This window comes from Juglans microcarpa x Juglans regia, chromosome 1S (assembly GCF_004785595.1).
Source record: "Juglans microcarpa x Juglans regia isolate MS1-56 chromosome 1S, Jm3101_v1.0, whole genome shotgun sequence".
NCBI lineage: Eukaryota > Viridiplantae > Streptophyta > Magnoliopsida > Fagales > Juglandaceae > Juglans > Juglans microcarpa x Juglans regia.
In genome coordinates this window covers 851453-923541 of record NC_054595.1, presented here as the reverse complement: position 1 = coordinate 923541, position 72089 = coordinate 851453, and the positions used below count along the sequence as shown (strand labels likewise).

Below are 72089 nucleotides of genomic sequence, written 5' to 3'. Positions count from 1 at the left end.
ACATAGAATTAGCACGTTCAAAAAAACACAAAAATGCATTTTTGTTTTGTTTATGTTAGTCAATTTAGGAAACTTTAAAATCAATGATATTCTTAGTATACTAATAAATAGATTTTTTTTCTCATATTTATATTTGCGGCATGCTCTTTGACGCGTTGTAGCTCTATTTTTTTTTTAATCTAAAAACTCTTAGGCCCGGTTTGTATTCATAACCCATCTCATTTTATCTCAACTCATCTCAACTTATCTCATTACTATTCACTACTATTCAGTAACTTTAACTCATAAATCTCACCACTATTCACAACCCATCTCAACTCATCTTTAAATCCAAACGATACCTTAATATTTTGCTACACAAACATTCTCAATAACTAGTTGAACATAATTCGTAAGATGTGAAGTTGATTATAGAACTATCTAAACATGATATTTTGTTATCACAAATATATAGTAACATATTAATTAATATAGATCAAAGAAGAAAGAAAATTATATTGAAAAGAAATGAAAGTGTCTCAAATATTTAAAATTCCATATTGCATAATGGAGTTTAAAATTACTTTTAAACTTTAATTTTACCAATTATATATGCTATAGATATCTTCATCATCCTTTCATGGAAAAAGAGTCAATGCCATTTCCACGGGAAGAAGTCTTCTCTGTTTTTATGGAGGGTGCACTCGTGTTGGTATTGGTTTCATTAAAGTTATTTTTAAAATTTAGCTAAAAGTATATGTTTTGTATAAAACCAAAATCATTTAAGATATAACCCCACATTAGATTAGCCAAAATAATAATTTTTTTAATTTTTTTTCATATTTTACAACTACACTAACCATATATTAATTAATAATTTAATAACTCAATATTTTATCCAACATCCCAATGTGAAAGGTAAAGACTTTGAGGATAAACTATCTCACACAGTAATGATAGAGTAGAGCTTGTATTATATATACGCTTATAGTTGACTTACAAGAAAGGAAATAAATACAAAGAAGGTAAGAAACATATATATGGTAAGCTATAGTTGTACATTCCTAAACTAAAAATGAACATGAATGAAATGAGCGCATGTCAGGGGCTAATATTTTGCTGATTGATCTTATCATCCCCTCTCAAACGAAGCCGCAAATCAAGACAGAGGCTGAGTTTGGATCGAATGGTTTGTATTTGGAGGTTTTGCTGAAGAAGAGTTACCTTGATGGAAGCCACGTCCCTTTGAATTGAACGTCTGGTTGTTCTTCTTGTATTTATTATTTTTCTGAGTGAAATAGGCCATTTGAGGAGGAGGTGCATCCAGTTTGTTACGCTCAGTGTAGCTCTTGAGCAAGGTAACGAGAATATAATGGCATTGGCGGACGCATCATTGTAGTGGTGAAGACTTGGTACTCCTTGCCGAGACCATTAAGAAGCCACCACGATTTTTTATGATCGGAGACTGGCTTCCCAATGGCTGAAAGATCATCACAAATAGTTTTGAAGCGGCGCAGGTACACTGGTAAACTGTCTGTGCCCTGAGAAATGGAAGTGAGCCTCTGCTTTAGAGCAAGGCTGCGATCGGATGAGTCACGCGCAAAGGAATGCAGCAATGCATTCCAGACTTCAGCGGCAGTGTTGAGGCCAACGACGATACCGAGGACTTCCTCTGATAGTGTGGCAGTGATCCATCCCTTAACGAGACGATCTATTTTCCGCCATTTTAGAAATGCCGGGTTGGAAATCACCCCAGTTTCTGTATCTGCAACAGTTGAATGAGGTTGGGGTGTTTCGCCAGTTTTGAATCCCTGGAGATCATAGCTCTCCAAAATGTTGAGCATTTGAGTTTTTCAGAGAAGAAAGTTGGTTGGTGTGAGTTGTAAAGAGACAAAGTTGATGACATTTTGTGTTACGGGGTAAGGGTATTCTGTGCTTGAAGAAGACGAGTTTACCATTTAAGAAGGAAAAAAAAAAAAAAACTCTCTCTGAATTTCACTGTATAGGCTCTTGATACCATAAAGACTTTGAGAATAAACTGTCTTACACAGTGATGACAGTGTAGAGCTTGTATTATATATACACTTATAGTTGACTTACAAGTAAGGAAATAAATACAAAGAAGGTAAGAAAGATATATACGGTAAGCTATAGTTGTACATTCCTAAACTGAAAATGAACATGAATGAAATGAGAGCATGTCAGGGGCTATTGTTTTGCTGATTGATCTTATCAAAAGGCCCAATTGAGTAACAAGAAAATGAACAATGTCCTAATGTGCAGTTGGTGTATATTTTTAGAATGAAATAATTCTTTTGAAGATGAATAGTGCATCTCCAAATTAGAAGGAAACTTTGGTGGTACTCTAACTCATATGTAGAGGCTTAGAGCTTTCTCATTTTGATTATTCTAATGCAGACCATTTTATTGATATTTAGCCAAACTTTGAAGATGCACTTAAGCTTCAGTTTGGATTGAAAACTCATCTCATCTCAATTTATCTCATTATTACAATTTTCTCCAATTCTCATGTAAAATATAAAAAACAATTTAGCTTTTTCAAATCCTAAAACAATAATAATATTAAAAATTAATATTTTACCAATTTTTTATTCATCTCATTTAAAACCATCTCAACTCATTTCTGAATCCAAACGGGCCAGCAAAAAAAGTGTGCTCTCTGGAATCAAAATTGGATTTGAAAAGATAGCCGGATAGAGTCAGTTTGGATGCTAAGAGTATCTCAGATCATTTAAGAATAGCTGTGAAATAATTTATTAATAGTAATAAATAATTTGTAAATAATAATGAAATAATTTGATAATATCTGAGAATAGTTATGGTCCCAAACAGTTTTTTATTTTATTTTTGTGGCATTAAGTTTATCCATTTTTCCTCCTATGTAGCAAAAGATTTAAAACAGACTCACTCAGGCTAAAATCAATGATTCAAAAGCTAGCTGTTTTTGTCACACTATTGAATCATAAAGTAATCAATTGGCATTGACATTACTAAGAATGAAAACTTCTAGGTATCGATATGTCACACTATGGAAGACTTTCTAGATAGAAATGATTATATGGAGAAAGAAAGATACGACAATGCAAAACAAATTAAAAAAGTTATATGGAATTGGCGTCCATCTTTGGTTAATTTGCAGCCATACGATGCCAGCTTAGTTGAAATGCATAGCATCTGTGGAAGACATGGAACTGGTGATTGGTGAAAGATAAATATTTTCTAGTACGTTGTTAACAGGGGTTGTACATGGTTGCCCCGTTTAGTTTTACATGATTTACTGATTTTTAATCTATCTCATCTCATCTTAATATCAAAATATCATTTAAATATGAAAACTTTTTAATATCAAATTTTTAAAATTTTTATTTAATCATTACAACTTAAAAATAAAAACATAAAAAATAATTCAACTTTTTTAAATTTTAAAATAAAAATAATATTAAAAGATAATATTTTAATAATATTTTAACTTTATAATATTTTTGTTCAATATTTTCTCTTTTATTTCTCAAAATTTTATAAAATATCTTAACTCAAACTATTTTATTATTATTTATAAATTATCTCGTTACTATTAGTATATTTATCATCTCATTTTCTTATCTCTTTTGTATAACCAAATAAGACGGCGTCCGTAAAATCTCTTGCAAGACTGTAACATCAAATGGATGAGTTGCGAGTGTTCAACATGGGCAGTCCTTATTTTTCGTAAAAAAACAGTTCCTACTATAATATACTGACAAAATATCTAATGGTGTCACCGATGGTTGAAGAACATAAATATATAATTCATTTTTTTTTATTTCATCATAATTATATTCGTCAATTACTATTTTAATTGAATTAAAAGAAAGAATACACGAGTAAGAGGGCAGAGACTCTACAAAAACCACTTTACAAAAATTACAATGCATATAACATAAAATAGAAATAAACAGAGAATAGAACCAATAAATTAGACTCGGGCCCTTGTTTCTTGGCCAAGTTAGGGAGGAGACCGCTGCAATAGCGATTATAAAATCCATTTAGCAGATTTGTCGAATGTGGTTAAGATTTGCATCCGCGAAAGAAGCACTGCAACTATCTGTTTTGGAGTATTGACGAAGATCTTCATTCTTTTTCCCTATATTCTCGATTAGAGAAAACTGTAACATAGCTAGATAGTTAAAATCGAGCCCTCTGAATTGGTGGCTACCTTTTGGAAGAACGTGCGGCTTTGTGCTACATGTGTTGGTCGGGACAGAGTAGAGAAGTCGAGATTCGAAGGATCCGGAGGTGGACTCAGTGGAGAGTCCAACTATGCCACGCGTGTGGTGGTAGGAGGCAAGAAAATGCTCGATTGTGTCAAAAAGCTGCACGATGGTGGAGATGAGATAAAAAAGTTAAAAATTTAAAATTGAAAATCTGCCAATATTTTTTTTAACATAGGCAGCTAGTGAGCATAGTGGTGGAGCGCATGTGGCAGTCTAACGCTAGAAAACAACGAATTAGACATTTTCGATCTAACAGAACAAAAATAAAAAATAAAACGAAAAATCGATGACAAACCGGAAAACTAATATGTAGTGGCTAATAGGGAGGAGAGGCTCCCTCCCCTTTGGCAAAGGTTCATGGTGGCGGCGGCATGAGTTGATGCAAAGGTTCCAGAGAGAGAGAGAGAGAGAGAGACGGTGAATACGTATAGTAGGAAAAGCTAATATGATCTTTCTACTTAAGTTTCATCACTTACTACTAGTTTTCTGCTTTTAAAGTTTTCTGTACGGCAATCATACTTACTCATTACACTTTCATTTCATAATCTCATATCATAGCCAAATCATTGAATTACAAGAAGATTAATTAGGAGAAATTTTCTCCACAAGACAACAAAGTGCTTGGATGTTGAGTTGAGTTGAACTAAATTGAGTTCTCTATAAATAGTAGTGACTTGAGATGATGGAGTGAATGCGGAGCCCACCTAAGATGAGTTTCAATGTTAAGATGAGTTTAGATGTATTTATGAAAAGTTGAAAAAGGTTATGGGTCTCGCGTGTAAAGAAGTGTTAAGTTGAAAAAATTATGGGTCTCACGTGTAAAGAAGTTTTGAGTTGAAATGAGTTTAGTAATTTAAGAGTTGAGTGTTTGGATGTTAGAAGATGTCTAAATCTGAATCAAACTCAACTCAAGTCAAGGAACCAAACGTAGCCTGAGTCTACCAACATCCATTTAACAAACCAAAAAAAAAAAAAAAAAAAATAGTGGGTTTTGAGTCTATTAGTAGGAATATGAACAGCGTCAAGAACAATGATAACATGTCGTTCAGTCTCATTTAGTTACACAGATAAGATGAGGTAAGATGAAATAAAAGTTAAAAATTGAATAAAATATTATTAAAATATAATTTTTTAATATAATTTTTGTTTTGAGATTTCAAAAAGTTGAATTGCTTATTATATTTTGTGTGAGTTTGAAATTTTTTTAATAAAGATATAAAATGAAATGAGATTAGATTGTTTGGTTTGTGTAACCAAATCAAACCTATTGAATTCATTTTTTTTTTTCTAAGTTGAAACTAAACAAAGACGTTATACACATAATGGCCCAGAGTGAGCTCACCAAAACAAATATTTAGCCCAAAACTCAACCAACGATTGATCGATATCCATTAGTCTCGATGCAACTTGGTAAATGTGCCTAAGTCAATTGCCCCATACCATTATTCGATTCAAAACTCCCACTCATCTTTATGGAAATCTATGTATTCACATTTGTCTTTCAGTCTTGAACGTAGCACTTAGATCATTGGTGAATGTGTTATTAATTTCTAGTTTAAAAACGTTGGAAAGTATTGAAGATAATTCCACAAATCCGAAAGACCCAACGACTACAAGTCCCTTTATTGAAATTCAGACTCAAATCATCCCAACGGCTACAGTTTCCTCTATGGAAACTAAGACCTATTTCATCCTAACGGCTCCAACTCCTTCTATGGAAATCGAGACTCAAGCCAACCAAATTCACATCAACAACACAACAGCTACACATGCTTTATATGAAAAAATTCAACCCAAATATTTTGTAAATGGCTAGTTAGTTTCTTTATTTTTTTTTCTTCCACTTCATTGTACATATGGTATATATATTGGAAGGCTTTCATGCATGGACTCATGGTTTGTGAGACTTTTATACAACCAACTTGAATTCATTTGTCTTTATGATATCCAGAGCCTTGTGAGAGTGCAAGAGAGTCTTCCTCTCGATTAAACATGGACTCAATCTCACTGAGTGTAAGCAACTTTGGTACTCTCAAACTCACCCAAGGAAATTATCCTCTGTGGAGAGAACAAATTTTAGTCTTGGCTGAGAGCTAAGACTTGGTTGAGCACCTCACTGGTGACTCCCCCCACGACCCAAACACTCTGATGATTCTTCCAACCCAACCTAAGAATTAACCCAAAAATACCTTTAATGGCGCAAGGCAAATTGACTCATTCGTGGGTGGATCATTGGAACTCTGTTTGAAGAAGCACTTTGATTAGTAGTTGGTCTTGACACCTCTAACCATGTCTGGGAAGCCCTCAAAGCCTCCTATGCCCAAGCCTCTCAAGAGAGGGAATTTCACCTTACCCAACAAATCTCATACCTGAGGAAGTAGCCAACCTCATCTTTTGCTGATCATCTTTGGCAGTTCAAGACTCTCTGTGACAATTTACAAGCAATCGGACGGCCCATGGAGGATAAAATGAAGGTGTTCTCCCTCACAGCCTTGGACCGAAGTACGAACTGTTCATCACCTCCATGCTTAAATCACCAATGCCAACATATTTTGAAGTGGTGTCGCTCCTCCAAGGGTATGAGCTCCGATCTCACCTTCATGATTCTTTCTCTAACAATTCTATGGTTTTTTATGGACAAAGAACAAGCTCTAACACTAGGCGGCAAGGTGACTGACCCTTCTCCTCCAAGGGACGCGGGTTCACCTAGTCGAGTCTCAACTCATGAGCCCCTTACAAATTTGCCCAGCTGCATGCACCACACCACTCAAATAAGTCGGCTCCTACATGTGATTCCAAAAAAATTGACACCTACCAAATTTGTGGCAAAAAGGGACATGTGGCACTTCAATATTGGCAACGTTTTGATCATGCTCTTCAACCTGATGATGTCCTACAAGCTTTGGCAACTCTCACTCTTAATAACTCTGTCTATGATATTGAATGGACTGCTGAGACAGGTGCCATTGCCCACATGACAAGTAATTCAGGTATGCTTGAAAATCTTCGCCGTTATTTTGGTATTGACACTGTTATTGTTGGTGATGACACATTACATGAAATCACTCATATTGGTGATATTATTATTGGATCTGGTACTTTTCAAATTAAATTAAAAGATTTTTTATTAGTTCCTGATCTTGCTACAAATCTTTTATCTGTTAGTCAATTAACGTTGATTATCCTTACCTGTGTGAATTTTATTGTATTGGTTTTTCTATAAAGGACAGAGCGACCAACCGCATTATCTTGAACGGGTGACGGAAGGGTAACTTGTATGTCTTATCCCCACTTGTTGAAGCTCATTTCTTCACCTGATTTCTATCAGTACCTGAAGATATGTGGCATCAACTGTTGGGTCATCCCCAAGCCTCTACTCTTCAAGTTCTTCACTCCAAAGGTCTTATTCAACTCGTCGGCAAGCATACTGGTACCTCGATTTGTAAGAGCTGTCAACTAGGAAAAATGAGCAAATTACCTTTTTTGTCCTCCGACCATCCTCATCTTAATGTATTTGATTAAATTTATTGTAACTTGTGGGGCCCTGCCCCTATTTTATCTATTAGAAAATTTCAATATTATGCATGTTTTGTTGATGGTTTTTCAAAATATATATGGTTTATTCCACTTGCAAAAAAAATCAGATTTTTTTAATGCCTTTCTTTTATTTGAAAAATACGTTGATTATCAATTTAAAAACAAAAAAAAAATTTCAATCTGATGGCGGCGGTGAATTTGCTAACCATCAATTCAATTCTCACCTCCAGCATTAAGGCATCTTGCATCAATATTCTTGTCTCCATGCCCCTGAACAAAACGGCTCGATCGAACGCCGACATAGCACCATTAAGGAATTAAGCATGACTATGCTTTTTCATAATGGTGTCCTAAAACGCTTCTGGGTAGAAGCTTTCACTACTTCTATTTTTTTTATTTAATCGCCTCCCTTCTACCGCCCTTCGCCTTGATTCTCCCTTTTTCATCATCTATGGTCATTTTCCCGACTATACCTCTCTTTGTGTTTTTGGTTCGAAATGCTATCCTTATACTTGGGACATCAAACATAACAAGTTTGATCCCAAAACTCAACCTTGCATTTTCTTAGGCTATAGTGAACACCATCAAGGTTACAAATGCTACCACCCACCCTCTCGAAGCACCTTCATCTCACGACATGTTGTCTTTGATAAATCTATCTTTATTTTTAAACAGCCTGGTAACCTTCATGTCCCCTCATCCACTACTCAAATATTGTCTGTGTTCCATGAATGACGCTATCCTATTTCAAATATTGACTCTTTAGGTGCTGTTAGTTCTTCTACCTTGCAGGTCCCCCATCTTGATGCCGATATTCCCATTCCTCCGGTGATTGTGACAGAACCATCCACCACACCTACCTCATCTAGTCAAGCAATGTCGAGAAATGCTCCCAATGAGACAAATGCCTCTGCTCCTTCACCGCCATCATCAATGGCTGACTCCACCCAGTCTCCTCCTTACCATGACATGGTTACACGCTCCAGGGTTGGCATTCACAAACCTAACCCTAAATATGCTAACCTTCATGCTCTTGTTGATCTTCCACAGGAATCAAAGATTGTCCGCTCTGCTCTCCAACATCTTGGTTGGAACAAGGCTGTGCAAGACGAAATACAAGCACTACATGACAACCACACATGGACCCTAGTGCCCCGCACCCCGTCCATGGATGTCATTGGCTGCAAATGAGTCTTCAAGACCAAAATCAATGTCGATGGTTCCCTTGATTGACTCAAAGCTCGTCTTGTTACAAAAGGATTCCATCAAATGGATGATGTCAATTATACAGAGACTTTCTCTCCTGTCATCAAACCTGGCACCATTCGCATTGTACTTACATTAGCTCTTTTTTGTTGTTGGGACATTCGCCAGCTTGATGTCAATAATACTTTTATCCATGGTGATCTACATGAATATGTTTTTATGGATCAACCTCCAGGTTTTATCCATCCAACTCTTTCCTCACATGTTTGCAAATTAAACAAAACTTTATATGGTTTAAAACAAGCTCCTCGTGCATGGTTTGATAAATTTAGTAATTTTCTCATTGCTTATGAGTTCTCTTGTAGCACTGCTGACCCTCTCTTTTTAGTCATCACTCTTCTCACAACACTATAATTCTTTTGTTATATGTTGATGATATTCTCTTAACCGGCTCCGATCCTATTCATCTCAACACTTTCATTACTACTCTTGGCTAACAATTTACCATGAAAGACCTTGGTCTGTTTTATTATTTTTTAGGAATTCAAGTCACTCGCACCTCTGATGGGTTCATCTTGTCTTAGGCAAAATATGCTTCAGATATTTTAGAACGTGCTTAAATGCAAGACTGCAAACCCATGGGTACCCCTATGATGCCCAAAACAAAGGGTCTCACTAGTGACATTCCCTACCCTGACCTTGGTCATTATCGTAGCATTGTTGGTATCCTTCAATATCTTACTCTCACTCACCCCGACTTAGCCTTTTGTGTCAACTTTGTCTCACAATTTATGCACTCGCCCACCATTGCTCATTAGGTGAAACACATTCTTCGGTATTTACATGGTACAGTTGATCTTCGTATGCATTTTACTTCACAATCTACACTTGATCTTTATATATTTTTTGATGCAGATTGGGCTGGTTGTCCTCAAACTCGTCGCTCTACAACTGGCTATTGTGTGTTCTTGGGCAGCAACTGCATCTCCTGGTCTGCTAAGAAATAACACACTATCTCTTGCTCCAGCTTCGAAGCTGAGTATCATGCTATGGCCCACACCGCTGTAGAACTAACATGGGTTTCCTTTTTGCTCCGTGATCTTGGTGTTCACCTTTTGTCACCACCCGTCCTCTTCTGTGATAATTTAAGTGCTTTTCATATGACTGTCAATCCTGTTTTTCATGCTCGTAGCAAACATATTGAGATTGACTACCACTATGTACGAGAATGTGTTGCTCTTGGTCATCTTCAAACACGGCATGTCCCTGCTTCTCTTCAACTTGCGAACATTTTTATCAAACCTCTTGGACGTCCTACTCTTTATTCGCTATGTTCTAAACTTGGCCTTCTACTTTGACACAGTTTGTGGGGGCGTATTGAAGATAATTTCACAAATCCAAAAGACCCAACCATTGTTTTTAATTTCGTACTGTACCGGCTGGTATGACCGGAATTTGTCGAATCGGCCATTGGGTCGGTACAGGTATCATATATATTTTGTACCGGCCCAAATACCGACCGTATTGGCCTGTACCGGCCGATATTTCAGCCTTTAATTTTTTTTTTTTCAACATACAAGCTTATTTTTTGACCCATAATTCAGACTAGGCTATTTATAATTTATATATATGTATTTATATATAATTTATTCATATATAGACTATTATTTTAGAATATAATTTATATATATATAATTTATTCATATATCGACTATCCCGAAACTGTACCGGTATCGAAATATTTCGTTCCAGTACCTTGACCGGTATAGCATCCGGTACGATATTCAAAACATTGGACCCAACGGCTACAAGTCCCTCTATGGAAACTCAGACTCAAATCACCCCAACGGCTATAATTTCCTCTATGGAAACTAAGACCCATTTCACCCTAATGGCTCCAACTCCTTCTATGGAAACCGAGACTCAAGCCAACCAGATACACGTCAATAACACAACGGCTACACATGCTTTATATGGAAAAACTCAACACAAATCTTTTGTAAACGGCTAGTTAGTTTCCTTATTTTTTTTCTTCCACTTCATTGTACATACGGTATATATATTGGAAGGCTCTCATGCATGGACTCACGATTTGCGAGACTTTTATACAAACAATTTGAATTCGTTTGTCTTTAGAAAGGAGTACGGCTCGTTGTCCGAAAGAGGGTTTCTTGTTAGTTAACCTGAATTAAAGATTAAATACATCTAGACACAAACAGGGCCAAATATCCATCTTATCGCTCATCTGTGTGGAAACCAATTGAAGAAAGTTGTTTTGAAGTTCAAAGTCAAGATTAAAGACATGAATGATTTGAGAGTTTGGATGCCATCTCTCTCTGGAAAATTCTCTATCAAGTCCGCTTGAGAATTAATTAGAAGTCCGACCACCTGATTCTTTTCCTTTTTCTGCTTGTATTTGGAACCATATCTTGCCTTAGAAAGTTTCTCTTTTTAGGGTAGAAGCTTTATCGTAAGTACAAGTTGGTGTTGTGGTACAAGGCTATGGGATTCCCATGGGTATTCAAGTGTGTTTGTTGCCCTAGTTCTCCAACGATAGAATTTGTTGATTACTTGTTTGAAAATAGAAGGTTAGCTACTCAGGTTTTGGAACATTTTGTTGCTCTCTTTAGTTTCACTTCATTGCGACGATGGTGGCATTTCTCCAAGAGGAAAGGTCAAGCTAGATGCTTTGGCCCTGATGGTTATTCTATGAGAATTATGGTTTTCAAGAAATAATTGTGTTTTTAATGGAATCATGCTATCATCTCACTCAGTAAGTAACCATGATATTCATTGGTTACGTTATTTGAAATTTTGAATGGTTTTTTAAAACCAAAAATAAATCCCAAGAGTTAAGCTCTCGTTCACTTTCATAAAATTTCTCAACTCATCTCATCTAATCATTACAATTTTCTTAAATTCCCATAGAAAATAAAGTAAACAATTCAACTTTTTCAAATAAAAAAAATAATATTAAAAAAATATATTCTAATAATATTTTATTTAACTTTCAACTTTCATCTCATCTTATCTACGAAAACAAATGAGCCGTTTATTAGCACATTGGAAACTTTTCCCAGTAAGGATAATAAAATTTAATATTGATGGTTCATCTCTTGAAAATTTAATAGCTGTGGAGTTGTTTTGAGGGGTGATTATGGATACTTTATAAATTTATATTTGGTTTTTCTCTTCACTTATGAGTGGGAACCAATATGTTTGCTGAAGTGATGGCATTGAAGCAAGGGCTACTATTTTGTTGGCAACTTGGGTTTAATAATGTCATTTTTTAATCGGATTTTGCAGAGTTAATCCATTAGTTTAATCATGTTTCTTCTCCACCTTGGAAATTCTTTGAGATTTGGGATGACATAAGGTCAATTTATCTTTTTCTATGCAGCACACCTATAGAGAAGGTAATTACTCGGTTGCTAAAAGCTGATGCTAAAGGTTTGTCTAAAGCTTTCTCTTCTCATTTGCCTAGATTAGCATGGGGAGAACTCAAACTAGATTGAACTGGATTGCCAATGTTTAGGTATAGATTGTAGTTTAGTTCTTATTCATGTTTTACATTGCATAGTTTTGTTAATATAGTTTAGTTTTTAGTGTTGTGGAGTGCGCAAGTACACAATCATTTTGAAAAGGAATGTGGTCTATTATTAAAAAATTAGTTTCTTTTCATATAAATCTCGTATTTACTCATTTTTTTTAAAGAAATTGTTCGATACTTGCACACTCTATTACTGCAATTATCATTTTTCTTGCGATTGAACTAGTGGGATTCAAAATGGGAAATGATATATCTACAACTTTTTTATAATTATTTGACAACTCATTTTAAATCAACTAATGCAATTATGCCATTTCATTAAAAAATAATTTCAATTTTACAATACTACTCTTCGTTTTAAATAGAATTATAAAATAGTTGTAAACTAATTATAGGGTTATCATTTTTCCATTCAAAATTATTGACACTCGTCCATACCTAATATAACTAATAAGATAACCAGTATGTTAGCAAATTAGCAAGGGAGATTCTTACCAAGTGATTTTTATTATCTCGACCCAATCCTAAAAAAATAAAATCTCAACCCAAAAAAAAAAAAAAAAAAGAAAAATCGTGGACACAATCCATAATTACCCATTTGTTTTGGTCTTGGGGTCAGTGTGGGCTCGCAACTGAGCCCATGAAATATGGGCTGAATCCACTGGTAGTAAGATTTCAAATTTTCAATAACTCCAGACTAATTCCGACTCTGCAGACAAAACGCCCCCCACGTTAACCCGTGGCTTTTCAAAATTTAATAACTTTTCCGGTTTGCCCCCCTCTCTTCCCTCTCGCACCACATGCTTGTTAAGCTTAACGAAGAAGTCTCCGAAGTCGGACAGTTCAGTCCGCGACCCCTCCATGACGTCCATTACGTCTGTCGAATTGAATTACCTCATCTTTCGTTACCTTCAAGAATCAGGTCGCTTTATACTTTATACTCTTCTGCCCTCAGAATTCTACCGTCCTTATGGTTTTATTTTCTTGAGTTCGCTTTCCAAATGAGATTAAATGTTCTAGGTTTTGTATAGAAAGTTGTTCTATGATGCAACTAATTATTGTTCTATACAAGACAGGCAAGCTTGCGGTAGATACTCATTGTGCTTTGATAATGTTTTGGCTATTTGCGCACAGAGAATTTCTTTTCTTTGTGATGTTCTTTTCTAATTTTTGGAATTGAAGTTGGGAAATTTTTTAATAGGTAATTAAAGTCGGGAAATTTCACACTATATCTCATTCGAAAGTCCTTTCTGTAAGGGGCAACCAAGAAAACAAAAGAAGACTAGGGCAACTTCCAGAATGATCAAGAAAGAGAACTAGCAAAACTCAAGAATCCTGTACTCCAATTCTTGATTGAGAGTTTTCGAGGAACTCTGAACCACATGAATTTCTTCTACAAACACTTCGATGCCTTGATCTGCATGTGAGGGTCCTTTTATACATGATGGAACCCAAAACGCACCGTTACAATTAAAAGAAACGCAAACCGTTACACATAAAACACACCCACTACGCCCATTCTCATAACATGAAACAAGAAATGCATCGTTTCATAGCTTAGTTTGGATCATCAACTCATCTTAACTCATCATTATAATTTTTTTAACTTCTAACATAAAATATAATAAATAATTCAACTTTTTCAAATCTCAAAATAATAATAATATTAAAAAATAATATTTTAACAATATTTTATCATCTTAACTCAACTCAACTTAACTCAACTTATTTTAACATCTAAATCTATGTTAAGACTTAGAAACACAGTGTAAATGGAAGATGAAATGGATGGAAATTCTACTTCATTAAAGACCGATAAGAGCTATTTGAGGTAGCTCCGCCTCCAGTACATTCCAGAAAGTTTAGCTCCCAGAAGATAAGATTCCCCTTGTGAATTTCCTTCACATATCAAAGCCATTCCCCCTAAGGGAATGCTCTAGGGTTCCTAACATTCTCTCAACACATTGTTTTACTAATTCACTAAACGCCCCGTTTCGCATTCCTTCACTTCCTTCAGTCGTTAATCTCGTTATCTTCCAGCTCTTCACATAACAACCTCTTATCCTTCAAAGCCTTGTCCACAAGGCAGACTAGTGAGCTCCCCCAATCAACGCACCTTGCCCACAAGGTGAGGCTACAGGCTGCTTAACTTCCCGAGTAACTCCAAGAACTATCTCCAACTAGTGCACCCAGCCACTTAACTTCAGTTGCTGCCTGGTTGCCCACTCGTTTTATCCTCTTGTCCAAAATTGCTTCTGGTTCAGGTTGTATATTGCCTTCAGTATCCACAGGTGGTAATGTTGGTAAAGGAGACACTTGTTCACCTAATTTTTCTTTAGACAAGACACATGAAAATCTGAGTGAATTTTTGAACTTGGGGGTAAATTGAGTTTGTAAGCCACTTCTCCAATTTTTTCCACAAACTGAAAAGGCCCATAGTACCTGGGTGATAGCTTCAAATTATGTCTCATGGCTACTGTCTTCTGTCGATAGGGTTGCAACTTCAAAAACACCCAATCTCCCACTTCAAAAGACCTCTTAGTCCTTTTTCTATCATCAAACAACTTCATCCTACTTTGAGCCTTTTGCAAATTCTCCTTCAAGAGTGATAGGATCTATTCTCTGGACTTCAATTGTTGATCCACTGCTGCATTGGTTGTAGTCCTAGGATTATAAGTAAATAATCTGGGAGGGGGTTACCCACAAAGGGCCTCAAATGGAGACATTAAAATGGAGGAATGGATAGTGGTTTTATAACACCATTTTGCCATAGGAAGCCAATTAGCCCATTCTTTAGGTCTGCTGCCAATGTAACATCTCAAGTAGCCTTCTAAGCACTTGTTCAAAATCTCAGTTTGGCCATCTGACTGAGGATGATATGCTGAGCTTAATGTTAGGGATGGCCATGCAATTGATATAATTCTCTCCAAAAGGCATTGGTAAACACAGGGTCTCGATCTGAAACCACTGTCCTTGGCATGCCATGGATTTTAAACACTCCCGAGAAGAAGACTTGGGCTACTTTAGTTGCAAAATATGGATGAGAAAGAGAGAACAAATGATCCACTTTTGTTAGTCTGTCAATAACAGAAAACACCACGCTTAGACCATTGGATACAGGTAAACCCTCATTGAAATCCATTGAGATACCCAACCAAGATGAATTGGGAATAGGTAAAGGTTGTAGTAAGCCTATTGGGTACATAGTTTCATGCTTGTTGAATTGGCACACGTCACATGTCTTCACCAACTCCTTAATATCCCTGTGCATCCCCATCCAATAAAAAATTCCTTTTGGCTCTTTGTAGAGTTTTCTGGTATCCCACATGGCCAGCTTGAGGATTGTAATGGACATATTGCAGTACCTTGGTTTTCAATGGTGACTGAGGTACAATGACCAGTCTTCCCTTCTTCAAGAGTAATCCTTGTTGTAGAACATAACCCTTTGGAGCCTCTTCACCTCTTTGTAGCTTAGAGACAATAGCATGAATCTCATCAAATAAAGCATAGCCCTGCTTCAACTCATCAATCCAAACTGTTGCAAGAAATGAAATCATGGCTAGAGTTGCTTCTTCTCCTTCCCACTTCCTCAACAATGCATCTGCAACTTTATTGTCTCTTCCCCTTTTATACTCAATTCTAAAATTATAGCCCATCAATTTGCAATCCACTTTTATTGGGCTTCAGTCCCTACTCTTTGCTTGAAAAGGTACTTCAATGCTTGCTGGTCAGTTTTTACTTTGAAAGTCTGACCAAGCAAGTATGGTCTCCGTTTCCCTACTGCAGATACCAAAGCTAACCTCTCCTTCTCATAAGTTGATAGCATTAAGGCTTTCCCTTTTAATCAAAGTTTTAAAAATCGTTTCGTACCGGCCGGTACGGCCGATATTTGCCGTACTGGCCACTGGGCCAGTACAGATACTACCTGTATTTCGTATCGGCTTAAATATTGGCCGTACCGGCCGGTACCCGGCCGGTACGGCCTAAATTTCGGCCTGTACCGGCCTAAATTTTGACTTTCATTTTTTTTTCCATTTGTTCAAACTACAAGTTCATTTTTTGACCCCCAATTTAGACTAGACTATTTATAATTTATATATATGTATGTATTTATATATAATTTATTCATATATAAACTATTATTTTAGAATATAATTGTTATATATATTTATATATATAATTTATTCATATATCGACTATCTCGAAACGGTACACGAAACGGTACCGGTACCGAAATATTTCGTTCCAGTGCCTTGACCGGTACGCCATCCGGTACGGTATTCAAAACATTGCTTTTAATGCCTTACTAAAGAATGCCATTGGATGGCCCTCTTGCATCAAAACAGCTCCCAAACCCTGACCAGAAGCATCACATTCTATTACAAATTCTTTAGAAAAGTCAGGTAATTTCAAGATTTGAGGCTGAGTAACAGCTTCCTTCAAGTTTTGAAATGCCAGTGTCGCTTCTTCAGTCCATGAGAAGCATTCTTCTTTAACAACATGATCAATGGGGCTGCTATGGCCCCATAATTCTTCACAAACTTTCTGTAATAGCCTGTGAGGCCAATGAAGCCTCTCAAAGACTTCAAACTGCTGGGAACAGGCCACTCCATCATAGAGGCAATTTTAGAAGGATCTACCTTCACCCTTTCACCATAATTATGTGGCCTAGGTAATCCACCTCCATCACACCAAACCTGCACTTCGACATTTTAGCAAACAAACTATGCTTTCTCAAGATTGTTAGTATTGCCCTCAAGTGTGTCACATGATCAGAAAATCAGAAAAGTTTTGGCTATAAACCAAAATGTCATAAAACAATACCAAAACAAATTTCCTAAGGAAGGGTTTGAATCCCTCATTCATCAATCCTTGGAATGTACTGGTGCATTTGTAAGGCCAAAAGGCATAACCAAAAACTCATAGTGGCCCTCATGAGTTCTAAATGCTGTTTTGGCAATGTCTTCTTCTCTCATCCTTATTTGATGATAGCCCGATATAAGATCAAGAGAATGGACTCTAACTTGGCCTGATTACCCCTCTCTTCAACAAGTCTTGCACTATCTTTTCAATTTCTGTTTTCTTGTAGTGAGGATATCTGTAGGGCCTCACTGATACAGGAGTAACCCCTTCCCCCCAGTATAATCTTGTGGTCGCAAAATCGAGTTGGTGGCAGACCAACAGGCTTCTCAAAGACTTCTTGAAATTCTTGGATCACATCTGCTACTTCAGGCTGCAACTTCTCCCTCCTTTCTTTATCTTCTATTGCCACAACCTGTAGCAACCAAGCTTGCTTCGTCACAAAAGAAGATTTAAATTCCTTGTCTGTAGCCTCAACTGCTACATTATCATGATTAAGACCTTTCAACATCAACTGATTTCCTTGCAACACAAACTGCATAGTCATATTAATGAAATCCCAATTAATGGGACCTAAGGTTTTCAACCATTGTACTCTGAGAACAATGTCACACCCCAAGAGTTAAAACATGGAAAGGAACCCTGAACTTAGTCCCTTGAATCTTAATCTGTTCTTCACACTTCCCTTGGCTGAAATCCTTCTCTCCATTAGCCACCTTAACTTGTAGACTCGAGCCCTTTTGAATCTTCAATCTAGCAGACTCTACCACCAAAGGATCCAGGAAGTTGTGAGTACCTCTTGAATCCACCAAAATCTCCATTGAAAAAGATCCAATTTTCCCAACAACCTCATAGAATTATTGCTGGGAAAACCAGATATAGCATGAATAGAAGTCTCCAAGTCCTCCCCACCACACTGTTGTTCTTTTGTACATACATGAACTGTTTCAATTCCTTCCTCCCCTTCTACTGTATTTTCAACAGAATCTTCAAGTTGCAACAAATACACCTTATGATTTTTACAAATATGGGCTAGATTCCATTTCTCATCACAATGATAACACAAACCCTTTTCCTCTTTTCATCCATCTGTGATGAGAAATTTTTTTAAGCTGGAATCACTGCCTTCTGTGCCTTATTGCCATCAGTACCTACGAAAGGTACTTTTTCCACACTACCCTCATTGTGCTTCCAAGACTTTCTAGATGTCAACACATACTCTTTTTGGATTTTTGCCATCCCAAAAGCAACACTAAGATTGGTTGGATTAAGCATCCTAATTGGAAGCCTAATCTCATCCTCCAATCCAGACATTAAAAAAAAAAAAAAAAAAAAAAAAAAACTGAGTTTGTGCCTCTCAGATAAACCTTTCAGCCTATTAGACAAACCTTCAAATTGTGCCTTGTAAGCTGACACAGATGAAGTTTGTTTTAGGCTAGTTAATGCTTCCATTGGGTCATCATAAGCTCATGGCCCAAATTTAACTTGCAAACACTTCACAAAAGAGTTCAAATTTGTGAATTGGCCACAATCAAGAGCATCTTGATACCACACTAATGCTTCCCCTTTCATATAGTATGATGCCAACAAGAGTCTATGACTAGGAGGAGTCTGATTAAACTCAAAGTACTGGGTGGCTTTGAAAACCCACCCAGCTGGATTATTTCCATCAAAATGTGGAAAATCCAGCCGTACTCCCCTAGGGACAAAGCTTCTATCTTCATGTCCAATTACTCTAGAGTCTCTAAATTCATCATTAACAGAAGGAGACTGTCTATTCTCTACTAAAGATTGGATCATATCTATCAATTGATCTAACCTTTCAGTAATTCCAGAAATGGCTTGTTGATGATCTTCCAACTGCTTTTACACCACTTCTTGCTGCTTTTGCACCCCTTCCTGCTGTGATCTCAAAGCTGCTGCACGTGTTTCTGCCATTAGAGGATCAGTCCCCTCTGATACCAACTTATAAGGGGCAACCAAGAAAACAAAAGAAAGACTAGTGAAACTTCAGGAATGATCAAGAAAGAGAACTAGCAAAACTCAAGAATCCTTTACTCCAATTCTTGATTGAGAGTTTTCAAGGAACTTTGAACCTCCACATGAATTTCTTCTACAAACACTTCGATGCCTTGATCTGCATGTCAGGGTCCTCACATACACGATGGAACCCAAAACACACCGTTACAATTAAAAGAAACGCAAACTGTTACATAAAATGCACCCACTACGCCCATTCTCATAACATGAAACGCACCGTTTCATTTATTCTCTCAACACACTGTTTTACTAATTCACTAAATGCCCCGTTTCGCATTGCTTCACTTCCTTCAGCCGTTAATCTCGTTATCTTCCAGCTCTTCACATAACACTTCCCCACGTTAATATCAATTGTCAAGGAAAAGCCAGACGTGTATCATATTTTAAACATTTGAGTGTATGGGATTTAATCCAAACAATTGTTAAAATTGAGGTCTCAAATCGTTCCTTTCATTATCCTATAGTTTTTGGTGACTGTATAATGCAGCCAAAAGATTCCTAGGTGTTGCTCTTGTATATGAGCCATGTACTTGGGCTTTTGCTATTCCTACGTTCAATAAAATCTTATTTACCGACCAAAAAAATAATGCCAGCCAAAAGATGAGAATAATGATATTATTTTTGGAATTTATTGTTCCTTTTAAAAAAATTATTTAGCATATAGACAAGACATTATAGTCGGAGAAATTCCAGAACCTTTAAATGGGTATTTTTTCACTTTGGTTTTTTTGAGTTTTTGTGATCCTTCTATTCAGTCAAATAACAGAAAATGGTGCATATATCAACTGCATCGTCCTAATATTGCAGGGTTCACACATTCAGCATTTGTTTTAGGATATGAGGCAAGTATCAAAAAGTGTTCAATTGATGGAAATTTGGTTCCCCCTGGTGCTCTTATTACTTTTGTAAAAAAAGGACTTCAATACTTGGAGATGGAAGCAAACTTGAGTAATGTTAGCATGCATAATTCTTTTTCTTTTCCTCTATCATCCAACATGACCCTATAAGTACTTTGCACTTTGCCTATCTTAGAAGTTGAGTTGATCAGCGATTGTTTTATTCTTGTCAGAGTGACATGGATGTGGATGAAGATTTTTCATTCTTACAACCTTTGGATCTTATCACAAAGGATGTCTATGAACTCCGGAAAATTATAAAAGAGAAAAGAAAAACTTTACATAAGGTAAGAGATAAAGACAGAGAGCTTGATAAGGAAGATGAAGATGAGCATGCACAAATAAGGGACAAAGAAAGACATGAAGAGGAGAAGGAGCACAACAAGGATAAAGAGAGGACAGAGAAGGACAAGGATGGAGAAAAGCAGCTCGACGAACAACAAGCCAGCAGAAAAATGGTTATAGATGATCAAGAAAATAGAGTTCAAGTAAAACCTGAAAATAATGGAGTATTAGGAGGTAAGTTTACATTTTTTTTTTTATTGTATTTATTCTATTTTTGACTGGATCATTCTTTAGACTAGCCTTTATACCAACCATGAAGTATGAAATTCTTTGCATGTGCTCAAAAGGACCAGAACCAATGGATTTTTCCACAGCCTTGACTTCTCAGGCATGTGATATTCATAGTTCTGAGGTGACAATTTTGGAAGGACACACTTCAGAGGTTTGTGCATGTCTCTCCAATCTTTTTATGTTTATATGTTGCTCCCGAGTTATGCCTGTGAATATGTGTGCACAGTGTTTCTTTCTTCCTTCAGGTTTGTGCTTGTGCATGGAGTCCAGCAGGTTCTCTTCTTGCATCAGGGTTAGTATCATGTCTTTATTGGATGGCACATACTTCGTGGAATGGCTCATTAAGTTTATCTTTGCCTCATGCTTGAGACATCTCGTGTATTTTCTGTAACATGCATCTTTCCTGTCAACTTGTTTGATATGTTTTCATATTGCTTGTTTGGTGTTGCTTTATTAAATATTCTACTTTTTAGATCTTTTGCAAAAGTTACTATAGGTTTCAAATAGTTCAACATTGGATATGAATTTCCTAGAGAAGCAAAAGCGTTTTTTATAAGTAAGAAGAATTTATTAATCCACAAAATTAGGCATAGCCCAAGTGCACATGAAGTATACAAGGGAAAAACACCTAATTACAAGCTAAGAGATGAGAAGCAAAAGCACTTTGAAAGGTAGTAGATTATTTATGGAGATTTTAATTCCTTACAAATTACTGAATTATTTATGGTTTTCTCTGAATTTCTTTACTGATTATATCAGTTTCTGTAGTAAGTTATATTACTCCAGATCTTAGTATTATGGTGAAATTGACTAGTAGTATAAAATGCAATTGGAGGCATTATTACTTGAGAGTGATTTTATTCTTTGCCGTTGGATTTGGTGACAACAAAAATTAAGGCATCACGCACGTGTCGCTTACTAATTTATATCTGCTAGTTTAGATCAGCTTTTGTTGTGGTGCGGTAAAACCTGGCGAGGTTGTGAAATCAGATTTTTTTTTTTCCTCACATGTTTTGTACAATGCTAGATCTGGAGATTCGACAGCTCGTATATGGACAATAGCTGATAATAGCTGGAGATCTGGTTCTAGTGCTCCTTTGAATGTGCTGGTGCTGAAACATGTTAGGGGTAGAACAAATGAGAAGAGTGAAGATGTCACTAAACTTGATTGGAATGTGAGTTTTATCAACCTATTCGGACCTTAATTTCATATTAACTGCTTTTATTGTCTTACTATTCAAAGGCTGTAATTTACTTGTACCATCCTTAGTTGATCACAAGTATTTTAATGGAAATTATTTGTTGATAAAAACTCATATGCTACTTTTATGTGACCGTCGTATACATTTCATATCAAATGACTCAAACATTGCAACTACATATTGAATAACCACAGAAAAAGACATACCATGATTATTATTTTTTTCTTTTCTAGTCAACATCAAGAATAAAACCCGTGTTCATGCCTCACCCATCTATATGCTACTATGTTTGTAAATATTCCATGACAACAATTGCCAAGATTCAGAGCTAGTTGTCCTAATCAGGTGGGAAGGAGGAGGTGGCTCCTTTCTTCTATTCAACATTTTGTAACACCTTCGTTATTCCACATGAATTGGGAGTAAATGTGGGACGGGAATGGCTTTCTCCTCTGCATGAAGAGGAAGGATGTCTGTTCTCATCAGCACTTTCTGAACTATCATCTATATATATATATATATAGTGTTTTTTACTTCTTGTAAAAGCAAGAAAGGTACTTTTCTAGATGCTATGTTGATGCTAACTTTGCTTCTTTCCTATATGTTCATCATTTTCCCTGGAAAAATTGTGATGGTTTGCCTATCCTTATGTAGGGGGAGGGGACACAACTTGCAACTGGTTCATATGATGGGCAAGCAAGAATTTGGACTGCAAATGGTAAGCTGTTTAAGAGCAATCTGTTTTAAATGTATGCACTTTTAAGCAATTATAGGGTGGCTATAGCAAGATTTTTAAGCAAGAATAGGGTGGTTTGGTACTTTGCCTATCCTTTTCTTGTATGTGTATGCACCCATCAAAGGTCAAGGTGTGTTCTCGTACCTTTATGTTTATGTGGCCTTGTCACCTAAAGCAAGGCTATTTCTTCCTCCTCTCCCTCCTGGTCCTATTCTTCTTCCTACTCATTCTATTCTTCTTCTTCTTCACGCTTTTTAATGAAATTTTATTACATCTAAAAAGGCCATCTTGTATACACCCTAATAGAAGGCCCAAACTACATGGTTTTACTCCAAAATGACTAGTCAATGATACAATTGGAGCCCTATTGAAACCTTATAAAGAACAAGAACTTCTCATTTTCAAGCAATGTGAGATCTCATACACCACCTATCCTTATCCTTATCATATGTGGGCATCACAATCTCCCCCCTCCTTACATTCCCGATGTCCTGGTCGGACCAATCCATCGTAGGTGGTATGGCTCAAGTCTTACATTTCTGGTTATGATAGGCTCTAATACCATTTGTAATGCCCTAATGGAAGGTCCAAACCACATGGCCTATACTCTAAAAGGATTAGTCAATGATACAATTGGAGCTCCATTGAAACTTTATAAAAAGCAAGAACTTCTCATTCCTAAGCAACGTGAGATTCCATATACCACCAACCTTTATCCTTACCTTATGGGGTATCATAGTAATTGGGCTATTTTTTTTTTGCGTTCTTCATTCATAAAATTTTCTATTATTAATAAAAAAACATTTATATGGAATGTTGGAATCGGAAGTTTATGGTTCTATTAATTGCAGTGTGCAATTTTTTTTTTTGTCCAGGTGAATTGAGGAGTACTCTAAGTAAACATAAAGGACCCATATTCTCTTTAAAGTGGAATAAGAAGGGTGATTATCTTCTTACTGGTAGCTGTGACAAAACTGCAATTGTATGGGATGTAAAGGCAGAGGAATGCAAACAACAGTTTTATTTTCATTCAGGTGCCCCATTTTATTTAATGTTGAAAAAATAGTGTCCGAGTTGTTATTGGGGTTAAAATTTAAATTTGTTTTTTAGGTCCAACACTTGATGTTGACTGGCGCAACAATGTCTCATTTGCAACAAGCTCCACAGATAATATGATATATGTTTGCAAGATTGGGGAAATCGATCCTATCAAAATATTTGCCGGGCATCAGGTTGGTCCTTGCATCCTACTGCGCCTGATTTTCATCATACTACTTCAAAATTCAGCTGCTTCCTTTAGTATACCCAAGGTTTCATTACAGTTGTCCTTTAATTGGGCCTTGCAAATTTGGGGGTTTAAGGTAGGTTAGATCCAAGATCGGACCTGACTCTATTAAACTATGTCAAATGTACCCACCTTTTTTTTTGAGGGGGAGGGGGGACAGGGTGGCTTGAGCATTAGAACTATTAGGGCTTGGACTGCTCCTTTAAATTTGAGATACTATTGAGTCACAGCAATCTCTTTAAATTTAGAGGGCCACTGTAGCAAAGCTAAATAGTTTTCCCAACTTTAGAGAGGCACAGTAGCAATTTGGAGGTTGAGAGTATTTGTGTGGTTCTTCAACTGAATCCCAGATAAAATATAAATTGAAAATTATTAACAGATTATTTTAATAGTGTTTTGAAAAGTGCATCGAAAACCCACTTTCTATTTTAGTTACCCATTTTTCTTTACTTAACAAAAAAGAAGATTAGATACCTAAAATAGAAAAAAGTGGATTTTCTAGTTAGAATTTAGATAGAGGATGCATAAGCAGATGTGAATGCTCTTATTGTTTCTCTATTTTCCCATGCATGCCTAACTTTGGACTTAAAAGTGGTTTCTTGCCAGGAAATCCCTCACTATGTCCAGCCATGTTTCTGTTTTGCTTGAGATTTATTAATTGACCAGCAGATTAGTTAAGTAAAAGGACTTGGTAGTTCAGAGCGCACATGATAGTTGTTAGTTGCTCAAATTGGTTGATCGCAACTAATTCTGCTGACTTTGATATGTTCTTGAGAGTTCTTTTTTGTTATTTTTGCAAGTGATTTGTTCCTGGAAGTTTGGAAGGCATTGATTTAACTGTTCACTTTGACTATAAAATGATACCATCCTGCAATTTTTAATTTTTTTTTTTTTTTTTTTTTGTGGCTAATTATGAACTCTGCAATTCCAGGGTGAAGTTAACTGTGTCAAATGGGATCCAACAGGGTCACTGTTGGCCTCTTGCTCTGATGATATCACTGCAAAGGTTGTATATGCTATCCATTCCATTGACTAAATTGATTTGAATCTCATGTCCTGACATAGATGTTTGTGCTTAGCATTGATTCTGGGTGTGCATGTGTTGTCGTGTGTACGTATATGTACGTTTGTATATACAATCTTCAAATTAAACAGACCTGTTCGTTCCATACATTTCCATCTTTTTTCTGCTTGGCTCATGTTGCATCTTGAAACTGAGACGTATGTTGTTCTTTTGAGTTATTTGTTTTCAGCTAATCTATAGTTATGGTACAGATATGGAGTATGAAACAGGACAAATTTGTTCATGATTTAAGGGCACATTCTAAGGTACTTATAATTTTGTGTGTATATCAATCGAAATGTGTATGTGCATCCCAGTTTATGCACCTGTACTCTTGTTGGATTATTAATAGAAACATTGCATATAATTTTGCAGGAGATATATACTATCAGATGGAGTCCCACTGGATCGGGTACGAGCAACCCTAATCAGCAGTTAGTGTTGGCAAGGTGTGCATGCTGCGCTCTAATGAATGTGGACATCATTAATCCTTATTTTACTGTGGAAACTGGACGTCATGAATTTGGACCTATCAAAAAATTAAGCTTTGTTTTGTTATGTGCATTTGTGTTGGTTTTACATGATGCTTCTGGAATTTTTATTTTACAAGACATATTTTCGGTTAGAGCCACTGAGTTATTAACTAGTTGCAGCCTGCTGTAGAACTCAACTGATTATGTAGTGCTGTAATACTTCACTGTATATGGTAAGTGTGTTAAAGAAGTTGGTAAGTGTGTTGTTAAAGAAGTTTTTATGCTCTTGCCTATTCCTATGAACAATAAAATTTGTTTACCGATAAAAAAAAAAAAAGAAAAGTTTTTATGTGTTTTAGAAGTTGATATTTGACATCTTAAATGGAGTTGTTTCCAATACAAATACGAGTAGAGTGTACAGTGAGTTGTGATTTGAAACCACCGTTGTGTTTGTAATTGCCCATTTCCCCCATCCTGAGTGCTGGTTGGCTTTACTCTTAGAATGTAGACTTCGATATTTATGACTTTCTGAGTTTTCAATCATACTCACTGGTTATGGATTACTTTCTTGCGTTGGTATACTGATATAGCCATTCTTTTTCTTTTTTCTCCCCCATTTTTTGGCTGTTGCTAATGACTGTTTGTCAAAACTGCTTTCGGGCCAAATGATTAGATATTTCCATTCAGACTTATTACAACAGACGAACATATGTTAGTCTTCATTCATGTTTTTACTTATTTCAGTTGTTTAATGATCTATATGCTGTTGATTGTGTTTCTGTACAGTGCATCATTTGACTCAACAGTGAAGCTATGGGATGTGGAACATGGGAAACTTCTCTACAGCTTGAATGGTCACAGGTATTTAGTCTCCGCTGCTCTGTTCTTAATAAATATATATATATATATATATAAATTTAATTCAAGTTGTTTTGTCCATAATACTATTAGAAACTAGGTAATGAAAACTGCTGAGATGCTTTGAATGTGCTAATGCGTTAAATTGGAACTTCAGAGAGCCTGTATATTCTGTTGCATTTAGCCCAAATGGTGAGTATTTGGCTAGTGGATCTCTTGATAGATCCATGCACATCTGGTCATTGAAGGAAGGCAAGATGGTCAAGACGTACACTGGCAATGGGGGCGTGTTTGAAGTTTGCTGGAACAAGGAAGGTGACAAGATTGCTGCATGTTTCGCCAATAATGTAGTTTGTGTTTTGGATTTTCGAATGTAAAGTACCTAAATCAAAACCTAATATCTCGCCGTGCATCTGGTTTGCAGATGCCCTATGATTTCAGGACTGATAACTAACTTTTTAGTTGGCCTTCAAAATTTGACAGTAGAGATCAGGCATTGCTCATAGGGACAACGTTTATACGTTTACTCAATTGTCAGCTAGGCTTATTCTTTGTAGGAGTACATTGTAAGCGATAGTGGACAGATCTATTTGGATATGATCCATAATTTCACTATTCATGTAAAGTTAGCATCGAAGATTGCTACCCCAAATAATAATACAATACTCTATGGATAGCATTCGCATGTATTTCGCAAAGTTGGAGAATTTTACAGCAATTGGTATCAGAGAACGATTTATAAGGCAAAGAAGCTCGTATGAACAAGAGCTTTCAGCAACCGACTGGCAATCTTTACAATCTTGAAGATCAAGTTGCTCAACCAAAATTTTCAAATTTAAAATGCGAACACTCGGAATTTTTTAAAGGTTCTATTTTTTGTATAATGCATCAAGACATGATAACTATAATGCATCAGTTTCCTAAAGCAAGGCCCGATAGGCTTCAGTTCGTACATCATGGCCCATCAGGATACAATCAATCATAACACATTTTGAGAATCTTTCTGGGCCCAATATTCTGTCATGAATTGAGCCCATCAGCTGCCCTCAACGAAAAGGACAACATAGGTAAAAAGCCCAGTCCCAGTAAAGGGCCCAAATCAAATGACAAGCCCAATGTCCCAAACACCCAACCTCAACAAGCTCAGAAAACTAACCCCTCATCCTAGACCCTTTGGCAACTGTATCTACAGAACCATCTCTTCCCAATCAATCGCCTATTTTGAATCACCAGAACCTCCTTATAACAAACTCTTGGAAAACCATCCCAACCCCAGGAAGAGAGATATAGCTCACCCAGAAGTGGATATCCCACCAAAAAAGAGAGTTGCAAACCTCCAAGCATATGCAACAAATCAAGAATCCCAAGTCCTGATCAAAAGAAGCTGAGAGTTCCACCATTTGTTGCTGCCTCACATAAAAAGTCAATAGAGCTCGTTGACGGTAACAACTCTCATAACTCTACCCAGAATCTAATCTGTTTAACTGAAATGGCTAAGGTGGTAGGGCCTAACCTGCCACCAACCCAGAAATGAGACTGTTATGTTGGAATTGTAGAGGAATAGTCCAACCCTCTACAATGCGTAGTCTAAGGACTCAAATTAGGTCTCACCAACCTAATATGGTTTCTCTTGCGGAAACACTTTTGTCTGATATAAATACTAATGGTGCTGTGAATAGGCTAGGTTTCTCTTTGTATCTGCATGTTCCCCCTCAGCGTAAATTTGGTTTTTTTTTTTTTTTGGGGGGGGGGGGGGGGGGGGGGGGGGGGGAGGGGGTCTTGTGTATGTGGCGTCCAGGTATGGATGTTAAACCTGTACATATATCTAGTAATATAATGACATTTTTGGTGTACTCTGACCCTATTCACATACCTTGGTTACTTGTTCTTGCATGCTGCCCTGCACAATATGGCCAGAAGCAATTATTTTGGGATTTGTTAAATACAAATGCAATGGCCTTTCCTGGACCCATGCTAGGACTATGAGACATTAACTCAATCCTCCACCATTCTGAAAAAATAGGTGGCTGACCCTTTGCTTCTTCTTCACAACACATTGGATTAAGATTTTTCATTAACCAAAATAGCTTAGTTGACTTAGGATATTCGAGCCCAAAATATACTTGGTCTAATAAAAGGTTTGGTAATATCACATTCGAAAAAGGCTTGACAGAGGAGTTGCCAACCCAAAATGGACATTACTATTTCCTGATGCAAAATTCCTACACTTGCCAATTTACTCATCGGATCATGCTGCCCTCCTTTTGAGTACTTCTGGTTCTAGGAAAGCTTTCAGATCTTTCAAATTTGGAGAATTCTGGGCTAAGGACCCCTCTACCTTAGCAGTGGTAAAAAAATGCTTGGGACATAATCATAACAGGATCACCTACATATTTACTTTCCCATAAACTCAAAGAAGTCAGGAAAGCCTTAAAAATTTGGACCCAAGATAATTTTGGCCATATCCAAACCCTGATAAGAGATTTGAATAATCAATTAGCTCAAATTCAAACCCAGGATCCATCTGATAATTCCATGCATCTTGAAGAAAATATAAAAGCTTTCCTTAGTGAACAACTCAAAAGAGAGAAAATCCTTTGGAGATAGAAGTCTAGACTATAATGGTTCACTGCTGTTGATTTGAATACCAAAATTTTTATGTCTTCTATAATGAGAAGAAGAACAAATGACATTTATTGTTTGAAGTATCAATCTAACCAATGGGTTAATGCCCCCATCAAATATCCAAAGCATGTTTCTCGATTATTTTCATAAAATCTACAAAACATCAAAGCTTGCGTTCCTTGAAGACCTAGAAAACCTGTTCACTGAAAAAATTTCAAATCTGGATAATGAGGCCCTATGTAGAATTCCTTCTGAGGAAGAAATCCTATAAACCATTAGGCAAACACCATCTTCTAGGTCTCCTAGTCCTAATGGTTTCACTATATTTTTTTACAAGCACTACTGAAAGATTGTCAAAGAAGATCCTATAAGGGCTATAAAGAATTTCTTCATCAATGGGCACGTTCTGAAAGAGCTAAATTATACACACATTGTCCTAATCCCAAAAATCGAATCCCCAAGCATAGTGCACCAATTTAGACCAATAAGTCTTTCCAATGTTTGCTATAAAATTATTGCAAAAATTCTGGCCAACAGGTTAAAGGCTATCCTCAACAGGTTCATCTCTCCTCATCAACATGTTTTTATCCCTAGAAAAGTGATCTAGGAAAATAAAATAGTTGCTCAAGAAATATTTCATCACTTTAAAAATAAAAGAGGAAAAACAGGCCTTATGGCAATAAAAATTGACATGAAAAAGGCTTTTGCTTATATGGAATGGAATTTTCTGCTAATTGTTTTGACCTGTCTAGGGTTTCATTTAAAATGGTTCAATTGGATAAAAGAATGCATATCCATTATTTCTTTTTCAGTGGTAATCAATGGGGAGCCTTGTGGTTTCTTTAACCCATCTAGAGGCCTATGACAAGTGGATCCTCTTTCCACTTTCTTGTTCATAGTTGAGATTAAATACTTTATAGACTAATCACTAGGGAGGAACAGTTTGCAAATATCAAAGGCATCCACATCAGTAAAAATGGTCCTCACCTCACCTACTACCTCTTTGTAGATGACCTAATTATCTTTGGATCATCATCTATCTTTAATGCAAAATCATTTCTTAAGTGCCTAGATTTATACTCTTCCTGGTCAGGGCAAAAGACCGACAAAGCCAAATCTTCCATTCAATTCAGTAATAATTCTTCTATTTCCATAATTAGAGTTGTCAAAGTGATCATAACATTTAAAGTATCCTCATCTAGGATCAAATACCTAGGTCTCCCTTTGAGTTTTGATTACCCCAACAACAGTCTCTTTAATAAAATAATAGACAAAATTCAAAGGAAATTAGCGGGGTGGAAACTCAAACTTTTATCCCAAGCAAGAAGAAAAGTACTGATTAAATCTGTAGCTAGCTATATTCCTGCCTACATGATGTCTAGTATTTTGATTCCAAAAACCATTTTGAGAAAAATAGATAGACCTTTATGAAGTTTTAGTGGAGATTTGATCCTAAAAAGTCACACAATTTCACTCGTAAGTTTTGGAACTCAATTTGCAAGCCAAAATCTTTGGGAAGACTCAGGTTGAGGCTAACTTTCCACTTTAATAGAGCCTTGTTGAGTAAACTAGTATTGAACCTCCTTCGTAATGCCTCATAGTTGACAGTTCTTGCAAAACAAATGGACATTAGATTTTGGAAAGGTTTATTAAAACAAAGAGACTCCTTAGTCTCTAGTTTCTGCATGCATATTAATAATGGGGCTAGCACAAAATTTTGGAGGGATCCTTGGATACCCACAAGGTCCCATTCCATCCAAATCCCATAATCATGACTCATAATCAAAGACCCCCCAGTTGTGTGTCTCTGAGTTAGTGTTAGAGAAACCCAGAAGATGGAATACTCTTCTCCTCCAAAATCTATTCTCTCATGATACTATCAAGGAAATTAAAAAAATCCCTCTTGCCCAATATCAATTTCACAACATCAGGGATAGTCTAAAATGACTACATCATTCTTCTAAAAAATTCTCAATCAAATATGTATATGCAGCTTTAATAAATCAACCTAACAGTCCTAAATCTCTATACATCCCTCTTCAACTTGTAAAAAAATTTGGTCTCTACAAACTCAAGTTCATCTAAAATCTTCATTTGGAAAGTGCTCAATAACATCTTGCCCACTAGATCATTCCTAAGAATCTGCATCTCACTAAATGAGGACTAAGTGATTTGTCCCATATGCCAAACAACAGAGGAAACGACATTCTTGAAATGTCCTTACTCTAGGATCCTATGGAGGCAATCATCGTGACCATATCTCTTTTATAGGTGGGAAAGACATCACTAGTTGGATTTTGTTAATCCTTGACCCTGAAACTAACCTGCATATTTTGGCACAAGACATACATAAATTCCCAGTTTGTTCTTATAACAATGGATAGCCTTTGGTTTTTTGGATAGCCTTTGGTTTTATAACCTATGGTGTTCAGTAGGAATGTGAGTGATACTATCAAAAAGGATATAAGGATGCTATTGGGGGGGGGGGGGAGTAGTAATGTTCAACAGTATGAAAAGTATTTGGAACTACCACCTATGATGGGAAGAAGAAAAGCAAATGCATTTTATAGGATTAAACATAGAGTATGACAGAAACTATAATATTGAAAAGAAAATCAACTGTCTCAAGGGGGAAAAGCAGTCTTACTTAAAAGAGTAGCATTATCCATTCCAACGTATACCATGAGTTATTTTCAGCTACCTGATTGTTTGTGTAAGGAGTTGGAGAGTATGATGACTTAGTTTTGGTGGGGGAGAAAAGAAAATGATAAAAAAAAAAAAGAAATCCACTGGGCTAGTGGGAAGAAAATATGTAATTCAAAGTTTAGGAGGGTTAGGCTTTAAAGACTTTAAGCTATTCAATTTGGCTCTTTTAGCGAAACAAGGGTGGAGGATCTTACAAGAGAAAGATACACTGCTTCATAAAGTTTTCAAAGCTAAATATTTCCCAGAAATAGATTTTTTTTTTTTAATTCAAAACTAGGCTATAACCCTTCTTATGCTTGGAAAGGAATATGGGAAGCCAAGTCTTTTCCTTTTAAGGGTTGCCAGTGGTGTGTGGGTGACGGGAAATTGATAAAAGTGTGGACAAATCTCTGGGTCCCTGGTCACAAAATCTTGTAGCCTAAATTGAATGCAGTGGAGGAAGGGGAGAGGAATAATACAGTTGACTCACTTATTGATATTGATACTCGATGGTGGAATGTTCAAACAGTTAGGGCTCTATTCAATCCTATTGTAGCTACTGACATCCTTAAGATTATTATCTGTCCAAAAGGCAATTAGGATAAATGGATCTGGAGTCATGAGAGATATGAGTGTTTTAGTGTTAACAGTGCATATAGATTCTTTAAAAGTATCAGTGAGGAGTCTGTTGGTGAAAGCTCTACAAGTAATCAACAAAGCTCTTTGTGGAAAGTATTGTGGAAGTTGAAGATCCTTCAGAAGATAAAGATTTTTGCTTGGAGGGAGTGTAAAAATTTTTTACCAACCTGTTACAACCTAAGATAGAAAAATGTTGAGTTTGACACAATGTGTTACTTCTGCAGAAGTGAGGAGGATGACCTATCACATGCTCTTGTCTACTGTCCTAAGTTAACATAGGTCTAGAAATTTTATTTTCCTTTGCTGTTTGAGAGTGCGTAACCTTAGAGTTTTTTGGATCTAGTGTTGTTGCTGGAAGAGAATGGGACTATGGATGATTTTCAAACTATTTTCTTAATTGCATGGGATAGAGAGAAGAGATAGTTCGAGAAAGGGAGGGGCTGGGTGGAGGGGAGTCGCAGGAGGGGGGCAAATTAATAAACCTAGACCAAACGGCGTCGTTTTTTCTATAATGACAAAACAACATTGTTTCGTCTGGGGTGTTTTAAAAACAAAACTCCCTTAGGCAAAATGACATCATTTTGTCTAAGGGTTTTTTTTAATATATATATATCTATATATTATATAACTGGGCTGGGCCCCTTCCATTGCTCGCCTCAGTTGGGGGCTGCAAATGCAGGGAACAGGTGGCCCTGCCAGCATTTGCGGAGTGGATCCCCCACCTACCTAGGCGGGGGTAGGGTGAATGGGGCGGTACAGTGGGGGCGAGGCCCCACTACCCACCCCGAGTACTAAAAAAAAAAATGAATTTTAGTGATGTATTTTAAAGGATAAGATGAAGAAATCATTGTGAATGCTCTTACTCATGTTATTATTTATTTTTGTGGAATCATCACAACAAATAGATGCATTGGTTCAGTAGTAAGGGTATGTTGTTCCAAAGGGGAAGGGTTCGAACTCTGTAGCTACACTTCGAGTGTTTAATTTTGGATTATGGTTTAGGAGAAATAAGAGGATTTATGAGAATATTTCTTTTGCACCTAAACAAGTGATTGCTTATGCATTGTCCTTGCAAAAATTCCACAACAAGCTGGTGCAGTCTTCAAGTTCAAATCCAAAGATAGTGTGTAGCTGAAAACCTCCTCCTACTGGTTTTCTCAAGCTTAATGTTAATGGAGCTATGTTCTTTAGCCAACATAAAACTGGAGTGGGGGTGTTATACTCAGGGATGAAAGGGGCTATGTTATAATGGCAGCAAGTAAAGTTGAGAACGAGGTTGATGATCCAGAAACAGTGGAACTGGTTGCTATGCTTCGAGGTCTTCAATTTTGTCTTCAGTCAGGTATCTCTACACTAATTATGGAATTTGATTGTTTAGTGTTGATTAACGAGCTACAAAGACCAGCTGCAAGTTCTCTTTCAAAGGTGGGGAATTTGCTAAAAGATGTCCAAGCTTTGATGGCATGTTTTAATGTGTGTAATTGTAAACATGTAAACATATTGGGTAATGAGGCAGCACATAAGTTGGCTCACTTATAATGGAATATTGATGATATTGTTATGTGGGCGGAACATGTATTGATATATATATATATATATATATATATATATATATATATATATATATAAACTTTATGTGGACCAATATAAATGCTCAGCCGAAGGGTGACAAGTAGGTAAATTGCGGAGACGGCCAGTCTCTTCTCTTTGTTATGGATGAGAAATTACTTCTCTCTCAGTTACTACAAATCTAATCAGAGGACCTAGCTAGCTTGACCCCATGAGTACTGACGTGCACATACTTAACTCTTGTATGCGTTATATACACATAAATCATACATTATTACTATAGATGCAAAAGTTTGGCTAGGATTAGGTGACTAAGTTGATAAGTTTGGAAATGATTAGATGACTAAAACGATAGAGTTTATCCTATCATTAAATTGGTAATTTTGGATGAATGTAAATTATTTATTGACTTTATCTATAATAATATTAAATTTATCTATGAGGTATTAAAGGTTGTTTAGATAAGTCATAAGGGTAAAAATCAAGTTCCAAAGAATCTACACTTATCCAGAGAAGATGTTGAACTAAAATCTATTATTGCAGATAAGATTTATCGCGAAATGTCAGAATTTCATCAGGAGACGTCTTCGCGACAATTGGTTAGCAGAGTCCTACTGAAACTAAAACTTCTTCCAGATTGTTTATTTAAAGGATTCTATTAGTTAGGATCAGTAGAGATTCAGATTTGGATATTTTCTACAGCATTTTCTAGTGCATATTTTGGTAAGAAAATGTCTTGAAAAAATTTTATATTGTTTCTCTCAAAGAGTGTGATCGTGCTCCATGTTGAAGAATTGATTGGTCGAGTTTTAGCCATTGGAGTTCAAGGAGAAAAATCAATGTTTGAAGATCGTCAGAGGTTCTGGCTACTACTGCGGTAGAAGACAAATGGGTCATTTGTCTAGTCAAGTAAGAGTGTTAATTGATAAAGGTTTTGTAATTAAATTTTACTTGTAATTGATTTTCAAATAATAAAATTGACTTTTCTAGATTTGGTTGCCTGTAGGGTTTTACCTTTAAAGAGTTTTTCAAACAGTTTTCCTTTGATATCAATCTTGGTGTTATGCAATTTATTTACTTTATGTTATTGCTTAATTATTAAATAATTGCATGATTAACGACTAACCAACTTGTTAAGTGAATTGGTGCGTTACAATATAGGGATACTTGGGTAATTTCAATTTGGCATATGAGCGTGGTTCACTCATTTGAGTATGACCCGTTCCCCTGTTGATCATGTTGTTATATGACCCGCCGCATTTTAATGGGAAAAACTAAGCATATTGGAAAGTTCGTATGAGGGCTTTCCTCAAGTCTTTGGATGAACGTGTGTGATATGCATTTGAGCGAGGATGGATTAAACCTGAGACAACTATTGATGATTGGACAAGAGATGAGATCACCAACTCTAATTTGAATAACAAGGGACTTAATGCTATCTTATAGTTGTATCTCTCGATACATTTAAAAGAATCTCAATGTGTGAGATTGCTAAAAAATCATGGGATATCTTGGAGGTTACCCATGCAGGGACAAAAATTGTAAAAAATTCAACATTACAGTCGCTAACCTCAAAATTTGAGGAGATTAAGATGTTAGAAGATGGAAGTTTTAATAATTTCTATGCTAAATTTAACGATATTGTGAATTCTAGGTATAATCTCGACGAGGAGGTGGAGGATTCAAGGGTAGTGAGTAAGACTTTAAGGTCCTTACCTAAAAGATTTCGCCCAAAAGTTACAGTCATTGAAAAAAGTAAGGATTTGGATGCTATTAAGGTTGAAGAACTAATCGGCTCCTTACAAACATATGAATCATCTCTTCCTCAAATAAGAAAAGGTAAATCCATTGTTTTAAAAATTGTGGAAGAAGATCAAGATGATTATTCTGATGAAGAAAATTGAACAATGAGGATATAGATCTCATTGCAAGGAAATTCAAAAAATTCTTGTTTAATAACAAGAGAACAAATGTAAAGCATAAGAAAGGTAAGAAATTTCTTGCTAAAAAGAGTGATTCTGAAAAATAGAAAGAAGAAAAATCTAAAAAAATTGATAAAGTAAAGTGCCATGAATGCTTAGGATATGATCATATAAGAGTTGAATGTCTAAACTTTAAGAAAAATAAAGGAAAAACATTGAATGTTACACTTAGTGACAGTTCAAAATCAGAAACTTCAAGTTCATTATTTGATGATGAAAATTCTTTTGTGGGTTCTTCTACCGTTTTTAATGATTTTTCTAATATTATGCAAACAAAATCTGAAAGTGAATTCGATGATAGTTACTTGAATATAGCTATTGTTGATGCTAACCATGAGCTGAGTGTACATAAAACATATAATGATTTATGTGAAAGAAGTGGTCAAGCTGAAAAAAACTCAAGAAGAAGTTGACAATAAACTTATAGTTGTGGATAATGAAAAGAATAATCTTGCTGAAGTGCTGAAAATTTCTAATGTTGATGTATTGAGATTAAATGAAAGGAAAAGACTGCAACACAGAAATTGGAAGAAATGTTGAACTTTCAGAAGTTGAGTTGTGATAGAACTGGCCTAGGATACACAACTTCCAAAGGCAAAGAATATCAAGCCTCATCATTTGCTGCCACTACTTCTAAAGTATTGTTTTTGTCAAAGGAAGTTAATGAATAAATGCTCAAAATCATGCCGTATCCAAGTCAGATCAGTTAAATAATTCTTATGGAAAATCAACCTCAAAAAGACTAATTCGAGGTAAGTTTGAAGATAAGTTTATTCCTACTTACTATCATTGTGGTGTTGCTGGCCATATAAGACCATATTGCTTTAACTTGAATAAAGTGAAAATAGAGGTGAAATAAAGTTAAACAGAAAGGGAAAGACTTTAGAAAATCAAGTTGATGAGATGAGTCAACAAATCACTTTCATAAGTCTAAAACTTGATGAACTAGCAGAAACTTGTTTTCACAACAAAGAAAATATCATACAAAGTGATGTTGATAAAAAGAATAGGCCAAAATTTAAAGCAAAGTGGGTGGCCAAAAAAAATGTTGTGTCACATTAATTTATAGGACTACTTGAATGTTCCTGCATTCCTTGCATTTCATTAGTCTAGGACATGCATTTTTTTTGTTTTGTTTTACTTTATATTTCTGTTTTTCAGCTTAAAATACGTTATTTTTTTTTCTGGTTTGTTTCTAATTTTTTTTTGCAAGTGCATGGTTGATATGTCAAAGTTTTGAGCACATTTGTTCTCACAAAATAAATTCTTGAACTTATGCATTTCTCTACTTTGTGCAGTTCACTTTGTGCATACTATCCCTATGGGTCATTTTGACAAAATTCATTTACAAAGTATTGTGGAGAACTTATATGTATGCATTTTATAATTAAGTCCTATATTGTTTATTGATGTGCTCACCATAGAGAAAGTTTATGCTTCGAATTGACTAATACTAGTTGAACCTAGTACAATAATAAAGAGATATCTCCTTGCCAAATACAAATTGTTGATCCATATAGAAAAGTCAGTGTTGAATCATTGCTGAAAAAGACAAACACCTTACATGGATCTATCCTTTAAGTCTTTATAGAAAGAATTGCTGCTCTAATCCTTGTAGAAAAATATGAGCAACAAAAAATGGACATATAAAATGGTTGTGCAAACTAGTGTTTGGAGGAAGAGACACTCATGTATCTAGGTCCTAGTATAAAGTTTGACTTTTGAAGTGAGTGACAATCCCTTGGGTGCATCTATAAGAAGAAAATACTTATGAATAATATTATCAAAAATATAGTAAAGAGAAAAAGAAGGAAAGAGTTACTATTCTATATAGGTTTGCTCACTCACATACTCACATGAATTTTGACATTGATGATCTTATGAGGTGTGAACATCCATGATAATTGTTGCAAATAAGATGGTATACTCTATTGATTTTTTTTTTTTTTTTGAGTGACACTATGTTTGAATTAAAATGCATCTAGGCATGTTACTTGCCACATTGCTTATATATATAAAAATAAAAATTTTGTTAAATTTTTTATTATTTCTATTATTTATTTATTTTGGTTTATATAAAATAAATATGAAAATATAAAATATATTTTGGTTTGGGTCAGTGTTGAGTAGGTATTGCATTTGCTTCATAAGTCTAGCAGAATTATAATGGGCATCTGTTTTGCTTCTAAGTCCTAGGGGGACTCTATCGAGTAACCAGTGCATGGCAATAATCACTTAAGTGACTTAAGTGTTTTAGTCCCTTTCACTTGCGGGAACTCACCCAAACACACGACACTCTCCATTCTCAAGGCCTAGTCGTATCTCACTTCACACCTATCGGTTTCGTGCTTGTCGCGATTAAGACACAGAACAAATACTTCTAATCTACATTTCTCCATCACGGTAAGACTCTTATTTTATTCAAATCCTTCTCACTCTCCAGTTCTAGGGTTTGGCGTGTATATATATATATATATATATATATATGGAGATTGTGATTTTGGTTGTTGCTTTGTGATGTTAGGGCTAGAATACCTTGAATATTTGAATCTTTGATCATATAGGTTTATATTATTCATGTATATAGGTAGGATTTTGGCAGGTTTTGGGATTATTCATTTCAGTTTTAAACTATTGCCCACCAAGTGTTTGTTTTTATCTTAACCAAACTATTTCATTCATTTTGTCATGATTTTACTTGCATTCATACTCATACATCAGGTGCATTTAATCCATGAAAAGTTGAGACACATGAGAGTTATTCATCATGTCTTTCTTAGTGTTTTCATCTCGGTTCATATAAGCAGTATTTATTATCTTATGAGTCTTGTTAGATTAGTGACAAAAGGGGAGAATATTGGAGGAGTAATTAATTGATATTTTGGTTATTGTGAAATTTAGGGGGAGTTTGAGTAAATGTGTTGTTGAGGGGAAGTTGAATGATTTTTTTATTTTTATTTTATTTTTATGTTTATGATAGTTTAATATTGAGGGGGAGAACTAAATTCTGGACATAATTTTGATGTTGGACTAGACATGGTTGGACTTTTATTTGGATTTTAAATCTTGTGAATTTTGATAGTACTAATGTTAGTCACTGTTTTAAGTCTGTATTTTTTTTTTTTATTCTTGAATATTTGCTTGAAATTTCTACTCGATTTCTTGATCTAGTGATAGAGGGGGATCCCTTCGCTCTTGGAACAGATGATATAAGATCTTACTAAAATCAGTATGAAAATGAAATATACTGATATACTCTATACCAGTTACCGATTCAAGCAGGCCAGCTAGCACTCTCGGATAATGAAATCACCAAATGCTACTCGACTAAAGAAAAAGACACTCCGGCCTAACAACACTTTCCTTACCTGTTGTGTTTTGTCTGAGATAAGGAGCAAGAGGCCATTATCTACAGCCATCCAAGTAATCACTGAATGCCTCGGGATCAATTCGGTGTGCCACAACCTTCGCACTTCGGCGCTCCAATGAACAACAGTTCTCCGCCTTACGATATTTAGAATAGTGGTCAATCCCTCGGGAGTTACTTCAACAGGGAGCTGTTTGTGCTTTTGACATATTTATATTACATTTATCAAGTTGATTTTGTCACTAATATGCCAAAGGGAAAGATTATAGATGCAAGAAATTCATCAAGTTGGCTTTATCATAATCCGCCAAAAGGGGAGACTGTAAATGCAAAAGTTTGGCTAAGACTAGGTGACTAAGTTGATAAATTTGGATAGGATTAGGTAACTAAAATGATAGAGTTTATTCTATCATTAAGTTGGTAATTTTGGATGAATGTAAATTATTTATTGACTTTATCTATAATAATAATAAGTTTATTTATGAGGTATTACAGGTTGTTTAGATAAGTTATATAAGTGTAAAAGTTGAGTCCCAAAAAATCTGTACTTATATATGCAAAGAAGAGATTGAAGTGAAATCTGTTATGAATTATCCCCCATCTTCTTTTAGCTAGATTACAGCTTCACGTCTTTTAATTAGTATAAAATGGACCACTAATTAATTAGTACTTCCATGTCTCGAGGAGCCTCCAACTAATTAATTTAATAATTGGCCAAACATTTAGGGTTAAGGACCACGTTTTTATGCTAGCACATGGCTTTCACGATATATATATTCATATATATATATTAGGACCGCATTAATTAATCAACCTTGCAAGCTGGATTACATTAAGGTGTGCACACTGCATGATGATGCATGAGAGGTACTTCGATCCGTATATGTTTGTATCTGAATTTCTAAACGCTGGTTACCTATTTTTTAGGTAATAGTATTGATTCCGTATGTATATGCTTGAGGTTTGGACATATTTGGGTTGGACGACCATTTTCATGACCTTTTCGCCTTTTTTTTTTCTTTTTTTGCCGGTGAATATTTCGACAAAACTCGAATGTAGTAATACTATTATATCCACGAGGTTCGAAAGATGGAGACCAGTTTTGTTTGTTCTTTCTGGAATGCTGAATATTATACATACATACATACATGCATATATATATCTATATGTAACTTGAAAGTTTTTTATTAAAAATAGTTGAGTAGGTAATATTCTAACGTCGATGATGGATCAGCGAACATCAATATTAATCTAAGACTCGCTGCGTGCTAAATTAATTTGGCCGATCGATTTTATATGCAGGCCAGGATTGAATATGGACTTTGAAAACTCCCGATAAGAGAGACTAGCTTGCTCATGGGGTTGATCATGATGATCTGTTATATATATATATATATATATATATATATATATATATATGCATGCATGCATGCGTGTCTAACTAAAAGAAGTAATTAGTTCATTAAACTTAATAAACTTGATAAATTAATTTAATCAAGTTGCTTTTACTTGACGCCACAAAACTTGGAAGTCACAGAATCTTTTATTTCAGTCAGTTAAATATTGTGGGTCAGTCCTTGACCATACATACATACATATATATATATATATATATATATATATGTATGTATGCTCCTCTGGCGAGAACAATTAAAAATAATGGAAATTATTTGCTTGAAAATTCAAAGGGCTTGGTCATGAGTTAATGTTGGAGTGTTTCAGGACAAGATCAGGCTGGACAAATTTTCAGTATGCTTGCTGGAATTTTCACAGAGGTTAAAAGCCTAATTTGTTGACAAATTTCAGTACTTTGAAGCTTCCGTGACTGCTTAAGATCTAGAAAATAGCTACAAAGTATGCTTCTGCCGGGTACGTACGTAGTAGTTGGGTTACAAATTTTGGTTAGAAAATGAGTAATTATGTCGATCCATATAATATAACCCATGAAGAAACATGGTATGTCTTTTTATTAAAAGACATATTAAAAAGACATACCATGTTTCTTCATGGGTTATATTATATGGATCACAATCATAAAGAAATCACCTCAAAGGAGGGTATTAACACCCTTTTCCAGGCTTATTTCACAGATATTTTCACAACTTCCAACCCCAGCAACCCATTAACATGCATTACATCATTGGAATCAAAAGTGAGTGAAGCACAGAATGAGTTGCTGACCAGGCCATACTCATCTCAGGAGGTAGAAGATGCTTTATTCCACATGAATGGTCTAAGCTCCCCAGGCCCAGATGGTTTTCCTGCCCTTTTCTATCAACAACACTGGCTAGTAGTGGGACCTCAAGTGTGTGATGCAGTGCTGAATGTACTTAACTCGAATGGCAGTCTGGACAGCATCAATAGCACCTTCATAGCACTTATCCCAAAGAAGAAATCTCCAATGAAAGTCACAGACTTCAGGCCAATATCTCTTTGTAATGTCCTCTACAAACTCATTTCCAAAGTTATAGCAAATAGATTAAAAAAGGTGTTGCATAGCATTATTTCTCCCTCACAATCTGCCTTTGTTCCAAACAGACTAATTACTGATAATGTTGTTGTAGCTTTCGAGGTTTTACACACCATGAAATGTAAAATGACAGGGAAAGAAGGCTACATGGCTTTAAAATTAGACATGAGTAAGGCATACGATAGAGTGGAATGGAGTTTCCTAAGGGCAGTCCTCTATAAGATGGGATTTTGCAATCAATGGGTGGAATTGGTGATGAAGTGCATTGAAACTGTTTCCTATGCTATCTTGGTGAATGGTGTCCCTCAAACTGAATTCTACCCCACAAGAGGACTTAGACAATGTGACCCATTATCACCTTATCTATTTATCCTATGTGCTGAGGCATTGAGCAACTTAATATACAGAGCTGAAGAAAACAGGCTGCTACATGGGGTTCCTGTTGCAAGGGGGCAACTTAGAATATCTCACCTTTTCTTTACAGATGATAGCCTTATGTTTTGCAAGGCCAATGCTGTTGAATGGGGAAGGCTGGTTAATTTGCTAGAACCTATGAAATGGCATCTGGACAAAGACTCAGCCTAGAGAAAACTTCTATCATGTTCAGTAAAAACACAGCAAAGTCCACTCAAGATTATATTTTGTCAATAGCTGGAATGAGATCAGCTATGCCTTATGAAAAGTACTTAGGCTTGCCCTCTGTAGTGGGGAAACAGAGACTGAGATCCTTTAAAGGCATTCTGGACAACATCAGATTGAGACTCAGCAACTTCAAAGTTCGAACATTATCACAGGCTGGGAAAGAAATTTTTATAAAAGCAGTCATACAATCCCTCCTCACTTACACCATGAGTGTTTTCAACCTGCCAAAAACTCTACTTCAAGCACATAAACAGAGTTATACAAAACTTCTGGTGGGGCCAACAAGGTAAGGAGCACAAAATCCACTGGATTTCATGGAAGAGAATGGGACAAGCTAAATCAGAAGGGGACTTGGGATTTAGGGACCTGGAATGTTTCAACATTGCAATGATTTCTAAGCAATGTTGGAGACTAATCCAAGATCCCAACTCCCTAGTTGCTAGAGTGTTAAAAGCCAAATACTTCCCATCTTTGAGTCTTCAGACAGCAAAGGTTGGATTTAAACCCTCCTTTGTATGGAGGAGTCTGATGGCTGCAAGGCATATTCTCGAGGCTGGATCTTTTTGGAGGGTAGGCACTGGGTTAGATATTAGTATATGGGGAGACAAATGGCTGGACCTAACTAATCCAAGGAAGGTCACCAGGCCAGTCAAGAACCTAGATGGGAATGCTAAAGTTGCTGCCTTAATTGATCATGAGGAAAAGAGGTGGAAGCAAGACCTGATTCAAGCCACTTTTGAGGAAAGGGAAGCTCAGTTGATCTTGGAGACCCCTATCAGTGCTATGGCTACTAGGGACAGAATCATTTGGCATGGCACAAAGGATGGCCCATTCTCAGTGAGGAGTGCTTACCACATGGAAAAGGCTAGGGAGGTGGCTGCTCATGGTCAAGCATCAACTAGCAATGGTCACAAGGAGGTTTGGAAAAAAATCTGGCAGATGGAAGTTACTCCAGGAGACAAAACCTTTCTATGGAGAGCCTGTCAGGAGGCCCTTCCCACTCAATCCAACTTGTTTAAGAAGAAAGTTGTGAGTGATCTATATGCCCAATTTGCAATAGAGAAGAGGAAAGCGTGCAACATGTTCTGTGGAGCTGTGAAGCAGCTAAGGATGTGTGGAGTCAATGCTCCAAAAAGCTACAGAAATGCTCCATCTCTAGCTACTCTATGATACAACTATTTGATACATTGACTAAGGCATTGAATCCAGAGGAACTTCAAGAGTTTGTGATTACAGCAAGGAAGATCTGGTGGAGAAGGAACTCTTTCATTTTCAAGAAAGGGTTCTCACATCCGAATCTCATTGTGAGAGAAGCAAGAGCAGTCCTAAACTTGATGGCAGACAAGAACTTAGATCAGTGCAATAACCAAGCCTCCCCCCCAGTGATATCGTGGCAAGCACCTCCAGTGGACTGGTTCAAGATTAATTGGGATGGGGCAGTAGACAAAGCCAAGGGACTGATTGGTATAGGAGTGGTTATAAGGGACAGCTCTGGGCAGGTGATTGCAACAATGAGGTAGAGGAAAAAGCTCTACCCTGACCCCTTATTAGCTGAATCATACGGGGCTCTACAAGCTGTTAAAGTGGCATGGGAGATTGGTATGAATCAGATCATACTCGAAGGTGATTCCCTGCAAGTCACAAAGGCCTTGGTAGAAGACAGTGAATCACTGAGTAGCTCTAGTATGTTTTGGAGTGAGGCTAGATTTTATCTTAAGTTGTTTGCAAAATGGGATGTTTCTCATGTTAGGAGAAACGACAATCACATAGCCCATTTACTTGCAAAAGATGCTCTTTTCATTTCTGATCATATTGTAACCATGGAGGATTCTCCTTCTTGTATTGCTGACTTTCTCTAATGGAATGGTTTAAGGGTTTTACTTCAAAAAAAAAAAAAAAAAAAACTCCAATTCCTTTTTAGAGAGCTGGTTTTAATTATTAACATATAATGCAGCTAGTGGTTTACATCTCTTATTTTGAGACGGTTTGATTGGTAATTCATGTGCCATATATGTCATGTACGTACATGTGGTGAATTAGAACATATGGCTAAATTATTTTTGTAATTGCTAACTTACCTAGCAAGCTTACTGTGTACTGCTGGTGATGCAAGAGGACCGGGCTTGGATGATGCTGAATTGATAGATTCTACGTTGATAGTGTTGGAGTATATATATATCTTGACAAGGTAGAACAATGCAAATATGGCAAGAAAGGGTGAAAAATCTTTGGATTGGGATAATATCGCCAAGCTACTCTTGGCCAGTGGTCCAAGTTTCAACCCTGAAATCAACTGTTTGCCCATTCGAGTCATCAATTTATCTTATTCTTTATCTTTTATGAAAATGTTTCGTTTTCACTTTTAGAGGTGATCATGATTTTGATTGTGACCATCTTTTCTCACTTCCAATGTCTATCTAGTTTTGTTAATTAACTAGTCATTAGGATAGTTCTAATTTTGTCCGGCATTAGTTGGTCACAACTAATTAAGTAGAAATTGGACCTAAAAACCGTTGTTTGTCTGCTGACTCTTCTACGTGTAGATTTCTATTATATGATAGAAGAAATATAGCGTCGATTGTGATTTAACATGATCTTCTGGCTAAATAAAAGAGAAGTGTTAGAATCACAAAGAGATCACATAAAAATAAATCCACAAATTAATATGATTTGATGTGATACATTAGACTACTTTACAATAAAAATAATTTTACAAGTATACCACATGATGAAGACACATTAGTTTATGAGTTTATTTTTGTAAGATCTTTTTGTGCTTAAACATTTCTCTAAATAAAATCAAAAGCAATGGCTAAATTAGTCCCATGAGATAAATATTCCTCCGGATCTTTGGATGCATGGAAGCCATAACATCAAACCACATAATTAAATCTCTATATATCTTATTTATATTATATTATTTCTGATCATGTTTATGGTTAAGCGGTTACTAATCCTTCGTTTTTATTATCTCTATGTCATATGACCAATTCATGTTTGGTCTCATTTGTGCGATTCGAACCCACAACCGTAAGTGTTCTGTCGTAGTCAACACGTGCATGCTGTAAGATTTCGATCGAAGTCTTGACCTACATTAACACCATGTGCCTGTTTTAAGATAATTCATAGTACTTTAATATGGCTGCTTATTATATATGTATAACTTAATTGCATAACAAAGTTCTGACTTATAAGCTTATTATTCAAAGTCAGATTATCTCCCGTTGCAAACACGTACTAAATTTGCTTATAAATTAGTTTACTCTTACGGTCTCAGCCATCTCCCCGCCTCCAAAACAGCTTCGTTGGCCGGCCGCCATCGTTCATGTCGAAGACCAACAGCTCTGACCTGGCAAATATATGGGCCTCGCATGTCGGGCTACAAATAGCCACCCTACATCTCTTGGACCCCATATGTTGGATTTAAATACGAGTGGAACTGTTGTGCTGCCCTACTCTTACAGTTGGGCGTACTGTCAAATATATATATTTTTTTCTTTTCATTTTTTTAATACATTTAAATATCTTTAAAAAATAAAAAAATACATCAATACACTTAAAATCATTTCCTTAAACACCAAATAAAAAAAAAATCTTGACAAGCGGTCAAATGAAACGGTCAACTTGAAGTGGCAAAGTAGACTTTCTCTTTAAATAAATCTTTTCATATTATAAGATAGACTGCAAGTATACGTATGACCATATATATCAGATTAGTACTTTTAGAAATTTAAACTTTATGTACATGTGGACCAATATAAATGCGCCGGAGGAGGGTTCGATGCAAGTAGGTAAATTGCGGAGACGGTCGGTTTCTCCTTTTTGTATGAGAAATTGCCTCTCTCTCGGTTACTACGTATCTAAGATTTTAACCAAAGGAAATAGTTAGCCCCGTCCCATGATGAATGACGTGCGCGTACGTACGTGCCCCTAGCTCCTGTATGCGTCATGCACATGCATGTTGATCTAGATCATATATCATATCATTACCTCCAACTTGGAATCAACCTTGCAAGCTAGATTAGATTAAGGTGTGCATGATTAGGTTCGAATGTCCATTGTTGGGGAAATCAACACAGCGGAAGGGATAAAAGTGGTAATAAAAGAGTACACTCTACGCACTCAGTGACACCAAGAATTTAACGTGGTTCGGCAACTGCCTACATCCACAGAAAAGAGCTTCACTATTAAATAGTGGTACACAAGAAAATATTACAGAGGAGGAGGATCACACTCCACTCAACTCAACTCTCTTTTTTTCTCTCAGAGCTCTCCAGGCTCTCTCTCTTTTCTCTTCTTGGGTGTATTTGAGACTCTCGCCAGAAGCCTCAATTTATAGATGTATTGCTTCACGTATGAATGCATTTATTGTTGCATTCAATGGACAGTTGAGAGTTGGGCGTTGGAGGTTGAGCAGCAAGCAGCCATTGTGGACTGCTTGCTTGGGCAGGGATTTCAACAATTCTCCCCCTCCATGCCCATTTACCTATATGCTATCCATCCCAGCTATGTCTCTGCATAGCTCAAGCTTCTCACTTGTAACCACCTTCGTCAGCATGTCCGCTGGATTCTCTTTCGTATGGATCTTCACAAGCTTCAACAGCTGTTGTTCCATCGCTTCGCGTATCCAATGATAGCGGATGTCAATATGCTTGGTGCGGGAGTGGTACATTGAATTCTTGCTCAAATCTAGAGCACTTTGACTATCACAATGTACCTTGTAGTCTTCTTGACTAACCCCTAGTTCTTGGAGGAAACGCTTCATCCACAACATCTCTTTTCCAGCTTCCGTTGCGGCAATGTACTCTGCCTCAGTTGTAGATAAAGCAACACACTTCTGCAATTTAGACTGCCAAGAGACAGCTCCTCCTGCAAAAGTGAAGAGAAATCCTGAAGTAGATTTCCTGCTATCCAGATCTCCTGCCATATCTGAATCTGTATAGCCTTCCAAAACTAGTTTAGCTCCCCCAAAACACAAGCACATCTTTGATGTACCTTTTAGGTACCTGAGAATCCACTTGACTGCTTCCCAATGATCCTTTCCTGGATTTGAAAGGAATCTGCTCACCATGCCTACAGCATGAGCAATATCTGGTCTGGTACAAACCATTGCATACATCAGGCTTCCTACTGCTGAAGAGTAGGGAATTACTTTCATTTCTTCAATCTCTTTCTTTGAAGAAGGACACGAGCTCTTGCTCAACTTGAAGTGGTTAGCAAGTGGAGTATTGACTGGCTTAACATCTCCCATGTTGAAACGTCTGATGACCCGTTCAACATATTTTTGTTGTGATAGCCACACCCTTTTGACATTCCTATCACGAACAATCTTCATGCCCAAAAGTTGCTGTGCTGGGCCTAAGTCCTTCATGTCAAAGGACTTGGATAGTTCCTTCTTTAGTTTGTTAATCTTGGACCTATCCTCACCAACGATTAACATATCATCAACATAAAGAAGGAGTATGACAAACTTGGCATCCTGGAACCTTCGAACATAGACACACTGATCTGCAACAAGTCTCTTGTAACCATGACTCATCATGAATGAGTCGAACTTCTTGTACCATTGCCTCGGCGCTTGCTTGAGGCCATAGAGACTCTTCTTTAGCTTGCAGACTAAGTGATCTTTTCTTGGAGCTTCAAACCCTTCTGGTTGCTCCATATAGATTTCCTCCTCCAAATCTCCATGGAGAAAGGCTGTCTTCACATCCATCTGTTCGAGTTCCAAATTCAAGCTGGCTACCAATCCGAGTATCACTCGGATTGACATCATTTTCACCACTGGGGAAAATATCTCGTCAAAGTCGATTCCCTTCTTTTGTTGGAATCCTTTGACAACCAATCTGGCCTTGTAATTTATCAGCTTTCCTTGGCCATCTTTCTTCAGCTTGAACACCCATTTGCTCTTTAGGGCTTTCTTTCCTTCAGGAAGTTTCACCAACTCATAGGTCTGATTTTTCTGCAAAGAACTCATCTCTTCTTGCATTGCCTGCACCCATAGGCTTCTATCAGCATGAGTTTGAACTTCCTGGAAGCTCTCCGGCTCCCCCTCATCAGTAAGCAGAATATAGTCTGATTCCGGATATCTCATCGACGGAATCAATAGGAGGCCTCTTGCCGATCTTCTTGGTTGAGCTTTATCAACCAAAGGAGGTTCATCACCATCTAACCCTTGTGGTGGTACACCAGCTGCTGGTGGAGAGGGTTCTTGCTCCCCCTGCTCGACACCCTGAGCTTCTTCTTCTGCTTCTGGATCTCGATCCTGCATATCCTCATTATCTGTGGCGAACTGTAATGGTGCAGGATGTGTATAGGAACTAAACTCTACTGACATCGAGGAAGCTTCAGTTCCTATATGCTGGTTTTCATGGAACACAACGTCCCTACTTCTGACAATTCTCTTTGTCACTGGATCCCATAATTTGTATCCAAATTCTTCATCTCCATATCCAACAAAGATACATGGAGTTGACTTGACATCGAGCTTCTGTCTCAGCTCCTTGGATACGTGTGCAAAGGCTTTGCACCCAAACACTCTCAGGTGAGAGTAAGAGACATCTTTTCCAGACCAAACCTTCTCAGGAACTTCAAATTCCAGTGGTGCAGAAGGTGATCTGTTGATCAAGTAACAGGCAGCACGAACAGCTTCACCCCAGAATGGCTTTGGTAACTTAGCCATACTGAGCATGCATCTTGTTCTTTCAATGATGGTCCGATTCATTCTTTCGGCTACACCATTGTGCTGAGGGGTATATGGGACCGTCTTCTCATGTCGAATACGGTGATCAGCGCAGTATGCAGCGAACCTTTTGGAAACATATTCTCCTCCATTGTCCGTTCGCAGGCACTTCAACTTCTTTCCCGTCTCTCTTTCCACTAGGGTGTGGAAATTCTTGAAGTGCTCGAAGACCTGATCCTTTGACTTCAAAACATATACCCAGACCTTTCGTGAAGCATCATCAATGAATGTCACGAAATATCTGTTACCTCCCAATGACTCTTCTTCCATGGGACCACATACATCAGAGTGTACCAGACTCAACAACTCTGATCTTCTCTTCGTAGAGGAATTGAACGAGACTCTGCGTTGTTTGCCAAACAAACAGTACTCACAAGGGTTTAACGCTATTCCTTTGGCAACCTTGATGAGTGCCTTTTTCGCAAGCGTATCCAACCCTTTCTCACCCATGTGTCCGAGTCTCTTGTGCCACAGATCCGGTGATGCCTCGTCTTCTGCTGCATTGAGGCTATCAGTATCAATTTTCACATGGGTCTTGTACAACGTACCGCAAATATGTCCTCGGGCGACAACCATGGCACCTTGTGACAGCTTCCAAGTGCCATTGCTGAAGTAGCTGTCATAGCCCTGTCGATCAAGGGCTGTTCCCGAAATCAGGTTGAGCCGAAGGTCAGGAATGTGTCGGACATCTTTCAACACCATGGTACAACCAACGTTGGTTTTTATCTGCACTTCGCCAACTCCCACGATCTTCGAGGAACTGGCGTTTCCCATCCTTACCGTACCAAAGTCTCCTGCTTTGTACGTAGTGAAAAATTCACTATGGGAAGTGGCATGGTATGATGCTGCTGTGTCTACCACCCACTCAACATCATGGCTTGCAACGTGCAGACACGTCTCGTCACTGGTGGAGAGTATTGCCACATCTCCCGAAAGAGTGACAAGGGTTTCACCATCTTCTTTCTTCAGCTTACTGCTTTGACCTTGCTCCCTTAAAAACTTGCGACAGTTTTTCCTTATGTGGCCTTCTTTGCCACAATGGTAACATTTCATGTTACCCGTCTGCTGGTTCCTGCTACTGCTAGACCTTCCACGTGGTTGAGACTTCCCTCTGTTTCTGCTACCACTTCTCCCTCTATCATCACCTCGAGGCCTTTCTCTACTCTCGGTAACAAGGACATGAGTTTGATTCATGCTTGTCTCTTTTCGTCTGGCCTCCTCATTAAACAGGGCATCCTTAACCATCGTCATGGTAAGTTTGCCATCTGGAGTAGAGTTATTGAGGGAGACCACCAGCGTCTCCCAACTATCTGGTAACGAACTGAGAAGTAGCAGGGCTTGTTCTTCATCGCTAAGATTCAGGTTGACGGATCCGAGCTGGTTAACTAGGTTTTGAAACTCGCTAGTGTGCTCGGCAACAGAGGTGTCGCTCTTCAACTTCAAGTTAACAAGCCGTCTCATCAAGAGGGCCTTGTTTCGAGCAGTTTTAGCTTGATACATATCCTCCAACTTTTTCCAGAGGCTATATGCATCTGTCTCCTGGGCCACGTGGTGAAAAACACTATGGTCAATCCATTGTCTGATCTGACCGATAGTCTTCTTGTGCATCTTTCTCCACACTTGATCCGTAACTTCATCTGGCTTCTTCCCTTCATCTTCCAAAGGGTCAGACAGATCTTTACAGTTCAATAGATCCTCCATCCGAGGCCTCCAAAGACTGTAGTTTGAGGCAGTCAGCTTTGTTGTCTTTTCTAAACGATCAGGTTACCTATTTTTCAGGTAATAATGATCCCGTACGTATATCATGCATGCCTGAGGTTTGGACATATTTAATTGGGTTGGACGACCATTTTCATGACCTTCTTTCTTTTTTTTTTTTTTTTGCTGGTGAATATTCGACAAAACTCGAATCTTCTATATCCATGCACAAGGTTCTTTCTGGCAAGCTGAATATATATATATATATATATATATATATATATATATAAATATATATATTTAACTTCACAGTTTTTTATTAAAAAAAGTTGAGTAGGTAATCTAACGATGGAATAGCAGTGAACCTCAATATTAATCTAAGACTCGCTGCTAAATTAATTTGGCCGATCGATTTTATATGCAGGCGAGGATTGAATATGGACTTTGAAAACTCCCGAGAGACAGCTTGCTCATGGGGTTGATGATCTGTTATATTTACGTATGCATGCATGCGTGTCTAATTCAAAGGGCTTGGTCAGTTTGGTGTTGGAGTGTTTCAGGACACGATCAGGCTGGACAAATCGATCTTTGCTGGAATTTTCACAGAGAGCGAAAACCTAATTTGTTGACAATTTTCACTACTTTGAAGCTTCCTTGACTGCTTAAGAAACTAGCTACAAAGTAGGCTTCTGCCGGGTCGTATTCATTAGTCAACGACATGTATGCTTGAGCACCGATCAAGGAGCTAGCGAGGTTGCTGGGTACGTAGTAGTTGGGCTAGATATAAATTTTGGTTAAAAAATGAGTGATGTCGATGCATACATAACCCATGAAGAAAATAGTATGTCTTTTTATTATTAACTCCAATTCCTTTCTAGAGAGCTGGTCTTAATTATTAATATATAATGCAGAAGAAAATTAATAATAATTTCTCATGCAGCTACTGATTTACATTTCTTATTTTGACATGGTTTGATTGCTAATTGTGCCATATGTGTACGTACATGTGGTGAATTAGCACATATGGCTTAATTATTTTTGTAATTGCTAATTTACCTAGGCAGTTTACTGAGCTAATTGATAGATATTTCAAGAGGATCCGGATCAGATGATGCTGAATTGATAGTGTTGGATTACCTTGAGAAGGAAAATCAATGCAAATATGATAAGAAACGGTGAAAATTTCTCGAATTGAGACAATATTGCGACATGATATCAATATTTTGACCATAATTTTGATTATGGGTATCAAGATCACATATATGATCTCAATTCGAAAAACTTTCTCAGCCTGTATGTTGTGTTCATCAAGTTACTGTTAGCCGGCGATCCACATTTCAACCTTGAAATCAGTCGTTTGTCTGTTCGAACCATCAATTTAAGTTATTCTTTACTTTTTATGGAAACGTTTCGTTTTCTCTATTAAAGATGATTTTGATTGTGACCATCTTTTCTCTGTTTGAATGTCTAGTTCTATTAATTATCTAGTTGCAGGATAATTCTAATTTTGTTCAGTATCAGTTGGTCACAATTAATCGTACCACATCAAAATACGTCAGTATGTGAGTTTACTTTTATAAAATCTCTTTATGCCTAAAGGAGATCAAAAGTCCCATAAGATAAATATTACCTAATTTACAATTAAAACATGAGTGCCCCACGTACGTTTGTGTCCTGAATTCTTAAGTCAAAGTAAGGCACTTTCCGAGCTAGTTCTCTCTGTTCAAGTAAGATCGGGAATGTTACCCTAAAAGTGGGTACGTAATTTGTAGTGTTATTTAATTTGTCGGAAGATCCAAGTAATTAGTAAAGTATTTTACAGATGACTGTTCAATAAGATAATTAATAGAGATGGCTGGTAAAAAAAAATCTTATAAAAATAAATTTAGATATAATTTGATATAATTTATAAATGTATTATAAAATTATTTTTATTATAAGATATATGTCACGTCTCACATACGTTAATTTGCAAATATACTTTTTAGAAAAATTTTAGTCATAAGCTCTACGCTTTTATACATTATTTTAAAATATATGATTTTAATATTTTATCCTCATATTTTATAAAATATAAAATATAAAAATAAAAAATAAAATTATATATTTTTAAATGATATACAAAATATAAAATTTATATATATCTGTCATCCTAATTCACGTCAGACCGAGTGGAAAGAAAAAAGTCAAACTGATCAATTAAGAGAAAAACAAACATGCACGACACTCAAAAATGTTTTTTTTCTTTTTTTTTTTTTTTGGTATAGAGGGAAGTATATACAGACACGATAAGCTGGGAGGTTTTTAAGGGTCAACGTTTTCTCTTCTCCTTACTTACGTACGTTGTAATAGAGAGGGAAAGAGATATACAGCTAAACTAGAGATCAGCTTTGTGACTTTTCATATCTTCATGGTAAATTTACTCCCTCCGGGTCTTTGGAATTTGGATGCATGCAAGCCATAACATCAAACCGCATAATTAAATCTCTTATCTTATTTGTATTATATTATTTCTGATCATGTTTATGGTTAAGCGGTTATTAATCCTTCATTTTTATTGTCTCTGTCATATATATGACCAATTCACGTTAACCATCGGCATAAAGAATATATACTACAACAATTAATTTTCTGTGACGGTTTTGAATTTGTAAAAGTTTTGAAACACTTACAAAGAATTTTTTTTTTTTTTTTTTTTTTTTTTTTTTTTATGATGGTTGCAGGTAAAGGTAGACGAGAAATGGTTTTACTTTTGAACAATAATATTGTTTCGTTCGAATGTAAGCCAGACGATGTCGTTTTGAAATGATTACATTCGAACGTATAAAATGTATGTTACGTTTGAACAGTTGATGTACATTCGAATGTTAAGCCCACTTACGTGCGAACGTGCTAGTTATTCATTTAAACGTTCAAACGATAGTCATTAACGTTCGAATATGAACTGTTTTAAAATAAAAAATCGAATTTCAAATTAAAAAAGATTTAAAATTCAAATACAAAAATACAAAATATATTAAATAATATTTTTCATTACATAAAGTATAGAAAAATAAATATATTAAAATATAAATACAAAATATGATAAAAGTTCAAAACACTCAGAACGTGTTATTTACAAATGTAAGAAACTCTTTAGTCAATGTGTACCTTTTCGTTTAGGATATCTAAACGATGGCCAACCTCGGCAACACTCTATTGTACATGAGCAATCTGTCGATCGATGTGCTCAGTAATATTTGAGGCCATCACATCAACCCAAGCAGGTTGTGCATCTAGTCAAACAGGGTGTGCATTCCCTGCAGATGTATCCATCGACTGCTGACTAGTACTCCCACTATGGGGAGCAATACTGGGCCCAGATTGGGTCGAAGGAACAAGATCTATGATAGGGTGAGGCTCACGCAGAGCACACCCCATTCCTTGTCCAATGTTCCGACGGTGTGAGGTCATGTCAAGGGGGCTCATATGCTCAGTCAACAATCCTCTGCCTGGGATAGCACTCTTCGGTCCATTAATAGCTGGGTAATAATCACTCCATATGGGCAGTTGTCAGTGGAGATGATGCTCGCATCGTGACGAATCCTCTCAAAAATCTGAAGTGGCAAGTTGATGGGCTCTCCACATGCGGCTCGTATAAGAAACTATGCGCGAGTCCGACTGAATGTGGCCTTATGTGCCACAGGATCCATGTTTGTTGCAACTATAAGTGCAACAAGTGGAAGGATGATGGCAGCAACATCTAGGAGAATTTGTTTTTCTTATAGAATTGTGTGCAATCTCTCCCAGTGAAGATGTAGAAATCTTCATCGCAGTCATCATCCTCAGGCTGATCAGTACCCTTGTCCTCCGACCGATCTACATCTCTAGCCATAGACTCTACCGAGCTAGTAGATGATGCTGGTGTGCTTACTGTTGTGTCCTCAGTCTAGGCATCTACTGTAGTCGATGTCTCAGATACGTGATGAATCCCGAGTAGCTCAGCGATAAAATCCGTCAAAAGCTCGAACTGAACACCACATACAGTCACGGTGTGAGAGGATGTATCTTGAGGCATGGAGCACATCTTCATGTAAAACTCTCAAACCATAGAGGGGTATATCCTCCCTCTTAGTGTGTAGATGTTGGTCCAACCTCTAGTAACAAAGACGTTTCTGAGGCTCATCTGCTCAACGTAAGCTCGTCGAACATGTTGATAATACTTCGCTTCCAGCCATAACAATTCGACAACCTATCCAAGAAGTTTTCTGGCTGGTTCATTCCCTCCCACATTTCCTATTTGTCAAAAGATGAGCAATATCTTTAAAAAAAAAATCATTAGTATACATGCATATATGAGAAATTGAAATTGTTTATGAAAGCATTCGCACATTACAATTTAACGTTCGAACGTGTAGATTGTAACATGCGAATGTTACATTGCAAAAGACCCAATCAACCTTACATTCGAACATATCATAACATTATGCTCGAAAGTGAGGATGCATTTGAATGTAATTGACGAGACGTTCCAACAAAACTAAGTCTACGTTTGAATGTTATGACTAAAATAAGCTTAAAGGTCTTACATTCAAACGTTCATGATGGAAATACGTTCAAATGTGAAGGTAAACTTCAACATATTTATTAAGACATTCGAACATATTTAAGCCTACGTTCGAACGTTATGATTAACAGAAGCCAAAAGATCTTACATTCGAACGTTGATTCATACAGTTCGGATGTATAACAAACGTTCAAACTAAATACTTGTTACATTCAAATGACGAATTTGAAAGGCCATGAAAACTTGACATTCAAGTGTTTTATACTACAACGTTTGAATGTTACATGTGTGACGTTCGAACGTTACGACCCAGAAATAGTTGAGTCAACTCAGCCATTGTCAATTTTCTCAAATACAATGTTAATCTCGTAATGACCATCATAGAAATGAAGGATACACTGAGCGTAGACTATCTACGATGGCCATTTGGCCATTGGCCACTCATGGTAGCAGGAAAATCAATAAGAAATTTCGGTCACCAAGTGGGTTTCGGTTCAAAAACCCCTATAATCAGTATATTAGGAAAAAAAAAAAAAGGTTGAGAAAGTGACGCTTACCTCTTTTGTGACGGTTCTGGTGGTGATTGACAGTGGTGACGACAGTTTCGAAAGCTGAAACGTTGCTTCGCATTCGGACACTTATCTTATATGCACGTAACGTTCGAACGTATGAGCCAATTCCCGCAACATTCGAATGTTGGTTGTTTGTAGGTTCGAATGTATATGGAATGAATTATTCGTATATATTGTATTTATATGTAAATATTATATATTGTATATTTTCTTAAATTTATTAATATGGAAAATTAATATTATTATATATGCTATATATATTATTTTAATAATCTACAATATATAATATATATGTATACTATAGCAACTATTTTATATTATAATTGATAATATATAATATAGTATATATAATCTATACTAACTATATAGATCACTAACTATATATATAGATCATTATACTAACTATATATACTATATATTCTACTAAAAGTATAGATTACCATACTAACTATATAGACCACTATAGTTTATATAAATATATATATCATATATATATTAGATTACAATATATTCATAAATTACTAACTATATAGATCACTAACTATATAGATCACACTATATATATACTACATTACTATACTATACTATATATACTACATTATTATACTATACTATATATACTACATTAGTACACTATACTATATATACTACATTACTATACTATTATTTTATAAACCATTATTTATAAAAATATATATATTTGTGATATATGGTCCACGTTCGAACGTACTAACGGTATAGGTTTGACCATTTAAATAAACATTCCAACGCTTTTGAAAAAAATGGTTGGACCTTTCCCGCGTTATTTCTATGACATTAAACTGGAACCTAATTTAATTCACGTTCGCATGTCAACATCTGAACATTCAAACATTCTAGCTTGACATTTGAACGTATACTAGTTATATAGGTTCAAACGTTTTAAAAAAATTGGTGGCACCTTTCCTGCGTTAATTATATAGGAGATATGAAGACCTAATTCAATACACGCTCACATGTCAATAGGTCTACGTTCGAACGTTGCGAAAATAAAATAAAATAAAATAAAAAATTTGCAGGATATTTAGAGGGATCCCAAAATTTTATGAAACATTCAAACATTTATTATGAATGTTCGAACGTTACTATTTTCTAATTGTTTTTTTTTCTCTATTGGTTACTAATCTACATAGATCTATATACTAACTATATAGATCACTATACTAACTATATAATATAGATCAATAACTATATATATACTACATTAATATACTATACTATATATATATATATTACATTACTATACTATATTATATACACTACATTACTATACTATTATTTTATAAACCATTACTTATAAAAAAATATATATTTGTGATATATGGTCCACATTTGAACAAACAAATGTACGTTCGAACGTACCAAAAGTATACATTGGAACGTTTAAATAAATGTTCAAACATTTTTGAAAATATGGCGGGACCTTTCCCGCATTATTTCTATGGCATTTACTAGAACCTAATTTAATTCACATTCTCATGTCAACATTTGAACGTTCGTACATTCTAGCATGACGTTCGAACTTAGACTAGTTAGGTTCGAACGTTTCTAAACAAATTGGCAACACCTTTCTCGCGTTAATTCTATAGGAGATATGGAGACCTAATTTTATACATGTTCGCATGTCAATAGGTCTATGTTCAAACGTTGCGGAAAGTAAAAAAATTGGCGGGACATTTTGCAGAATCCAAAAATTTTACGAAACGTTTAAATGTTTACTGTGAATGTTCAAACGTTGCGGCAATTTGATGTAGCGATTTTTCATTTAAAAAGTTGCTGCAATAATCTTATTCACTAAATAGAACGATGTCATTCTATTTAGTTGGACCTATTGCAATACTTTTAAATAAAAAAACTTGAAAAAATATACAACATGTCTTGGAGCGTGTTTAAACACACGGGAAACATAGTTTTGTGAATATCCTTAAGTCAGAAAGAGAGAGAGCAGATTGTGAGAGTGGGAGAGAACAAGAGTGACAGAGAGTTAGAGTGAGAGAGAATGAGAGTGAAAGTAAGAGTGAAAGTGAGAGTGAGAGTATTTGTGTGTTAAAGGGAGGTAAGGATTTGTTTATTTTTTATTGTAATTTTTATTATTGTGTTTATTTGGATTTGTTCTTTTGTAAGGAATATTTGTTATTTTTTTAACTAACTAGTATTGTGTTTATTTTGAAAGAATATTTGTTGGAACGGCTTGTTGAAGGTTGTGATTTGTGAAGGGAATTTGTGATTTTAGCTAGGTATATTTCTAAACTTGATTGTGTGTTGATATATACTAAACATTGTGATTTTTGTGATTATATTGTGAATTTTGTGAATATATTGTGATTTTTTGTGAATATATTCAAAATCTATTGTGAATTTATTGTGATTTTTTGTGAATATATTGTGATTTGTGATTAAATGATAGGAAATGCAAATAATGCATAATTAAATGATAGGAAGTAATAAGATACTAAAATTAAAAAAGATAAGCTTATGTATAATATATACTAGATTAAATAGATACAAATATATGACTAATAATATATATAAATAATAATATATATAAATATATAACTAATATGATATTAAACAAATAATTAATTAATTTCAAATAACTTTAAAATTATTCAAATAATTATATCTAACAAATAACTAATAACTTCAACTAATTAACTAAGTTTGAAACAAATAACTAATTCATTTAAATAACTTTAAAATTATTCAAATAATTATATCTAACAAATAACTAGTAACTTTAACTAATTAACTAAGTTTGAAACAAATAACTAATTAATTTCAAATAACTTTGAAATTATTCAAATAATTATATATAAAAATAACTAATAACCTTAACTTTAATTTCAAATAACTAATAACTTTAATTTCAAATAATTCAAATAACCAACTTCAAATAGTATACGTAGGACAAAGTATACTAAACTTCTATGGAAACCATGGAAAATGACCAATAAGGAGATTTTGAAATAAGCATGGAAAATATATCTAAAGATGCATGGAAAATATATCTAAAGATGAAGAATAAAAGTATTAAATATTTTATTTACATAGGTGACGGTTGCTTACATTTTATATAATTTCTTCTAATCTAGTTCATTGAAAATATGAATGCTTTTCAAGGATACCGCCAAAATAATAACGAAAAAATATGCCTCCTTTGCCAAGTCACGAACCGGTTGAGAGCTCTCTAACTGAGGACTCCACTCCTGATCAAGTTGATACACAACAGGCAGATAACCAATCCACACCTATCAGTAAGAAAATTCTTGTTGATAATTAATTATATTTGAATACTTGGGGAGATTGATTTTAATAATTTTAAATATTTAGCTGATGTCTTGTCACGTCACGGTCATGGTTTAACACGTGACCTAGCTCTAGAAAAAAAATAGAAGGCATGGAAAAATCTAGGTCAACATCCCTAATAACTTCACTGAGGGTGTGGATGATAGTGCGACTTCACTTTCCTCCTATGTCAAAACACTAGTCCGAACTTATGCGCTATTTTATGTGTGGTCATGGCAAGCTGTTCCGAATGAAGTTAAGGATCATACTCGGAGTCATATACTGGTGAGTTTATATACCATAGTTTCTTTAGAGATGTTTTCATTTCATATTTTTTATGCAATTCACTTATTAGGATGAATTGGACCTAAATTTTGGCCATAACGAGGAAGTGCGAACTGTGAATGAGTTGATAGCTACATTATTTCAGCGTCACAAGGGACGATGTCATGACCACTTCTAAAAATTTGAGACGATGAAAGAGATTGTTCAGTCCCCTTTTTAGAAAACGAAGTTAGACGATTGTAAGAAGTGTTGTGATCTTTTCGCAAGCTCAGATTATAAGGTATTCTAGATTTATCCTCTATAACTTATTCACATCTATATTGGTTTCATATATTATATTTAATATTATTAATTTCTCCTGCAGCATAAATTCTATCGATGTACATAATAGAGCATTTGACAATCCACAATCACTCTAGTTTAAGGTCAATAAAATTGTAATTAGTAACTTGTTAAAATTCAATAATTTCTATCATATTCTTTATTTAAATGCTAACATGATATTTTAAAATTACTAATGTGGCTTTATTAGAAACATAATGATCCTGAAAACTTCTCCATCATTCATGTCTATCTGCTACTCACACTGGTGCGCACAACGAGTGGATTGATCCTATCACTAAAAATAATTATTTAAGAGAGGTTATTTTGAGTGAATAAATTATGCCAACATGTGAATATATATTATGTTTAGTTACTATTTCTTTTAATATGTTATTTATTGTGTGTTTTCTTCCTAATTGTAGGAAAAAATAATTAAGATGCAGTCAGCCTCTGAAAAATCTTCTCCTAGTGATATGGACATATTTATGCAAGTCCTCGAGACCAAGTCTGGCTTGGTAAGAGGTTTTGGACGTTCTTTCAAGCGCATCGACTCATCCTCCACGACCTTGACTTCAGAAGTTAATAATTTTACCAAAGATTTGGATGTCGCACATTAAGAAATCGAGCAAATAAAGTCGAGACAACAGGAGTTGGAGGCTCTCTTATCGTAATAGTCTGATTTAGAGACGCATTTGCAAGAGCAACAAAGAGACTAGGAGGAAAGAATACACATTGAAGTTTAAGAACAAGTACAGAGGGAGATGCCGGTCCAGATGGAACTTGTTATATTGCAACAGCAGGATCGCAATGGGCGAGGAAAGAGAATAAATAAACCTAATATTATCGTTCAAAACTTTTGTTTTCTAATTTTACAACTCTTTAAAACATTTCTATCAAATGATGCTATTCGTGGAGTAATATGATACAATTTATATGCTCTTAATTTTATGAAATAATTAGTTCTGAACGGTACGTTTAAATGTAAAGAAAAAACGTTCAAACATAGTTTTACGTTCGAAGCAATGTTCGAACATAATTACTTCGACGTTCAATAAATATGTTCAAACGTATACGCTTCACAAACGTTCAAACTTATTCAGTTAACGTTCGAATGCCTAAAAAAGATAAGTTCGAACGTACTGATTAACCATCCAAACGTTAAGTCTTTGACGTTCGAACAATCCCCTATTAACATGCAAATGCAACATTCAAATGTCACAGCACAAACATTCGCTCGAACATAAAAATCAAACGTGTGAATGAAAAATACCAAACGTTAGATATTTATTGTTCAAATGCTAATCGGTTGAGTAAACGTTCGAACACTATTCTGTACGTGCAAATAGTACTTTCTGTGATGGAATTCGACTGTCACAAAAACTCTTAACGTTCGAACGTTCGATCTCACGTGAGACTTCCAACAATCACCAAAAAATAATAATAAATAAATAATAATAATAATAATTTAGTGAAGGTTGTACAGTAAACTGTCACAAAATATTTTTTGTGAAGCCAAAACTTTTGGTGACGGTTGTGGGGACGGTCTCAAACCGTCACAAAAAATTTTTTGTGAATGCTTTTTTGTAATGGTTTCATCCGTCACAATAGATCAAATCTGTTGTAATTTTTGGAAAGTCGTAATGATTAGATAAGATGAGATAAGATGAGTTGAGAGGAGTTGTGAAAACAAACGACTGTTCAATAAAATTAGAGTTGTAATCGAGCCGAGTCGAGGCAGTCTTTGGCTTGTCGAGCTCGGCTCAACTCAAAATACTCGAGCTTTAGATTTTATTTATTCTTTATTCGATCTCGACTCAGTAAGCTAAACTATCAAGTCAAGCTTGTCCCACAAATGAACTCGAGTAGAGCCGAGCTCAAGCTCGAAATGTTTTTTTTTTTTTTTTTGAATAAGATTTAATAATTAATAAATTAGATAAATAAAAAAATAAAAAATTTAATATTAAATTTGTACAACTAACAAGTAGAACTTCTATTGAATTATAAGATTTTAAAAATTTATAAATAATTAATATCTAATTAGTTGATATTTATCCATAATAACAATATATTATATGCCTACATATATTATTAATACATATACATAATATGATACCATATATCTATTTCATGTGGTTTCCACATACTAGTAATTAGGTTACATATTATATAATTAATTATAAAACTGTTATATTTATATTATTAGCTAATACATATATATGTATATATACATAGGTGTATGTATATACTTATCAATATATGAATGAGCTTTAATTGAGTCTAGCTAGTGAGTCGACTCGAGCATAAACGAGCGGCCTTAACGAGCATTAGCCAAGTAGAGTCAAGTTTTATCGGGTATATATGTGTCATTTACTAATCGAGTGGGTATCTATTTTTACATGCGAGCTTTTTTTTTTCACGAGTCGAGTTCGATTCAAGTTTAACCAGACGAGTATCGAACAGACTATCGAATAGACTGATCTATTTACAGTCCTAAATAAAATAATTAATAAAATATTTGTAGTGATGTTTAATTTGTCGGAAGATCAAAGTGGGTACGTAATATGTAGTGTTGTTTAATTTGTCAGAAGATCCAAGTAATTAATAAAATATTTTACACATGACTGTTCAATAAAATAATTAATAGAGATGACTGGTCAATAAATACTCCCTCCGGGTCTTTGGATGCATGCAAGCCATAAAATAAACCACATAATTAAATCTCTATCTTATTCATATTATATTATTTCTGATCATGTTTATGTTTATGGTTAAGCGGTTATTAATCCTTCATTTTTATTATCTCTATGTCATATGACCAATTCATGTTAACCATCTCGGTATAAAGAATATATTAGCTATTTGGTCTCATTTGTGCGTTTCGAACCCACAACCATAAGTACTGTTCTGTCGTAGTCAACACGTATAAGTAAGATGAGTCATACTACACAAAAGTTTTAGATACTGCACACCACTTAAAAATATGTAGTTTTATTCTTTTACCCTCATATCTCAAGAATAAAGTCACATATTTTTAAATGATATACAGAAGTGTAGAGTTTATGTTTAGAATTTTTCTTTAAGATAATTCATACTTTAATATATATGTATAACTTACATAACTTGCATAACAAAGTTCTGACTAAGCTTTTCTTATTATATATATATATATATGTGTATAACTTGCATAACAAAATTCTGAGTTAGCTTGTTATTCAAAGTCAGATTATCTCCCGTTGGCCGTTGCCAATACGTACTAAATTTGCTTAGAAATTAGCTTACTCTTACGGTCTCAGCCATCTCCCCGTCTCCAAAAGAGCTTCGTTGGCCTATCGCTGTGGTTCATGTCGAAGGCCAACAGTTCTGACCTGGCAAATATATGGGCCCCGCATGTCGGGCTACAGATAGCCACCCTACATCTCTTGGACCTCACATGTTGCCCTTTCGACGTACATTTTTTTTTTTTTTTCTATTTGTTTTGTTTTTTCTATTGGTTCGTGTCTGTGACCAGGGAAAGCTCCGCTAGAAAAGTTCCAAGCTGCTATTCGTCCAGCCGTTACTGTGGCTAATACTGTTACGTGGACTATGACGTGGCACGATAGGAAAGCTAGAAAAAGAAAATGTCTAAATTCCATTTTATTTCACCTATAAAAAAGCCAAGCTCCTTCACGAACCAAGAACCCGCACTGCACCAGTAGTTCTGCTAGCCAGATCTCTCATATATTCTGCCTTTGATTTCTTCCTTTTTCTGAAGTGAACTGTGTGATCTCTCCCTAAGCTTTCAGCAATGGCGGTTGATTCACAGCTCTCCTCCCCGCTTGGCCCTCCGGCGTGCGACAAGGATTCCAAGGCACTTCTGTTCATCGAGGAGATGACGAGGGAAACAAGCGCTGTCCAGGAGAGGGTTTTGGGGGAGATACTGTTTTGGAACGCCGAGACTGAGTACCTCAGGAGGTTCCAGCTCAATGGAGCTACGGACCGAGACACGTTCAAGTCGAAAGTCCCTGTCGTTACTTATGAGGATCTTCAGCCTGACATCCAGCGTATTGCTAATGGTGACCGATCCTCCATCTTCTCGGCTCACCCCATTTCTGAGTTCCTCACCAGGTGAAGATATTATCGAGCTAATCAATCTCACTTTCACACTCGCTGTTAAAATATAAAGAAAAAGAAACAAATTAAAGAACTAGAAAGAGAGAACATGCGTAGGGACCGTACGTGGTTCAACCTTCAACTCTAACGTAGAGGAAAAAAAACCATTTAGCTTGTACCATATGTAGACAGTTTATATAAAGCCATAAGAATTCTTTAGTTTGTTTTGTGCAATCCAATGGCCGCCTAGAGAACATTATAACGAAATTGTTTAATTTTACGTTTTTTTGTTATGAAATTAATTGTGAAACTTGCAGCTCTGGGACTTCGGCTGGTGAGAGGAAATTAATGCCGACGATTCATGAGGAGTTGGACCGTCGCCAGCTACTATACAGTCTTCTCATGCCGGTGATGAACCTGTAAATACATATATTAATATATATATATATATATATATATATATATATTATTGGACTCCTTTGGTTTTTGGCAAGGTTTACATATTTCGTTTTATTGCTTGAAGACTAAAATTCGGTTTCATGTTAATTTGAAAAATGATATTTCACAGATACGTTTCCGGTTTAGACAAAGGGAAGGGACTCTACTTCTTGTTCGTGAAGGCAGAAACAAAGACTCCCGGTGGGCTCTTGGCACGTCCGGTGCTCACCAGCTACTACAAGAGCGAACATTTCAAGACCAGGCCGTATGACCCTTACAACGTCTACACCAGCCCGAATGAGGCTATTCTCTGCGCCGACTCGTTTCAGAGCATGTACACCCAGATGCTCTGCGGCCTCCTTATGCGCGAAGAGGTTCTCCGGGTTGGTGCTGTGTTTGCCTCCGGCCTGCTGAGAGCCATCCGGTTCCTACAACTTCACTGGCAACAACTGGCCCATGACATCTCTACTGGAGCCTTAAACCCTAATATTACGGACCCTGCTCTCCGGGATTGCATGTCCAAAATAATTGTCAAACCCAATCCCGAACTCTCCAAGTTCATAACCCAAGAGTGTTCAGGAGAGAACTGGGAAGGTATAATTACAAGAATTTGGCCTAACACGAAATACCTAGACGTGATTGTAACGGGTGCAATGGCTCAGTACATACCCACTCTTGAATATTACGGCGGGGGGCTACCTCTTTCATGCACTATGTATGCCTCCTCCGAATGCTACTTTGGGCTTAACCTCAAGCCAATGTCCAATCCTTCTGAGGTTTCCTACACTATCATGCCAAACATGTGTTACTGCGAGTTCTTGCCACACGAGCCGGACGCTCCAGCTGTATCTCGTGACTCACCTCCACCGCTTGTTGACCTTGCCGACGTCGAAGTTGGGAAACAATACGAGCTCATAATCACCACCTATGCCGGGCTTTGTCGCTACCGAGTGGGCGACATCCTCCAAGTCACCGATTTCTACAACTCGGCTCCCCAATTTCGCTTCATAAGAAGAAAGAACGTGCTGTTGAGCATCGACTCGGACAAGACGGACGAAGCTGAGTTGCAAAAGGCTGTCGATAATGCATCAGCGCTCCTACAGGAATTCAACACAAGTGTGGTCGAGTACACGAGCTATGCAGACGCAAAATCAATACCAGGACACTATGTAATTTACTGGGAGTTGCTGGTGACGGACCCGGCTAACCCTCCGACTCATGAGGTCTTGAACCTATGCTGCTTAGCCATGGAGGAGTCTCTGAACTCGGTGTACAGACAAAGCCGAGTTGCAGACAACTCGATCGGTCCCCTTGAGATAAGGGTGGTCAAGAACGGCACCTTTGAAGAGCTCATGGATTATGCAATCTCCCGGGGAGCATCTATCAACCAGTACAAAGTTCCAAGGTGCGTTAACTCCTCTCCGATCGTGGAACTCCTCGACTCCAGAGTGACCTCGGTGAATTTCAGCCCTGCACAGCCGCAATGGAACCCCGAACGACGTCGATGTTGACCGCATGCATGACAGCATGGAATAAGAGAGAAGCTACTAAGATTCTGTTGGGCTACCAAGCAAAAAGGCCATTTCTTGTTGAATTTTACGTCGCTTTTAAAAGTATGAACTTTCGTTTCAGTTTCTTTTTTTCTTTTAAATATATTAATAGGTTCTGTATAATAGGTTCAGATAATCTTCTGTGCGCTTGACGTAATTTTCATGGATGTATTTGTTAGAGCATCGTATCTAGTTATCTTTTCTGTCTGTCTGTATTTATCTCAGCTTTCTTAAAGCTGAGGAAAAAACGTCGGATGTGTAGGTCGTGGAACATGAACAGCTTTTGTGAATCATATTGGTGTCAAGAAAATAAAGGTGGCAAATCTGTAAGTTTATTTTGGTTTTGAAGGTTGTTATATGTGAATTTATATTGAGTTTTTCTACTCAAACCCTACCGATCCAAAAAATTAAAAAAAAAAAAAAAAAAGATAAAAAATATAAGCAGGTATATGGCACTGTAGTGCTGCGGAATATAATTTTTCATCTGATTGGCACTGTATGGCACTCTAGCTATTTCCATGGAATTCTTAGACTGTTGGGAACACATCTGTTATTAGATTATTTTATTATTATTTATAAACAATATTTTTCTATTCACAAGCTATTTACAGATTATCTAAAATATTCTTAACAGCCAAATGGAGTTAATTAATTAGCTCACGCGTGCGGGTTCTGATTTTGCAAGAATTATCACTATCTTTGAGTTCCACTCCTCACGAAGGTCAAGAAGGTTATAAAAATTAAGGTTGTATTTAGATATTGAATTGAATTGAATTGAACTGAGTTGAAAGTTAAAAATTGAATAAAATATTGTAAAGATATTAGTTTTTAATATTATTATTATTTTAAGATTTGAAAATATTTCAATATTTATTATATTTTATATTGTGATTTGATAAAATTGTAATGATTAAATGAGTTGAGATGAGTTTGAAATTCAAATTAATCCTAATCATCTATTACTATAAATAATAATAAATAATTTATAAATAAAAATAATCTATTTTTAAATAATAATAAAATATTCCGAAGTTTTGTTTCTAAACATATACATAAATAAATGGATGGATCTCAATTTTACGCGGGTGAGTCAATTTTATTATGATTTCTCCTTACACAACAGTACTTTCGTACGTAATGGAGTGCCGAGCGTCAATACCAAGGAAAGTATCCTTGTAGTAAAAGTTTGAGTGGCGCCACACTTATCGAAGATTTATCTCGAACGAAATTTCGAATGGTGTATTTTATTTTTTTATTTTTCTTTCCATTTTTTTATGTATTTTTTAATCATTATAAATATTTAAAAAAATAAAAAATTCACAATATTATTAAAAAACACTTCCTTAATCATTAAGTAAAAATAAAAAAATAAAAATTAATAAATAAAGTTTCAAGAGAAATCTTCGAGATCCATTTTCGAGATCTCAAACATTTTTCTAAAAGTTTTCTTGCGAGGGAATATAAGATATTTTATTTCATAAAACAATGTGAATTGAAGACGGAAATAATTTTTATGAAGCAGATAATCTTATTCTTTTTCAAATTTTTTTATCATAAAAAAATTATGTAAACGTTGGTACGCGATTTAGTACCAAACTACTTGTACCTAACAAATTCTATTAAAAATAAAATATAACTAAAAAATCGATCGGTAGGACTTCGGAGTTATCGTCAACCACTAGGTACATGAAAACTATATATACATGATTTTGCTCTTATTGTTGGGTCCTTCGCATTACAAATGACAAAAATATATTATATGAGAAAGCTTGAATTTGGTAATATTTTCTTATTTAAAGGGGTAACAATCCCGGCCGGATAAAATGGTCGGCGACATTAATGTGTAAAAGTGAATCAAATTTAGCAGCTAGCTGTACATCAAAAGTGTATCTAGCTTTAGATTATCACCGTTGGGGCTCAAAGTAGTGATTCTCTTTACCGAAAGTAAGGATCTTTGAATTAATGTCTAAGGATCTTTGAATTAATGTCTAAGGATCTTTGAATTAATGTCAGCTTCCTGCCTAGCCAGCTAATAGAACGTCCCTAGCTAGCTCATGTATAAGATTAATGTCGGTCATTTAAATATATAAACTGTATGTCGTACCATTTCCTTCCAAGCTGGTTTCAACTCATGAGACGGCCGGTTATAAATTAAAGATAGTATTCAACCCAAGCCCGGCCAATCGATCGAGATGCTTTATTTATTAGTTAATTAAATGTTCCGAATATTTTATAATTAAGATGACAAAAGCAACAATCAAAGAGCATCGTTTTCGTTACCATAATAATTGTAATGCATGCATGTTATAAGCAGCTCCATCCTGGACGTTATTTCTGTGTCTAAGTAATTAAGAAAGGTTAACAACAGTGTGAACAATATTAACCATTACAAGGTAAGGTGCATGGATGATATTGTCTCCTTTTGCTCTTTACCAAAGTGGCAGACATGCTTCCCTGCCGGCTGCCTCTCTATTATCTTCCCATGCATAATTCATGTCAATGTATATGTCATGTGTATATGTGTGTGTATGTGTGTATGTGTGTGTGTATATATATATATATATATATATATATTTGTATGTATGTATGTATACAGTATATATATGCTGCTACTTTAGAAACTGCTAAAGGGACAAAAAATTAAGATCGACACACTAGTGGGGAAGAAATTTTTCGAATACGTCTTGGATTAGCATCCTGCATGCATGCATATATATATATATAAGCATGTTCATTACAAGAAATTTTACTTTTAGGGACAAAATTTGTTAGGGACGAATTTAAAGTACTTTTTGGAGAGTCTCAAAAACTGGCTGAGTTTCTAAATTCATTCGAACGAATAAATATCCATTCGAACGGATATTTTGTGATGAATAAAATCGTCAAAAAAATGCACAGGCGTTCAAACTGAACAAAATAGATTCGAACATGGAATTAAAATCTGCTCGAACATTATATAATCTTGTCGAATAATAATCTTGGCAAGAAATTAATTTTTTTTTCTCAGGGAAAGTTCATAAACGTTTGAACTTATATTTATTTATTCGAATGGAAGAGATTTGGTGGGAAAATGTAGCGGCAAGGTTGATGGACCATACGAATGCGTGAAATATCGTTCGAACTTATTCGAATACCATATTTATTCATTTAAACAATTAATTTGGTTGGAAATTATATTTTAGTTGTTTATCATCTTTAATTTGTGTATATATTTTTTCCATTAATTTGTTATCATTTTCAAAATATAAAAAATGTGCATATATTATATAATATTATTTACGGTGAGCTAAAATATTTATAAATTTATAAATTAATGTTATGTAACTAATTTCAAAATTTTATAGTGATTTCTTTTATGTTAAATTTATATAAATATAACTTTAAAGATAGTGTCATATTTTATATTATCATGAACGATAAGTAAAATGAAAAAAATAAACAAAGTAGCAAACACGAGAAATAAAAACCATACATTAACATCCTAAATATATAATGTTCTATACAACATAAAAAAGTAAAATAATAACTAAAACAATCTACTTGTTAAGTAGATCAAAATCCTCTCGTGACATTTTAATGTGTCCATTGAGATCCCTAACCTTCTCCATGATGGGCTCAACGAACATAAATAGGGCTCGTACCTAATCCAAAGTAGCCACAACATCAGTACTACTAGAAGCTGGATCGGTCGGCGTGCCACTGGGTTGTTCTGGTGTAGTCTTTCACAAGTGCCCCTTACTCTTACTGAATGTAATCTTGTTAAGAGGTCTCATCTATGGCGACCTCCTCTCAATCGCAGACACTGTAACCCTCGATCGGAATAGGAGGTTAGATATGAACAGTGCAAATGGTAGACTACCTCTACTGGAATAGCGTGACTCTGATTGAATGCGGGGGAAGAAATACAATGCCAGATCAATTGGGTCGCCCCGTGCTATCCGCAACAAAAATTTGGCTCAATTGATCTCGAAATCAATCTTGTGTTTTTTTGGATCGATATTATACCCAACAATCAAATCAAGCATTCTGAAAAATGCTATACAGTCGACTTGTTGAATCACCTTGCTCCCATCATATGGAGGAGCCGAAGGGTCTCGCACAAGCTAACGGACCTAATCTTCTATCAGACCATCATCAGTAGATCCTCATCTGAAGTACCATCCGACTCTACATTCAGCGCTGGCAATGAGGATGTGGTCGGTGTGTCCGAATCAGATGGTGCAGCTAGGGCTGCAACCCGATGACAGTTAACCAGGTCTGGGCCCAGTCCAACCAAACCCGCTACTGTTTGCATGCCAACCCGTTACTGTGTGGGTTGGATCGGTTTTTTTTTCCCTTGTCTGCTACATCCTACAGTGGTTATTGTATATCACCAACGGTTGAAACGTCATATTTTTGTAAAGTAAGTTTATACCAACCTCAAAGTTTATGCCAACCTCACTTCAACAATACTTACTAAAAAATAAACTTTTATAAAGAATAAAGAGGCCCTTGGATGGACTTTATCCATACTGCCTATGTTACCACTAATGACCTCCTTCCTTAGAACTGTTTGATTTAATGGCTAACATATAGGTTAAATTTGTACAAAAACTAATAAAAAGATGTACAAAAGTCATTTATTACAAAAACTATCTAAATTAGAAAATATGAATATCAACTATTACAAAAGACTAAGGAGCATCCAACGATCAAATTACATCAGCTTCCCATCTCTTCCGCTACTGTTTGTACGAGTGTCACTTTCGAAGCAATCCATATATGAGCTGACATATAATATAACATATAAAAATCAAGATATTAGGATATGAACTGAAAATTACTCTATTTTTATGATTGAAAATCAACGGTTTCATAAAACTTTGTAAACTTTAGACAACAAACTATTACTACCTAGTTCTCTCACAGATTGTTGAGTAGTTAAGATGAATAAATGATCAAAGAGAAACCAAGTGATAATTCAAATTTAGTGACTATCTGTTTGGGAATGGGAATGAGGAGAAGAACTGTCAGACATAACATAAAGCAATCTAGCACCAATGAATGACCACTGAAGAGATATGTTTAAAGGACAACAAAACCCATAATTCCACAAATAGATACAATGGATGCATGAGAGAAACAGAAAGTATATACGGACAAAGAAAATGGAAAAAAGAAAAGAAAAGAAAGAGAGAGAGAGTGGACTTTGTTGGCTTATTCTTCATCATTCAAACTGGAAACTATTTCTTGGGACAGACACGACTCATCTCGATCACTACTCATCTCTTTCCAATAGAAAACATGCAAGCGTAGTTGATCTCTAAACAATATTTATGGAAGAAGCAATCATCTTATTCTCTATTTTGTTTATAGATAGAGAATAGTTTTTGGGCTGCTAACATCTTAAAGGATCTCCAAACCAGTAAGATTTTTAATCTAGTAAAATCTATGAAGCTTTAGCTACTAGATTTCTACAAATCTGATGAAAAAATTGAGTTTAGAAATTCCACACCTCTCATCACTGACCAGCTTGAATCCCAGCAATTAGTTAGCTTATCCTCCAGACCCTTGTTTCTTTTCTTTATTTTCTTGTCCTTTTATTTTTTTTCTCAACATTTTGTTTACCGTGGGTATTCCTCTATCCTCTTTCAGTTCTCTCTCTCTCATGACAAATGTTATCTGACATTTTAAGCTGTAAAGATTAATCATCCCCCTTTTGTTCTATTTACATTCTGATCAATATCATTTGACTTTTAAGAGAGTTCACCAACTCTTAAAATGTGTGTATTTACCCATTGTTGGATTTCAGATATTGCATTTATTGATCGAGCTGATATCAAAGCATATGTTGGTCCTCCAACACTTCATGCCCGTTACGAAATTTTAAGGTCCTGCTTGCTGGAACTTATGAGAAAGGCAATCTTGTCAAGTTTTCAGGACATTATCCTTTAAGATGTTAGCAGCCCAAGTAAATAGATAGTGATGAATAGATTGGTTTCATAGAACTTTGTAAACTTTAGACAACAAACTA

General features: G+C 35.9%; 2 protein-coding genes and 1 long non-coding RNA gene across 5 annotated transcripts; 2 read left to right on the top strand and 1 right to left on the bottom strand.

Annotated features, from left to right (window-relative positions):
• The first annotated feature begins 13407 nt into the window (after positions 1-13407).
• On the top strand, positions 13408-26909 carry LOC121247198 (WD40 repeat-containing protein HOS15-like). Of its 2 annotated transcripts, none has more exons than XM_041145563.1 (14): positions 13408-13468; positions 20254-20399; positions 20516-20861; positions 20981-21069; positions 21164-21210; positions 21946-22093; positions 22772-22835; positions 23729-23887; positions 23964-24085; positions 25070-25144; positions 25414-25467; positions 25577-25650; positions 26461-26535; positions 26690-26909. In XM_041145563.1, exons 1-14 carry the CDS (start codon positions 13408-13410, stop codon positions 26907-26909), a joined length of 1680 nt encoding a protein of 559 aa, XP_041001497.1. The 2 variants fall into 2 exon arrangements, with proteins under 2 accessions (XP_041001497.1, XP_041001494.1); XM_041145560.1 differs by having other exon boundaries at positions 20975-21069.
• Positions 26910-51401: 24492 nt separating this feature from the next.
• On the bottom strand, positions 51402-65720 carry LOC121246946. The gene is made up of 3 exons (XR_005937194.1): positions 65582-65720; positions 61692-61693; positions 51402-51434 (listed from the first exon to the last, which is right to left on the bottom strand). It is a non-coding gene; the product is annotated as an uncharacterized LOC121246946 (long non-coding RNA).
• LOC121246945 (probable indole-3-acetic acid-amido synthetase GH3.1) lies at positions 63573-66157 on the top strand. Of its 2 annotated transcripts, none has more exons than XM_041145268.1 (4): positions 63573-63598; positions 63775-64103; positions 64406-64507; positions 64657-66157. In XM_041145268.1, exons 2-4 carry the CDS (start codon positions 63784-63786, stop codon positions 66035-66037), a joined length of 1803 nt encoding a protein of 600 aa, XP_041001202.1. In that variant the 5' UTR covers positions 63573-63598; positions 63775-63783; the 3' UTR covers positions 66038-66157. The 2 variants fall into 2 exon arrangements, with proteins under 2 accessions (XP_041001202.1, XP_041001203.1); XM_041145269.1 differs by having other exon boundaries at positions 63574-63598; positions 63802-64103.
• The last annotated feature ends 5932 nt before the right edge of the window (positions 66158-72089 follow it).

What these genes read in the sequence shown, in the direction of transcription:
- LOC121247198 (XM_041145560.1), top strand. Translation starts at nt 13,408, where the DNA reads ATGACGTCCATTACGTCTGTCGAATTGAATTACCTCATCTTTCGTTAC. An exon ending in TGGAAGCAAACTTGAGTAAT is followed by an intron (nt 20,400 to 20,515) that starts GTTAGCATGCAT and finishes TATTCTTGTCAG; the next exon opens with AGTGACATGGATGTGGATGA. An exon ending in TCACTAAACTTGATTGGAAT is followed by an intron (nt 22,094 to 22,771) that starts GTGAGTTTTATC and finishes ATCCTTATGTAG; the next exon opens with GGGGAGGGGACACAACTTGC.
- LOC121246945 (XM_041145268.1), top strand. Translation starts at nt 63,784, where the DNA reads ATGGCGGTTGATTCACAGCTCTCCTCCCCGCTTGGCCCTCCGGCGTGC. An exon ending in ATTTCTGAGTTCCTCACCAG is followed by an intron (nt 64,104 to 64,405) that starts GTGAAGATATTA and finishes TGAAACTTGCAG; the next exon opens with CTCTGGGACTTCGGCTGGTG. An exon ending in CTCATGCCGGTGATGAACCT is followed by an intron (nt 64,508 to 64,656) that starts GTAAATACATAT and finishes GATATTTCACAG; the next exon opens with ATACGTTTCCGGTTTAGACA.